General features: G+C 50.5%; 2 protein-coding genes across 2 annotated transcripts in view; both read left to right on the top strand.

Moving 5' to 3' along the window:
* LOC133356658 (tau-tubulin kinase 1-like) overlaps window positions 1–7,486 on the top strand; it is an 8,332-nt gene extending 846 nt beyond the window's left edge. Inside the window, exons 1-2 of the mRNA XM_061574288.1 lie at window positions 1–163; window positions 2,476–7,486. The exon at window positions 1–163 is cut by the window's left edge and continues 846 nt beyond it. Coding sequence (XP_061430272.1) covers window positions 1–163; window positions 2,476–2,911 — 599 coding nt within the window. The 3' untranslated portion in view covers window positions 2,912–7,486. The remainder of the gene's footprint in view (window positions 164–2,475) is intronic.
* Window positions 7,487–19,155: 11,669 nt separating this feature from the next.
* On the top strand, window positions 19,156–62,989 carry LOC133356729 (decorin-like). Its single transcript, XM_061574377.1, has 8 exons — window positions 19,156–19,240; window positions 31,346–31,757; window positions 39,343–39,455; window positions 41,174–41,387; window positions 59,849–59,962; window positions 60,654–60,747; window positions 60,952–61,087; window positions 61,559–62,989. Exons 2-8 carry the CDS (start codon window positions 31,385–31,387, stop codon window positions 61,754–61,756), a joined length of 1,242 nt encoding a protein of 413 aa, XP_061430361.1. The 5' UTR covers window positions 19,156–19,240; window positions 31,346–31,384; the 3' UTR covers window positions 61,757–62,989.
* Window positions 62,990–72,089: the final 9,100 nt, after the last annotated feature.

The raw sequence follows: 72,089 nt of genomic DNA, 5'->3' as shown, positions 1-72,089 counted from the left end.
GGCACGTGGCTGGCTGTGCGTGCGTGTGGGTGCCACGTGCGTGCCACGTGTGTGCCACGTGTGGTGGCGCTTGCCACGTGCAGATCCGCCAGTATCTGGTCTCCATGACGGCAAAGGACGTGTCGGTGATGATCGCGGTGGCGCCCAGCAGGCCGGCACACGGGCAAGTACGGGGGTGGGGGTGGTGTTGAATGGTGGTGATGATGATGATGGTGGTGGTGGTGATAATCATGGCGATATTGGTGGTGGTGGTGATGATGATGGTGATAATGGTGGTGGTGGTGATAATCAATGGTGGAGCCAGGGTTTTCAGGTAGGAGGGGCAACCCCTCCAGCAATGAAAAATGATAGAGGAGTTGTTAGTAAGGAAGGACTTGTCCCTTGCTTTTTATTTGACGTGTGTGCGGTGATGGCGCAGCCATTGATCGCGGGTCGAATTCAAATCGTGTTTTCGGCATCGCGCTCGCCTTCAGGGAAGTCGTGTACTGTATACGCAACTGCGCACAATTCTGTGAGTCACTTATAACTGCTTTGCCATTACTTATTGCCAATTATGGCAGACTATTCATCTCATAGAGTCCCTGGCATGTAATAATATGCTACACAGTGGCAGTGGGAGTCGCAAAATGCCGATTTATTACTAATAAACCCCAATGATTCCCACCACCATCCATCCCAGAAGAACTCCCTCATCAAGACTCCATAGAGCCCAATGCATCTCCGACCAGGAACACATTGCCAGTGAACTCAAACACGTACACCAAGCTCTTAAGGCTAATGGTTACTCCGACTACACAATCCGTAAAGCCATCACCCCAACCATCAAGAAGGATCCTGTTGAGGAGCCTTTCAAAACCATCACCTTACCCTACATTGCTGGGGTCACAAAACAGATCTCCAAAATTATGATTAAACACAAGATCCAGGTCCGATTCAACACAGTACATAAAATCCGTGATCTGGTCCCGTCTGTAAAAGATGTGGTTCCAGACATACAGTACCCTGGCGTCTACAAACTAAGTTGCCTCTGTGGTAGCAGTTACATTGGAGAAACCAAACGACATGTCTCGGACCGCATCCGTGAACATAAAGCAGACCTGAAACACGGTAGGACAAACACCTCAGCCGTAGCAAATCACTGTTACAATTTAGTGGGCTCACATGACATTGACTTCTCCAAGACAGAGGTTCTCTGCAAGCCATCTGGCTACCATGAGAGATTCGTTCATGAGGCGAACCACATATACAAACACAGAGATAATTTCAACCGAGAAGATGGATTCTGGCTCAGCAATCATTGGAAGGACGTAATAAACCATTTCAGATCTTAACTGATTGTTGTTCACGTTTACGGTGACTTTCAGACCGCAATCCACTCACTGGCATTAACTGTGTATCTTGTGTTCTCCACAGGGAATGCATTATTTGCTCTGCTGTGGGTCTCCTGCCACCGCTCTCCCATTCACATGTTTCATTGCTTCTACATACTATTAACATTCCCTCCCTTTGCTAATGCTACCCCCTGCCCCCTCCCTTTGGTGCTGCTGATTCTGCATAATGCATGGGCATAATATGACTTTGAAACCCCCCCCCCCGCCCACCTCCTACGCATTTCCCATGAATATGCTAAAATGTTCTTGATATGCACATTCTTTTGTTAAGGCGCTCTTCTTCCACCTCCAACTCAGCTTATATATAAGCTCCTAGCTTGGCAGTGTTTCATTCTTCACCTGAAGACGGATGCTTGCGTTGTAGCCGAAACGTCGTGAGAATTATTATATTATGTTTTATTTTTATTATTTTATTACTTCCCTTCTACGTGACTTTACCGAAAAAACCAAGAAGAAGATTTGATGATATTGTTGGTGATGATGATACTGCTGGTGGTGGTGGGTTTTGGTGATGATCCTGTGATGCTGTGTGGTGGTGATGCTGCTAATGATGATGAATTCTATAACAACGCTGCTGATGATGAATTGTATAACAAGGCTGATGATGATGATGATGAATTATATAACAAAGCTGCTGATGATGATGATGAATTCTATAACAATGCTGCTGATGATGATGAATTCTGTGACAGATGATGATGATGAATTCTATAACAAAGCTGATGATGAATTCTATAAAAATGCTGCTAATGATGATGATGAATTCTATAACAACGCTGCTGATGATGATGAATTCTATAACAATGCTGCTGATGATGATTAATTATATGACAAAGCTTCTGCTGATGATAATGAATTCTATAACAACGCTGCCGCTGATGATGAATTCTATAACAACGCTGCTGCTGATGATGAATTCTATAACGCTGCTGATGATGAATTCTATAACGCTGCTGATGATGATCAATTATATAACAAAGCTGCTGCTGATGATGAATTCTATGACAACATTGCCGCTGATGCCACTAAGACCCCCTCCACTGCTCTGCCTCCGCACCCCCACCCCCAAATCGCAACAACTCAGCCCCCCGGACGAAGCAGCGGATGAGCTCCCCCCCACATACGTGGGCGCCGGCGCGGGCGCCTTCCCCCTGCGCTTCTCCGTCTCCGTGCTCGACCTGGACCCCAAGCCCATGGACAAGATCCCACACCACCACCAGCAACACTGCCTCATCCTGCGCAGCTACCTGATGGCGCACATGGGGTTGGCACCGGTGGGAGGCGTGGGCTTGTTGGCGCCGGTGACCACGCCACACATCGGCGTGGAGGAGGAGGAGGAGGAAGAAGAAGAAGAGGAGAAGGAGGAAGAGGAGGAGGAGGAGGAAGAGGAAGAGCGGCGAACTCCGGATACCGAATCCGGCTCCCCGGCGTCGTGGTCGATGCCGGTGACGTCGCCGCAATCGCCGGCACCACTGGGCCGGCCGTCGCCGCTGGCGCTGTGCGCCACGCTGAGGTCGTAGGGGTAGGGGCGGCGTGGCGCTGAGCGTCCCGCCGGCCGCTCCGTACGGAGCCTACCGTGACCGTAGAGCTACCCCGCGCCGCCTCCACACTTCACACGCATGCACACGTACGCACACACACGCACACACACGCACACACACGCACACGTACGCACACACATGCACGCACACGTATGCACACACACGGACACACACCGTGAGGTTGGTGGGGCAAACGAGGCAGTGGTGGGGGGGGGTTTTCACACCACACGCACACACGCTCCTGCACGCATGCACCCGCATGCGCTTAAATGGGTGACTGCCGTGCGTCGTAACAGTTGGAACAGGTCACGCTACAGACAGTACCACTTATGGCAGAATCTGGGTGCGGTGCTTCTGTGCGCTTGCGACCGCTCCCTGCCTTCACCGTCGCACCGTCGCCAAATTCAGCGCTGACCGGCATGTCGACTTTCACCCCCAGACCTACGCGATCGCCCCACGCTCGTCTGCGGTACCAAACCCTCAGCGAAGGGGGTCCATTGCATTTCCTGGAGCGGATCGCCTGCTGAGCGTGCGCCCAGCCTGTCGGTCCTGCCGTGCCTACTTTTTCCACTGCCATGCCAGCGCAGCTCGCGAGGCGCCAGGTTCCCCCCCTCCCCCCTCTCTCCTGTGTGTGGGCCGGAGGTCGTTGCTTGAAAAAGAAGTGATCTCAGAGGTAGCTCTGTGATATCCGCTTCAGCGTAGCCTGTTCTGAGTGGACCAGAGGTCTATTGAAGAAGGGATCTCAGAGGTAGCTCTGTGATATCCGCTTTCACGAGGCCGTTCTCAACGCTGATCATTCGACTCCTCTTGAAACTCTGCGCTGTGGGCATCTTCCCCCACGCTGGGAGTGGTATCCATATTTAAGTTGTTTCGTTGCTGTAATTAAGGACTGTATTTATTCACGTCGAGGGGCTAAGGAGAGAGTCCCGAATACTGGTCTACACAGCAGTCGTCACCACCTGCTGCGTTCAGAAGCATCAGCGCGAGCTGCTGTAGAAGCTGTAGCCAAAAGCAAGAAGAGCAGCAGTAGAAGAAACAGCAATATGATGAGAATCGCTCTCATCCACTGCAGCAATACCATCAGCAGCAGTGTTCGTAGCAGCAGAAATCTCATCAGCAGCAGCTGTTGCAGACCGCATGCATTGTTACGCAACAGAGCAGCGGCGGGGGTGGGGGGTTACACAACGCGCCCGTGCGCAATAACAAACAATCAAAACAACACGGGCACACACACACATGTGCTGAGTTGGCATGAGCTCTTCCCGTGTTAGCCGCCACCGCCGCCGCCGTCGGTTGCATGAATGCAGCAGCTGTGAACGCCACAGCCAGTCGCTCGCCCCGCTGTTTGTTACGCGCGACTTCCATCAACACCACTACCACCACCACCACCTCTTACTTCACCATCACCTCCACCATCACCACTGCCATGACCACTACCTCTACCATCACTACCAACAGCAACCTTTTGCCACTAAGTGGTGGTGACGTCACCATGGCACTTGTGCCAGGCTAGGTGCCCTTTGATGCCACGTGAGGTGTCGAAGGCGCGCTGGCAGGAGGTCATGAGACAGACCCAGGTGCCATAGGTTGACTGAGAAAACTGGCTGATGCACCACCTGTGCTCCCTACTGTGCCAACTTGCTGTGTTTTAGCCGCCCGGCGCTCCACTCATTGTTGTGAGCGTCGCTCCTCCGCCCTCCGTTGTTGCTGGAGGGCGACTGCCTCCAACTGCCCAGTAGCAGCGTCCTTCACGAGCCTCCTCTACAGATGCCGATTTGTACACCGCCGGTACCGTTCATTGGCAAGTCCACTCAGCTCCACGTCCTCCTGTGCCGCATCAGCCCATCTCTTCTCCAGTCGGTGCCATTCACGTTTTAAGCCCCCTCTATCCGGCCAAACAGAAGCCGCTTGTGCATGCGGTGGCTGGGCATGCGGGTTACATGGCCACGCCAACGCAGCCTTGCCTGCTGGACGAGCTCACTGATGGGAATGTGTCCACATCTTTCAAGGATTCGTGAGCTCCTCACACAATCCAGTCGGGTTAAACCCAGGGTTGATCTTAGGCAGGTCAGCCTGAAGGTTTTCAAACTTGCCCACATGTTCCATTAGAGGGGTCCACGTTTTGCAAGCATAGAGGGGGGAGCATGACTGTTGCCGAGAAGACCCGAAGCTTCGTGTGGACCAACAGGCCAGGTAGCTCCACACAGCGTTACGCTGTTTATGAAACGATAATGCTGCACGATTGATTAGGAGTGAGACCCCCACTGCCAAACCTTACCTGGTCATAAGCACACTGCCCAGGTACGGAAACGTCTCCACTCCTGCAACCACCACCAACACGACAGCCATCACCAATTACACGTGCACTTCTGTTCGAGTTTTAAGTGCAGTGTCTGCGGTGATTAGAGGTGATGCCGATTGCAGTGGGAGTAGTAGTTATAGCGGCGGCATTGCGAGTGGTTGGTAGTGGTGGTGGTGATGGAGTTACTACAACTGCCGTGTCGGCTCTTGTGCCCTGGACTCTCCAATTCGCCAAGACGCCGGAATCGTTTGGGGACGAGCGTCTCCGATATAAATCTCCGCCAGCCCTGCCCCCCAGGCTACACTTGGAGCTGCCCTGGGCCTGCGTTTAGGGCCAGGGGCCCCCCAGCCGTGCCCCGGTTGACCACGTGGTAATTTGGGGTTGTTCATCAGGAACAATGCTAAATTATTTGTCCGGGAAAACCTTTGCCGAGTCTCTGGACTCGCCGTGTAGGGAAAGCTCCTTGCTCCGTTGAGATTTTTGCTTTCGTGAATCTTTTTTTTTCGTGAATTTACTCAACAGACCGAGAGCCACAGCCCTGATCTCCCCCCACCACCAGACACCCTTAAGCCGGTTTAACCCGTTCGCGGGCAGCCCTGACCCCCCCTCCTCCCCCCACCTGGTTTAGCCTCCTGTGAGGAGGTGAGGGTTCGAGTCGCACGTTAGGGATGTGGCTCGGAGGGCCTCGCTGATCTGTGCATAAACCACGTTGCCTCCTCATTGAAGTATGCACACGCGCGTGCGTGCATGCGTCTATGCGTGCGTGCATATGTGCGCGTGTATGCGTGCATGTGTGTGTGCGCATGTGTGTGTGTAAACTAACTTTAGCCATGACATTTGAGCTCTGTTAAGCTTAGGGTTAAGAGCTTTGCACACTCAAACAGGGGTGTGGACTCGCTAGTGTGTAAGCTCACCTCGCCGGTGAGCTTGTGTGCACGCGATCTCGTCTGTAGGCTCACGACTGTGTGCGCGCTAATGTGTACAGCTGCTGGTGTGTGTGCGCGTGCTCTGTGGTGTGTGACCTCACTGATGTGCGCCACACTCTTGTGGAAGGTCAATAGCGTGCAAGCACACAAGTAATGAGTGCGGTGAGTGTGCGGGTTGACGCGTCTCCGTAGCAGTGTTACTCAGCCGCCCCTTCCTTCCCCACGTGCGGATTCATCTTGGCCCACCGCACGCTGGCTACGTGCGATTCAGATCTCCACGTGGACACCACGACGTCACGCGTTGCGATGTGCACACATGACGTACACGTCACGTGCGCCAAGAGCTGCGTGCATTGCACGTGACGAACGCGATTGCAGGTGGACCTGGATCGACCGATGTCACGTCAGCGTGATGTACGTGATGCGTACTATGCTGATGTGTCCACAGAGGGGGGGGGGGGGGGGTGCCCCCTCCCCAATGCCTTCAAATTAAACCGGAAGTATTAAGTCTGACACTGACGTCCATGCACGGACCCCCTCGCCCCCTCCCGCCCCCCAACCGCGGGGCCCGGGGCTGTCGCTCCGATTCGCCGTACCCCTCGGGACGGCTTTGGCACGCGGGTGGCTGTGGTGCTGCACAGGTTGTGAGCACTGCGTGCGGGGGGCGGCCTGGCCCGTTGTGTGTGCGCGTGGCTGGGTAGGGCCACTGACATTGATCCCCTGACACGGGCGCCACGAGATTCTTTCCAAATTTAACAGCTGCACGTTTGAACGTCGAGCGGGTCCGTGTTTGTGCGTGGTTGTCTCTGTGTGTGTTACGTGCGGGTGGCGGTGGCGCAGTGGTTAGCGCGCTGCGCTCCGAAACCCGACAGAGACCCTTGTTGGATTCCCGCTCACGGCCAACTGCGGCGATGATGATCTTCAACCGGTCCTGGGCCCTCCCCTAGGTCGACTCGGCCTTAATGTGTTATCTGTTGCGGTGTTGAAAAGCATCAGCACTGGGGAGACAAAGGCGGCCGGGCGTGGTTCTAGCCACCCACCCCCTCGTGTGTCGTGCCGGCTTTCATAGGAGCTGCTCGCTAACGGCACTTGCCCCGACAGTCTGTTAAGGCTACACAGGGGTGCGAGGGGGGGACTTTGTCTTGTCTGTATGCTGGTGTGAGTGGGGTGTACACGTGTGTGAGTGGGGTGTACACGTGTGTGAGTGTGAGTGGGGTGTACACGTGTGTACGAGTGTTTTTGTACGCGGAGGCGACAGTCTCCATGAGGCTCGGTGATGGGGATCACGGGGGATCAAGTGCTGGAAGACGGAAGGACGGATCGAGCTGGGGGGGGGGGGATGGGTGGGGGTTAGAGGGGGGAGGGTGAGGATAGAGTGGGGGGGGTGGTGTGAGTTGGGAGAGGGTTAGGATAGAGTGGGGGGGGGTGTGAGTTGGGAGAGGGTTAGGATAAAGGTGGGGGATGGTGTGAGAGGGTTAGGGCTGAGGATGTAGGAATTGGAGCAGCAATAGGATGTGATGGGTTGAATAGAGGGCTTGGGGAGTTGAAGGGAGCAAGGCAGGGAGGAGGATGGAATAGATGTGTCGCGATAGAAGATGGAGGCAGGGAGGAGAATAAGGGACGCAGAATGGGGGGGGGGGGGGGGCGCGGATTGAGCGATTTAATGGATGGGGGAGGGTGGATTGTAAGCGGTTAGCTATTTGAGTGGGGAGTGGATTGTGAGTGAGTGGTGCGAGGGGCTGGCTGTGAGCAGCTGCTGTGCTGCACGCTGCCGCCGCCTTCGCCACTATCGCGTGGTTTTTCTATGAGATTTGTACTCCGTGGAGCTCAATAAAAAACTGAACTCGATGAGTTGGCTCCGCACACGCGCTCCTTTGCTGGGTGGTGAGGAGCCTGGTGGTGGGGTGTGAGTGGGCTGCATGTGATCAAGGTTGTGTGTGCTGGGCAGGTGGAGGCAGTCGCCCTCCCGCGATAAACGGAGGGCAGAGGAGCGACGCTCACAACAATGAACGGAGTGCCGGGCGCATAAAATGCAGCAAGTTGGCAACAATAGGGGATGCAGTTGGTGTGCATCTACCGGTCATCTCAGAGTCAGCCAACCCATGGCACCTGAGTTTGTCCCGAGACCTGTCAGCGAGCCGTCGACACTTAACGTGGCCTCAAAGTGCACCTGGCCTGGCACAGGCGCCGTGGTAACATCACCCTCACTTGGTGGTGAATGGCGGGGTGTTTGTGTTGTGTAACTCAATTGGTGGTGAATGCCGGGGTGTTTGTGTGTGTAACTCACTTGGTGGTGAATGGCGGGGTGTTTGTGAGTGTAACTCACTTGGTGGTGAATGGCGGAGTGTTTGTGTGTGTAACTCACTTGGTGGTGAATGGCGGGGTTTTTGTGTGTGTAACTCACTTGGCGGTGAATGGCGGGGTGTTTGTGTGTGTAACTCACTTGGTAATGAATGGTGGCGTGTTTGTGTGTGTAACTCACTTGGCGGTGAATGGCGGAGTGTTTGTGTGTGTAACTCACTTGGCGGTGAATGGCGGGGTGTTTGTGTGTGTAACTCACTTAGTAATGAATGGCGGCGTGTTTGTGTGTGTAACTCACTTGGCGGTGAATGGCGGAGTGTTTGTGTGTGTAACTCACTTGGCGGTGAATGGCGGAGTGTTTGTGAGTGTAACTCACTTGGCGGTGAATGGCGGGGTGTGTGTGTGTGTAACTCACTTGGTGGTGAATGGCGGCGTGTTTGTGAGTGTAACTCACTTGGCGGTGAATGGCGGGGTGTTTGTGTGTGTAACTCACTTGGCGGTGAATGGCGGGGTGTTTGGGTGTGTAACTCACCTGGTGGTGAATGGCGGGGTGTTTGTGTGTGTAACTCACTTGGCGGTGAATGGCGCGGTGTTTGTGTGTGTAACTCACCTGGTGGTGAATGGCGGGGTGTTTGTGTGTGTAACTCACTTGGCGGTGAATGGCGGGGTGTGTGTGTGTGTAACTCACTTGGTGGTGAATGGTGGGGTGTTTGTGTGTGTAACTCACTTGGCGGTGAATGGCGGGGTGTTTGTGTGTGTAACTCACTTGGCGGTGAATGGCGGGGTGTTTGTGTGTGTAACTCACTTGGCGGTGAATGGCGGGGTGTTTGTGTGTGTAACTCACTTGGCGGTGAATGGCGGGGTGTTTGTGTGTGTAACTCACTTGGCGGTGAATGGCGGGGTGTTTGTGTGTGTAACTCACTTGGCGGTGAATGGCGGAGTGTTTGTGTGTGTAACTCACTTGGCGGTGAATGGCGGGGTGTTTGTGTGTGTAACTCACTTGGCGGTGAATGGCGGGGTGTTTGTGTGTGTAACTCACTTGGCGGTGAATGGCGGGGTGTTTGTGTGTGTAACTCACTTGGCGGTGAATGGCGGGGTGTTTGTGTGTGTAACTCACTTGGTGGTGAATGGCGGGGTGTTTGTGTGTGTAACTCACTTGGTGGTGAATGGCGGGGTGTCTGTGTGTGTAACTCACTTGGTGGTGAATGGCGGGGTGTTTGTGTGTGTAACTCACTTGGCGGTGAATGGCGGGGTGTTTGTGTGTGTAACTCACTTGGTGGTGAATGGCGGGGTGTTTGTGTGTGTAACTCACTTGGTGGTGAATGGCGGGGTGTTTGTGTGTGTAACTCACTTGGCGGTGAATGGCGGGGTGTTTGTGTGTGTAACTCACTTGGCGGTGAATGGCGGGGTGTCTGTGTGTGTAACTCACTTGGTGGTGAATGGCGGGGTGTTTGTGTGTGTAACTCACTTGGCGGTGAATGGCGGGGTGTTTGTGTGTGTAACTCACTTGGTGGTGAATGGCGGGGTGTCTGTGTGTGTAACTCACTTGGCGGTGAATGGCGGGGTGTTTGTGTGTGTAACTCACTTGGTGGTGAATGGCGGGGTGTCTGTGTGTGTAACTCACTTGGCGGTGAATGGCAGGGTGTTTGTGAGTCTAACTCACTTGGTGGTGAATGGCGGGGTGTTTGTGAGTGTAACTCACCTGGTGGTGAATGGCGAAGTGTTTGTTTTACTCACTTGGCGGTGAATGGCGGGGTGTTTGTGAGTGTAACTCACTTGGTGGTGAATGGCGGAGTGTTTTTGCGTGTAACTCACTTGGCGGTGAATGGCGGGGTGTTTGTGTGTGTAACTCACTTGGTGGTGAATGGCGGGGTGTTTGTGTGTGTAACTCACTTGGTGGTGAATGGCGGGGTGTTTGTGTGTGTAACTCACTTGGTGGTGAATGGCGGGGTGTTTGTGAGTGTAACTCACTTGGTGGTGAATGGCGGGGTGTTTGTGTGTGTAACTCACTTGGTGGTGAATGGCGGGGTGTTTGTGTGTGTAACTCACTTGGTGGTGAGTGGCGGGGTGTGTGTGTGTGTAACTCACTTGGTGGTGAATGGCGGGGTGTTTGTGAGTGTAACTCACTTGGTGGTGAGTGGCGGGGTGTGTGTGTGTGTAACTCACTTGGTGGTGAATGGCGGGGTGTTTGTGTGTGTAACTCACTTGGTGGTGAATGGCGGGGTGTTTGTGTGTGTAACTCACTTGGTAATGAATGGCGGCGTGTTTGTGTTTTGTAACTCACTTGGTGGTGAATGGCGGGGTGTTTGTGTGCGTAACTCACTTGGTGGTGAATTGCGGGGTGTTTGTGTGTGTAACTCACTTGGTAATGAATGGCGGGGTGTTTGTGTTGTGTAACTCACTTGGTAATGAATGGCGGGGTGTTTGTGTTGTGTAACTCACTTGGTAATGAATGGCGGGGTGTTTGTGTGCGTAACTCACTTGGTGGTGAATGGCGGGGTGTTTGTGCGTGTAACTCACTTGGTGGTGAATGGCGGGGTGTTTGTGCGTGTAACTCACTTGGTGGTGAATGGCGGGGTGTTTGTGCGTGTAACTCACTTGGTGGTGAATGGCGGGGTGTGTGTGTGTGTAACTCACTTGGTGGTGAATGGCGGGGTGTTTGTGCGTGTAACTCACTTGGTGGTGAATGGCGGAGTGTGTGTGTGTGTGTGTGTTACTCACTTGGTGGTGAATGGCGGGGTGTTTGTGCGTGTAACTCACTTGGTGAGTGGCGGGGTGTTTGTGAGTGTAACTCACTTGGTGGTGAATGGCGGGGTGTTTGTGAGTGTAACTCACTTGGTGGTGAATGACGGGGTGTTTGTGAGTGTAACTCACTTGGTGGTGAATGGCGGGGTATTTGTGAGTGTAACTCACTTGGTGGTGAGTGGCGGGGTGTTTGTGTATGTAACTCACCTGGTGGTGAATGGCGGGGTGTTTGTGTGTGTAAGTCACTTGGCGGTGAGTGGCGGGGTGTGTGTGTGTGTGTAACTCACTTGGCGGTGAGTGGCGGGGTGTTTGTGCGTGTAACTCACTTGGTGGTGAATGGCGGAGTGTTTGTGTGTGTAACTCACTTGGTCGTAAAGGGCGGGGTGTTTGTGTGTGTAACTCACTTGGTGGTGAATGGCGGGGTGTTTGTGTGTGTAACTCACTTGGTGGTGAATGGCGGGGTGTTTGTGTGTGTAACTCACCTGGTGGTGAATGGCGGGGTGTTTGTGTGGGTAACTCACTTGGTGGTGAATGGCGGCGTGTTTGTGTGGGTAACTCACCGAGTGGTGAATGGCGGAGTGTTTGTGTGTGTAACTCACTTGGTGGTGAATGGCGGGGTGTTTGTGTGTGTAACTCACTTGGTGGTGAATGGCGGGGTGTTTGTGAGTGTAACTCACTTGGTGGTGAATGGCGGGGTGTTTGTGTGTGTAACTCACTTGGTGGTGAATGGCGGGGTGTTTGTGTGTGTAACTCACTTGGTGGTGAGTGGCGGGGTGTGTGTGTGTGTAACTCACTTGGTGGTGAATGGCGGGGTGTTTGTGAGTGTAACTCACTTGGTGGTGAGTGGCGGGGTGTGTGTGTGTGTAACTCACTTGGTGGTGAATGGCGGGGTGTTTGTGTGTGTAACTCACTTGGTGGTGAATGGCGGGGTGTTTGTGTGTGTAACTCACTTGGCGGTGAATGGCGGGGTGTTTGTGTGTGTAACTCACTTGGCGGTGAATGGCGGGGTGTCTGTGTGTGTAACTCACTTGGTGGTGAATGGCGGGGTGTTTGTGTGTGTAACTCACTTGGCGGTGAATGGCGGGGTGTTTGTGTGTGTAACTCACTTGGTGGTGAATGGCGGGGTGTCTGTGTGTGTAACTCACTTGGCGGTGAATGGCGGGGTGTTTGTGTGTGTAACTCACTTGGTGGTGAATGGCGGGGTGTCTGTGTGTGTAACTCACTTGGCGGTGAATGGCAGGGTGTTTGTGAGTCTAACTCACTTGGTGGTGAATGGCGGGGTGTTTGTGAGTGTAACTCACCTGGTGGTGAATGGCGAAGTGTTTGTTTTACTCACTTGGCGGTGAATGGCGGGGTGTTTGTGAGTGTAACTCACTTGGTGGTGAATGGCGGAGTGTTTTTGCGTGTAACTCACTTGGCGGTGAATGGCGGGGTGTTTGTGTGTGTAACTCACTTGGTGGTGAATGGCGGGGTGTTTGTGTGTGTAACTCACTTGGTGGTGAATGGCGGGGTGTTTGTGTGTGTAACTCACTTGGTGGTGAATGGCGGGGTGTTTGTGAGTGTAACTCACTTGGTGGTGAATGGCGGGGTGTTTGTGTGTGTAACTCACTTGGTGGTGAATGGCGGGGTGTTTGTGTGTGTAACTCACTTGGTGGTGAGTGGCGGGGTGTGTGTGTGTGTAACTCACTTGGTGGTGAATGGCGGGGTGTTTGTGAGTGTAACTCACTTGGTGGTGAGTGGCGGGGTGTGTGTGTGTGTAACTCACTTGGTGGTGAATGGCGGGGTGTTTGTGTGTGTAACTCACTTGGTGGTGAATGGCGGGGTGTTTGTGTGTGTAACTCACTTGGTAATGAATGGCGGCGTGTTTGTGTTTTGTAACTCACTTGGTGGTGAATGGCGGGGTGTTTGTGTGCGTAACTCACTTGGTGGTGAATTGCGGGGTGTTTGTGTGTGTAACTCACTTGGTAATGAATGGCGGGGTGTTTGTGTTGTGTAACTCACTTGGTAATGAATGGCGGGGTGTTTGTGTTGTGTAACTCACTTGGTAATGAATGGCGGGGTGTTTGTGTGCGTAACTCACTTGGTGGTGAATGGCGGGGTGTTTGTGCGTGTAACTCACTTGGTGGTGAATGGCGGGGTGTTTGTGCGTGTAACTCACTTGGTGGTGAATGGCGGGGTGTTTGTGCGTGTAACTCACTTGGTGGTGAATGGCGGGGTGTGTGTGTGTGTAACTCACTTGGTGGTGAATGGCGGGGTGTTTGTGCGTGTAACTCACTTGGTGGTGAATGGCGGAGTGTGTGTGTGTGTGTAACTCACTTGGTGGTGAATGGCGGGGTGTTTGTGCGTGTAACTCACTTGGTGAGTGGCGGGGTGTTTGTGAGTGTAACTCACTTGGTGGTGAATGGCGGGGTGTTTGTGAGTGTAACTCACTTGGTGGTGAATGACGGGGTGTTTGTGAGTGTAACTCACTTGGTGGTGAATGGCGGGGTATTTGTGAGTGTAACTCACTTGGTGGTGAGTGGCGGGGTGTTTGTGTATGTAACTCACCTGGTGGTGAATGGCGGGGTGTTTGTGTGTGTAAGTCACTTGGCGGTGAGTGGCGGGGTGTGTGTGTGTGTGTAACTCACTTGGCGGTGAGTGGCGGGGTGTTTGTGCGTGTAACTCACTTGGTGGTGAATGGCGGAGTGTTTGTGTGTGTAACTCACTTGGTCGTAAAGGGCGGGGTGTTTGTGTGTGTAACTCACTTGGTGGTGAATGGCGGGGTGTTTGTGTGTGTAACTCACTTGGTGGTGAATGGCGGGGTGTTTGTGTGTGTAACTCACCTGGTGGTGAATGGCGGGGTGTTTGTGTGGGTAACTCACTTGGTGGTGAATGGCGGCGTGTTTGTGTGGGTAACTCACCGAGTGGTGAATGGCGGAGTGTTTGTGTGTGTAACTCACTTGGTGGTGAATGGCGGGGTGTTTGTGTGTGTAACTCACTTGGCGGTGAATGGAGGGGTGTTTGTGTGGGTAACTCACCTAGTGGTGAATGGAGGGGTGTTTGTGTGTGTAACTCACTTGGCGGTGAATGGCGGCGTGTTTGTGTGTGTAACTCACTTGGCGGTGAATGGAGGGGTGTTTGTGTGTGTAACTCACCTAGTGGTGAATGGAGGGGTGTTTGTGTGTGTAACTCACTTGGCGGTGAATGGCGGCGTGTGTGTGTGGGTAACTCACCTAGTTGTGAATGGAGGGGTGTTTGTGTGTGTAACTCACTTGGTGGTGAATGGCGGGGTGTTTGTGTTGTGTAACTCCTATGGTGGCGTCGGGGTTAGTGTTACGCTGCGCTGCCAACCCAGTGACCCGAGTTTGATCCCCGCTCATGGCCGATACAAGTGACAATTATTTGAACCGGTCATGTGCCTCCCCATAAAATGAGTACCTGGTGTGATATGTAAATATCACCACTGGGTAAACAAAGGCGGCCGTCGAGGTGTTGGCCACCCCTCTGGAGCAGGACTGGTACCACCTGGACCTTTGGTATACAGGAGGTCCGGCAGAGTGGTTCTGGCTCCAGTAACTCTGACAGGTAGACAGTCATCTAGTGGAGACAGGAAACTACCAAACTACAGGGAGTGGCTCTTCTGAAAAAAGAAGAGAATGAAGGGGGGGTTGGCGTGTCGCTGAGGTATGGGAAGCTGCGAGTCCCAGGCTGCTGTGGGGCATGCCTCTCGATTAACGTATGTGCATATTTCGCGGGAGAAGGACAACAAACTAAACACAACAAAAGCAGTTATAAAGAAATTAGTTTTAAATTGAGATTTAAAGATGTATATCTCCACAGTAGCTTCCTAATATCAGAAGGAAGAACGTTCTAGACGACCGCAACAGCGCGCCAAAAGCTGCCACTGTGAGGATGACCGGAGTTCACCTGATGGTTTGTGCTGCTTAACGAGAGCAGCAAGGCGGTGTGGTTCATCAATGGGAGTTGAGGAATGGTGGTGGTGACTTAAACATCTCCACCCAAGATGAACATCAGTGGAGGAATGCAGGCAAGGCTGATGAGTCCGATACCTTTTGCCTCCTGTCACACGCGCTGGATAACTCGGCCCCTCAGGATAGAGTCATCCTTTTCGCTGACTTTAATGCCCGAGTGGGTCATATACAGGCACCTGAACTGGAGCGATTGAAAGGTATGGGCCAGGCCAGCTCAATAACAATGATGTAGGAGGCTGCTAGACTTCTGTGCAGCTCATGGGCTTGAAATGACCAACACGCTGTTTCGACATTGGCACTTACACGCAAGATCATGGATGCATGCTGGGTCCAAGTGTAAAGAAGTTCCTTCGCAGGTTCCATTTTCAGGGAAATGATAACTTATTTACAAAGGCAAGAGTACGACTCACGATGGCTCTGACTATCTGCAGCCCCGTTGGTTCCCACTCGATTAACTTAAACAGTCTATATGTTTTCCACAATGCAGATCTTGAGCAGTCAGCCCGATGGTTTCCACGATGTAGATCTTGAGTAGTTAGCTCCAATATCGTCAGCGTGGCCCTGATTGTGGGCCACGCTGCCCTTACCCGCTCGTTTACGCCCTGGTCGAGCCCTGGCAACTTCCACCACTTTCCCCGGTAAATGCTTCCAGCAGTCTCTACCAACTTCTACTTCCCTTCTCGAACCTTCCCTCGTACAGTACCCTCCAAGCTGTTTCCATCCAGCTCCACTCACCCTACTATAACCTTTGCCATGTACAGTACTTAACACAAGCAAGAACACCTGTTGGACTACATAGCGGTCGAACAGCGAGTGCGGGCCCGTATCATTGACACCAGCACCTCCCGTGGAGCGGATATGCCCATTGACCATCGGCTTGTCGTCTGTAAGATGCGCCTGCCGTTTTTCCACTGCGGTAGTGCGGGCATCCACCTCAGAATCCATTTAAAACCACAGTGGATGGTCGAGGGGCGACACATCAATGAGCAGAGCGCTGGCCAGCTACAAATCGGCAAATCAGCACATTAAGGAGCACAGGTGGTGCATCTGCTAGTCATCTCGGTCAATCAACCCCATTGGCACCTGGGTCTGTCCCGTGACCTCCTGCACGTAGCCTGGCACATTAGACAGCACAGGTGGTACATCTGGCAGTCATCTAGGTCAGTCAACCCCATGGCGCCTGCTGGGTCTGTCCCGTGACCTGCCAGCAGACAGACTTCCACGCTTCAAGGTGGCCTCAAAGTGGACCCGAGTTGGAGTCCCTCTTGTGCCTAACACCAGTTACAAACATCTTAACCAGACTTGGACCTTCCTTAGATCAACTCAACGTTAAATGAGTACCTGGTGGCTTTGTAAAAATAAGCACTGGTTTCACAGTAACTCTGAATGTAGATTTATGTTTAAGTCAATGGTCATCGCACTGAGAGCATCGACTGACTACACTAGTTAAGCCAGTTTATTCACAAGTGTCTCTGTGTGAGTGTCGGTCTTTGTGTGTGTCTATGGGTCTCTGCGCGAGTCTATGGGTCTTTGAGTGAGTCGTTCGGTGTCTGTGTGAGTCTATACCTCTCTGTGTATGTGATTTATTGTGTGAGCCTGTGGGTCTTTGTGCATCTATGGGTCTCTGCACGAGTGCATGGCTTTTTGTGTGAGTTTGTGGCTCTTTGTGTGAGTCTCTGGGTCTTTGTGCGAGTGTATGGGTCCTTGTGTGAGTCGATGGTTTCCTGTTTGAGGTTATGGGTCTCTGCGTGAGTATGTGGATCTCTCTGTGAGTCTATAGGTCTCTGTGAGTCTTTGGTTTTCTGTGAATCGATGGATCCCTATGTGACTTTATGGGTCTCTGTGCGAGTTTATGGGTATCTTTGTTAGTCTGTGGCTCTCTATGTGAGTCTTTGCGTCTCTGTGTGAGTCTATGGGTCTCTGCGTGAGTATGTGGGTCTCTCTGTGTGAGTCTATGGGTCTCTGTGTGAGTATGTGGGTCTCTGTGTGCGTCTGGGTCTCAAGCTTCTCTGACCTCTGAGCCAGAGCGACGTTTCAATGCGAACTTCCAATAAGTGTGGGCTGGGGGGTTGCATGGGGGGCCCCTATCGGGTCGTTTGTCCAAGGTGGCGGGATGGCTGTGGGGGGTTCTCCTCCTTGGGCTGTGCTCTGGGACACAGTGAAGGAAACACTGAATCGGCAGATGGGCGGGTGCTGGCCTCCTTCATTTTTGGCAATGCAATCAAAGGGAAAAGCGATTTCACTCCCTGCCCTGCTACCCACTCTCACACCCCATAATGAGCTCCACACCAGAGGCCACAGCGGCTGTGGCTTTTGGTGTGGCCCTTGGCGCCACGTGGTGGTATCTGCCGCCGCCGCCGCTGCCGGGACTCACGACCCCGGGTACAGGGGGCATCATCGCCGCCTCCCAGCCATGGTCAATCCACTGCTGGATGAAGGCAGCCCACATACCCACACGCTCATTAATTAACCCACTCGCTCTGCGAAAAAGTCACTCACTCGCCCATTTAACCGTTCGTTCATTCATCAACCATCTCAGCTACTCACTCAATAGTTCAACTACCTGACACCCGTTCACTCGCTCTCCCACTCACCTATATCGCCACACACTAATTTGCCTACCCTCACTCACTCACTTAGCTATGTACACACATGAAACACCTTTTAGCAACTCACTCACACACTCGTCATTTATTCACGGAATCGCTCGCACACTCATCTCCTCACAAAGACAAAAACGTCCTGTATAGCCTTAATAGACTGTTGTTGCAAGTGCTATTAGCGAGCACCGAAGAAGGCCGGCATGGTACACGAGGGAATGATTGGCCAGCACCACGCACGGCCGCCTTTGTCTCCCTAGTGGCGATGTTTACGCATTACACCAGGTATTAATTTGAGGCTGAGTCGACCTAGGGGAGATCCATGACCGGTTCAGATTAATCGTTGCTGGTTGTTGGCCGTGAGCAGGAATCGAACTCGGGTCGCCGGGTTTGTAGCGGCCACGTGGTGGTATCGCGCAGCGCGCTCGCCACTGCTACCCACATGCACCCTGCACACCCTCGCCCGCTGGTGTCAGTGATCAGCAGTCGCTGTGACTCACTGGCACGTGTCTCGTCGTGAAACTGCCACGTGTCTCTGAGCTGGAGCCAGGCTCGGCGACGCTGCGTCCGTCTTTGGACGTCTCAAGTCGGCTGAGAGTGGCCGAGATTTGCGCCTATGAAGGCCGGTACGGCACACGAGGAGGTGGGTGGCCAGCACCACGCCCGACCGCCTTTGTCTCCCCACTGGCGATGATGTTTTACGCACCGCACCAGGTACTCAGTTGAGGCTGAATCGCCACTTGTGTTGGCCATGGCACTAAGGCTCCACACATTATCATCATCATCATCACCACCACCTCCTCCTGCACCACCAGGGTAAGGCACACACTTGGTCATTGGGATCGTTTGCCGAGAAAATACAACGGGCACAGATCAAGGTGAGAGATATCGGTGACAAGGTCGGTGATTATGAGACACTACTGAGATGTCGAGATACCGGCTGTCAATGATAGATTGAGACTCATACTGAGATTGAAATCTCATTCCAATGACAGTGAGATGTTGAGACACTAGATTCAGATCTAATGGCAATGACATGTTGAGACACTGACATTAAGATGTATCATTACAATGATGGTGACATACTGAGCCCCTGATATTAAGATCCCATAATGACATGGAGATGTTGAGACACGGAGATTCAGATCCCATCACAGTAACAGTTGTCTCTTCCGTCGGCCACTATCTCTTGGATGCTGTCCACATTGACGGGTTTGGAATTTTCATCATCCTCATCATCACTGTTATTATTTTCTCGTTTGTGGGTAAGTGGCAGGCGCCGTGACCCGTTCCCAATTGATGCCATGTGTGCGTGTGGTGGAGTGGTGAGGTAAGAGGGGAGGGGGTGGTGGGGTAAGGGGGAAGGCAAGGGAAGGGGCGCAAAGGGGCGCAAAGAGGACCCCAGCTGATCTCAGACCCTGGAGCAGTAGCCACGGAGACATCGATCAGCACCCAGCAGCAGGGTACGTGCCACACAGACTTCACAAACTGCCGGACAGGAATCAGTGATTCAAATCCAGCACGTTAGAGGATTGTGAGAAATATTGAAATGCTGTTGAAGCACTGATGGCAGAACGCGGCAGGCGGAAAGAAAATATAAATAACTGCTCACCAACGGGGGGAATGGGGCGGCCACAAGTTCGGCTCTCTGGAGTTGGTGGACGAGACAAGGCTGGTCGTGCGCACGCAAGTCGTGACTGCTGCTGTCTGAACAGCAGCAGCAGCGTCGAGTGACTGATGTGCTGAGTGAGTGATGTAAATTCTAATGGTGCTCTAGAAGGGCAAGAGAGTTGTAGTGAGTGATGTGAATTTTAATGGTGATCTAGAAGGGCAAGAGAGTTGTAGTGAGTGATGTGAATTTTAATGGTGATCTAGAAGGGCAAGAGAGTTGTAGTGAGTGATGTGAATTTTAATGGTGATCTAGAAGGGCAAGAGAGTTGTAGTGAGTGATGTGAATTTTAATGGTGATCTAGAAGGGCAAGAGAGTTGTAGTGAGTGATGTGAATTTTAATGGTGCTCTAGAAGGGCAAGAGAGTTGTAGTGAGTGATGTGAACTCTAATGGTGCTCTAGAAGGGCAAGAGAGTTGTAGTGAGTGATGTGAATTATAATGTTGCTCTCGAAGGGCAAGAGAGTTGTAGTGAGTAATGTGAATTTTAATGGTGATCTAGAAAGGCAAGAGAGTTGTAGTGAGTGATGTGAACTCTAATGGTGATCTAGAAGAGCAAGAGAGTTGTAGTAAGTGATGTGAACTCTAATGGTGCTCTCGAAGGGCAAGAGAGTTGTAGTGAGTGATGTGAACTCTAATGGTGCTCTAGAAGGGCAAGAGAGTTGTAGTGAGTGATGTGAACTCTAATGGTGCTCTAGAAGGGCAAGAGAGTTGTAGTGAGTGATGTGAATTCTAATGGTGATCTAGAAGGGCAAGAGAGTTATAGTGAGTGATGTGAATTCTAATGGTGATCTAGAAGGGCAAGAGAGTTGTAGTGAGTGATGTGAATTTTAATGGTGATCTAGAAAGGCAAGAGAGTTGTAGTGAGTGATGTGGATTTTAATGGTGATCTAGAAGGGCAAGAGAGTTGTAGTGAGTGATGTGAATTCTAATGGTGCTCTAGAAGGGCAAGAGAGTTGTAGTGAGTGATGTGAACTCTAATGGTGATCTAGAAGGGCAAGAGAGTTGTAGTGAGTGATGTGAATTCTAATTATATTATAGAGGGGCAAGAGAACTGAGTGCCTGAAGTGAACTATAATAATACTCTCGAAGAGCTAGAGAGCTGAGCGACTGAGCTTAACTATAATGAAGCTCTAGAAGTTATAGAGATCTTAGTGACTGATGTCAACTCTAATTATGCTATAGAAGAGCTAGAGAGCTGAGGGGTCGATATGTTCCTCTAGACGGGCGAGAGAGCTGAGCAACTGATGTTAACACTAATGATGATCTAGAAGAAATAGAGAGCTGAGTGCCTTGTATGAACTATAATGGTGCAATAGAAGGGCTACAGAGCTGAGCGAGTGATGTGAACTCTAATGATGCTCTAGAAGGGCTAGAAAGCTGAGCAACTGATGATAATTCTAGCCCCTCTAGATCGTTATTAGAGAGCTGTGTAACGGATGTGAACTCTAGTAATACTCTGGAAGGACAAGAGAGCTGAGCGACTGATGTGAAAACTTATGATTCTCTAGAAGGGCTAGAGAGCTTAGTGCCTGGTGTGAAATTTAATGGTGCAATAAAAGGGTTAGATTGTTGAGCGATTGATGTGAAATCTAGTGATGCGCTATAAGGGATAGAGAACTGAGTGACTGATGGGAACTCTAATGATTCTGTAGAAGGGCTAGAGAGCTGATTGAGTGATGTTAACTCTAATGATGCTCTAGATGGGCTAAAGAGTTGAGTGCCTTGTGTGAACTATAATCGTGTAATAGAAGAGCTAGGGAGCTGAGCGATTGATGTCAACTCTAATGATGGTCTAGAAGGGCTAGTGAGCACCGATTATGATCTAGAATACATAGAGAGCTGAGATAGGGATATGGACTCTAATAATGCTCTAGAAGGGCAAGAGAGCTGTAATGAGTGATGTGAACTCGAATGATCTAGAAGGGCGAGAGAACTGAGTGATGCTAACTCTAATGGTGCTCTGGTAAGGGCTAGCGAGGTGAGCGACTAATGTGATCTCTAATGATGTTATAGAAGGGCTAGAGAGCTGAGCGACTAATGCGAACTCTAATGATGCTCCAGAAGGGCTAGAGAGCTGTGATGAGTGATGCGACCTCGAATGATGCTCTAGGAGGGCTAGAGAACTGAGTGACTGATGTGAACTCTAATAATGTTCTAGAAGGGCTAAGGAGCTGAGCGACGAGTGTGAACTTTAATGATTATCGTTAAGGATCAGATAGCTGAGTGACTAATGTGAACTCTAATGATGCTCTAGACGGGCTAAAGAGATGATTGAGTGATGGGAAATCTGAAAGCCCAGTGTGAAATCTCATGGAGCAATAGATGGGCACCAGAGTTGAGCAATTGATATGAACTCTAACGTTGCTCGAGAAGGGTGAGACATCTGAGTGACTGAAGTGAACTCTAATCATGGTGATAATTGTTTTTCACCAATTTATCTGGCAACAAAACTGACACCTTTTTTACAAGGAGTCATGTTTGCATTGACCACAATACCTGCAGTCAGAATGCAAATAAAAAAACACATCTCTGATAATGTATGCACTGTCTTTGAAATTGATTGGTCCACACCCGAGACAGCTTTTTTTAGAGCCTCGTCTCACATGGTGTTGGACCAGATGATGCCAAAAGGCGCACAACTCAAGGACAATGCAACATCAGAGTATGAGAGCTCAGGGTAAGAATTTACACCAATTATAATAGTTTGCTACTGGTAAAGGAGGTTCCAACGATTGAGGTTAAAACTCATGCTGCTCAAGGAGGGCTAAAGAACTGAGTTACTGATGTGAACTCTTGCGATGCGCTGATGGCTAGAGAACGAACTGAGTGGATGATTTTAACTTTAATTATGCTCTAGAAGGGTTAGAGAGCTGAATGACTAATGCGAACTAGAATTATACTCTAGAAGGGCGAGATAACTGAGTGATTGATGTGAACTCTAAGGATGTTCTCGAAGCGCTAGAGACATATAATGAGTGATGTTAACTTTAATGATGCTCTAGAAGGGCTAAAGAACTGAATAACTGATGTGAACTCTAATGATGCTCTAGGATGGCTAGAGAACTGAGTGACAGATGCGAACTCTAATAACGCTCTAGAAAAGCTAGAAAGCTGAGTGCCTGGTGTCAACTATAATGATGCTCTAGGTCTGGAGAGCTGACTGAGTGATGAGAAATCTCATGATGCCCTAAAAGGTCAAGATAGCTCAGTGCCTGGTGTGAAATGTAATGGTGCAATAGAAGGGCTAGAGAGGTGAGCAATTGAGGTTAAATTTCATGGTGCTCAATAAGGGCTAGAGAGCTGAGTTAATGATTTCAACTCTAATAATGCTAAGGAACGGGTAGAGAGCTGTGCGACTGATATTAACTATAATGATGCTCTAGAAGGGCTAGATAACTGAGCGACTGATGTGAACTTTAACGATGCTCTAGGAGGGCTGAGATCTGAGAGACTAATGTGAACTATAATGATGCTCCAGAGGGACTAGAGAGCTGTAATGAGTGATGTGACCTCTACTGATGTTCTAGAAGGGTTACATAACTGAGTGACTAATGTGAACTCTAATAATACTCTAGAAGGGCTAGAAAGCTGAGTGCATGGTGTGAACTCTAAGGATGCTCTAGATGATTTAGATAGCTGAGTGACTAATGTGAACACTAATGCTGCTGTAGACGGGCTAAAGAGCTGTCTGAGTGATGTGCACTCTAAATATGCTCTAGATGGGCTAGAGAGTTGAGTGAGTGATTGGAAATGTAATGATACTCTAGAAGGGCTAGATAGCTGAGAGCCCGGTGTGAAATCTAATAGAGCAATAGATGCGCACCAGAGTTGAGCAATTTATGTGAAATCCAATGGTTCAATAGAAGGGCGAGAGATGTCATTGACTGAAGTGAACTCGAATCATGCTGTAGAAAGACTGGAGAGCTCAGTGAGTGATTTGATCTCTAGTGATGCTCTAGAATGATTAGAGATTTGAGTGACTGAAGTGAACTCTAATCATGCTCTAGAAGGGCCAGGGAGTTGAGTGAGTGATGATAACTCTAGTGATGCTGTAGAGGCAGAGAGAGCTGACTGAGTGATGGGAAATCGAATGATGCTCTAGAAGGTCGAGATAGCTCAGTGCCTGGTGTGAAATGTAATAGTGCAATAGAAGGACTAGAAAGGTGAGCGATTGAGGTTACATCTCATGCTGCTGAATGAGGGCTAGAGAACTGCGTTACTGATGTGAACTCTAGTGATGCGCTGAGGGCTAGAGAGTTGAGTGAATGATCTGAACTCTAATGATGCTCTAGGATGGCTAGAGAACTGAGTGACTGATGTGAACTCTCATAATGCTCTAGAAAAGCGAGAAAACTGAGTTTCTGGTGTTAACTATAATGATGCTCTAGAAGGTCTGGAGAGCTGTAAAGAGTGATATGAACTCTAATGGTGGTCTCGAATGGTTAGATAGCTGAGCGACTGATGTGAACGATATCGATGCTTCTTCTTTGTTCTTTCGGTAAAGTCACGTAGAATGGAAATATTAAAATAATAAAAATAAAACATAATAAAATAATTCTCACGACGTTTCGGCCACAACGCAAGCAGCCATCCTCAGGTGGAGAACAGGTCTGTCGAGAAGACAGAGTCTGAATAACACACCCCAGGCTTGGAGCGTCTATTTAAGCTGGGATGGAGGGGGGAAGAACGCCTTGACAAAATAATTTGCATATCAAGAGGAATTTAGCATATTTATGGGAAATGCAGATGTGCGATTAGTACTACTTGTGAAATGCGTAGGAGGTTTAGCGGGGGGTTTAAAGTCATTATGCCCGTGCATTATGCAGGATTAGCAGCATCAAAGGGAGGGGATAGGGGTAACATTAATAAAGGGAAGGAATGTTAATAGTATGTAGCTGCAGTAACTAAACCACCACGTAAACAACAACAGTATAAACTGACGCCATCCAGACTGCCACTCTACGCCCGACCTTATGGAAGAGGTACGTAGATGACACTTTTGTCATCTGACCACATGGCCGGCCTGCTCTAGACCAATTCCTCGACCACATCAATTCCATACACCCAGCCATCAGATTCACCATGGAAGTCGAAAAAGATGGCAAGCTACCCTCTTTGGATGTCCTAATTAAAAGGAGTCCTGATGGTTCAATGAGCCACTCTGTCTACAGGAAAGCCACCCATATGGATGCTTACCTAAAACCGGATTCCCACCATCCATCCCAGAAGAATTCCCTCATCAAGACTCTATACCATAGAACCCAATGCATCTCCGACCAGGAACACATTGCCAGTGAACTCAAACACGTACGCCAAGCTTTTAAGGCTAATGGTTACTCCGACTACACAATCCGCAAAGCCATCACTCCAACCATCAAGAAGGATCCTGTTGAGGAGCCTTTCAAAAGCATCACCTTATCCTATATTGCTGGGGTCACAAAAAAGATCTCCAAAATCCTGATAAAACACAAGATCCAGGTCCGATTCAACACAGTACATAAATCCGTGATCTGGTCCCGTTTGTAAAAGATGTGGTTCCAGACATACAGTACCCTGGCATCTACCAACTAAGTTGCCTCTGTAGTAGCAGTTACATTGGAGAAACCAAACGACATGTCTCGGACCGCATCCGTGAACATAAAGCAGACTTGAAACACGGTAGGACAAACACCTCAGCCGTGGCAGATCACTGTTACAATTCAGTGGGCTCACATGATATTGACTTCTCCAAGACAGAGGTTCTCTGAAAGCCATCTGGCTACCATGAAAGATTCGTTCATGAGGCGATCCACATATACAAACACAGAGACAATTTCAACCGAGAAGATGGATTCTGGCTCAGCAATCATTGGAAGGACGTAATAAACCATTTCGGATCTTAACTGATTGTGTTCACGTTTACGGTGACTTTCAGACCGCGTTCCACTCACTGGCATTGACTATATATCTTGTATTCTCCGCAGAGAATGGATTCTTTGCTCCGCTGCAAGTCTCCTACCACTACTCTCCCATTGACATATTTCGTTGCTTCCTCTTAGTATCTTTCACGCGACGGTCAATGGGACAGTGTATAGCGGATTGTATAATAATACATATTATAAAATTTTAATATTTTTATACAATGTACAAAGTAACATATAGTATCGTAATTGTATAGTGAATATACAACAGTGTGATATACATTAGGGTGGGTAGAATAATACATAGTGTAGTGGTGTATAGTAATACAGTATGAAATGTAATGTTAGGTTTGTCTATGGCAGTATATAGTACGGTGTAGACTCGTGTGATGTAAGATAATAAAGTTTAGCTGGAAGCATATTATATTTTTTGCGACATAGAATTGTAATGTATTACTTACTGTTAGTAGCTCAGCTTATTGGAGAGTATATTTAGTATACTGATGATACTATGTAGTTTATACTTTAGTTGTTTACGTGGTCGTTTAGTTACTGCAGCTACATACTATTAACATTCCTTCCCTTTATTAATGTTACCCCGATCCCCTCCCTTTGATGCTGCTAATCCTGCATAATGCACTGGCATCATGACTTTAAACCCCCCGCCAAACCTCCTACGCATTTCACAAGTAGTACTAATCGCATATCTGCATTTCCCATAAATATGCTAAATTCCTCTTGATATGCAAATTATTTTGTCAAGGCGCTCTTCCCCCCTCTATCCCAGCTGAAATAGATACTCCAAGCCTGGGGTGTGTTTTTCAGACTCTGTCTTCTCGACAGACCTGTTCTCAGAGGTGGGACAAAGTCATTGTTATGCAAGTCCAAGTCGAGTCTGAAGTCATCAAATTCATGACTCGAGTCTGACTCGAGTCCAAGTCACATGACTCGAGTCCACACCTCAGAGGTGGGACAAAGTCATTGTTATGCAAGTCCAAGTCGAGTCTGAAGTCATCAAATTCATGACTCGAGTCTGACTCGAGTCCAAGTCACATGACTCGAGTCCACACCTCTGCCTGTTCTCCACCTGAGGACGGCTGCTTGCGTTGTGGCCGAAACGTCGTGAGAATTATTTTATTATGTTTTATTTTTATTATTTTATTATTTCCATTCTACGTGACTTTTCCGAAAGAACCAAGAAGATGAATACCTGCAGTCACGAAAGCTTTTAATCGGATATCGATGACTGAGTGATGTGTATTCTAAAGATGCTCTAGATGGGCTAGAGGGCTGAGTAAGTGATGTGAACTCTAATGATGCTGTTGAAGGCCGAGATAGCTGACTGAGAGTGATGGGAAATCGAATAATGTTCTAGAAGGGCTAGAGAGATGAGTGAGTGATGTGATGTCTAATGATTCTCTCGAAGGGCGAGAGAGCTGAGTGAGTGATTTTAAGTCTAATGATGCGGTAGAATGGCTAGACAGCTGCACGTCTTATGTAAACTCTCATGATGCTTTAGAATGGATAGAGAGCTGAGTTAGTGATATGGACTCTCATGGTTATCTTAAGTGCTATAGAGCTGACTTCCTGGTGTGAAATCCAATGGTGCAATAGAAGGGCTAGACAGCTGAGTGACTGAAGTGAACTCAAATGATCCACTAGAAGGGCTAGAAAGATGAGTGAGTCATGTGATGTCTAATGATTCTCTCGAAGTAGTGTATACCAGTATATAGTGTAGTGTATAGTGGAGTGTATACCAGTGCATAGTGTAGTGTATTATAGTATAGTGGATAGGAGTCTATAGTAGTGTTTCGGGTATAGTTGTATTACGTACTGTTCAGTATCGTGTAGCAAGTTTATAATAGTGTATCGCGTAGTTTATAGCAGTGTATAGTGTAGGGTATAATAGTAGAGCGTAGAAAAGTGTAGTGTCTAGTAGTGTATAGCAGTGTATGGTGAACTGTTTAATAGTGTAGTGTATAGTAGTCTATAGTATCGTAGTATATAGTGTAGTGTAGAGTATAGTAGTGTCATGTATTGTGGATAATAGTGTATTATAAAGCAGTCTATAGTAGTGCAGTGTATTGTACAATGTAATGTAAAGTATAGTAGTGGAGTGTATTGGTGATTTAATTTAGCTGTTTTCATTTCCTAATAGCTTTCGTATTAACCCCCCCTCTCCTGCACAACCCCCCTCCCCCTACCTTGCCCCCACCCCCCCCTTTTACCCTATATAGTCGCGTTTCTCTATTAGCTTTCTTCACTTATTACAGTGAATTTGGCTGGAACGGTTCCACCTGAAGATGGAAGCTTGTGTTGCCTCCGAAATGTCGCGGTTTAATTGAGTTGTTTTTTCATTTATTTATTTTTACATACGTGACTTTACCGAAAAAACCAAAGAGTACGAATCCTTGCAGTCACGAAAACTTCAAATCTAGGACTGATGTGAACTCAAATGATGCTTTAGAAGGGCGAGAGAACTGAGTGACCGATGTAAACTTTCGTAATGCTCTAGAACGCCTATAGAGTTGAGTGAGTTATTTGAATCTCATGATGCTTTAGAAGGGCTAGAGAACTGATTTACTGATTTGAATTCTACTGATGCTCTAGAAGGGTTAGATATCCGAGTGCCTGGTGTAAACTCAAATTATACTCTAGAAGAGCTAGAGACCTGTAAAGAGTAATGTGAATTCTAATGATGTTCTATAAGAGTTAGATATCTGAGCGACTGATGTGAACTCTAACTATGCTCTAAATGGGCTAGAGGGCTGTGTGACTGAAGTGATCACTTGATGCTCTTGAAGGGCTAGAGAACTGAGTGAGTAATTAGAACATTATGATGTTCTGGAATGGCTAGAGAGTTATAATGAGTGATGTGAATTCTAATGATGCTCTGAGGGCTAGAGTACTGAGTGAATGACGTGAAATCTAATTATGCATTAGAAGGGCTAGAGACGTGACTGAGTGATGTGAACTTTAAATATGCTCTTGAAGGCCTAGAGAGCTGAGAGCCTGGTGTGAAATGTAATGGAGCAATAAATGGGCGTGAGAGTTGAGCGATTTATGCGAAATGTAATGGTGCTCAAGAAGGGCTAAAGAGCTGAGTGACTTCCGTTAATTTTAATTAGCTCTAGAAGGGCTGGAGAATGGAGTGAATGATGTGAACTCCAATGTTGTTCTAGAATTGTTAGAGAGCTGAGTACCTACCGTGAAATGTAATGGTGCTCACAAAGGGCTAGAGAGATGAGCGAGTGATTTGGACTATAATGATGCTCTAGTTTTCCTAGAGAGCTGTAATGAGTGATGTGAATTCTAATGATGCTCTAGAAGGGCTACAGAGATGAGTGAGTGATTCGATGTTTAATGATCATTTTAAGGGTGAGAGGGCTGAGTGAGTGATTTGAACTCTAATGATGTTATAGAATGGCTAGAGAGATATAATGAGTAATAAGACATCTAATGATGCTCTATCAGGGCTAAAGAACTGAGTGACTGATTTGAATAATGCTCTAGATTGACTAGAGAGCTGGGCGACTGGTGTGAAATCTAATGTTTCTCAAGATGAGCTAAAGAGCTGAGTGAGTGATGTGAGTTGTAATAATTATCTAAAAGGGCTAGAAAACTGAGTGACTGATGTGAACTCTAATGATGCTCTAGAAGGGCTAGAGAGGTGAGCGATGTGATGTCTAATGATCCTCTAAAAGGGCTAGAGAGCTGAGTGCCTGGTGTGAAATCGAATTCTCTAATCGAAGGGCTAGAGAGCTGAGCGATTGATGTGAAATCTAATGGTGCTCAAAAAAGGCGAGATATCTGAGTGACTGATCTGAACTCTAATGATGCTCTTGGACGGCTGGAGAGCTGAGAGATTGATGTCAATTTACAAATTTAACTGACCTTTACCTATAATAAAGGTGTTTGGATAAGATCGCGTTATTATAAATGCGCCGCAACCCTCCACCACCTGACACGGCCAATCAATAACAAATGTGTCACAATAAAACGCCAATTAGTTATACTCTTTAGTTCTTTCGGTAAAGTCACGTCGGTAGAAAAATAATAGATCACGACGTTTCAATCGCAACACAAGCAATCGTCATCAGGTGGGACAACCACAGCAATAAAAAAACTGCTGAAGTAGGCGAGAGATCTGCCGTGGCACGAGGTTATATAGGCCTCGGTAGTCGGAGGGGAGAGAGAGGGGGGGGAAGGAGGCAGGGCCCCGCCTTCCTCCCCCGCAGCAGCACCCGGGTCACTGGAGTAAAGTGGACCACCGCAGCAGCACTGGAGAGATCGGCTGCAGGGGGGGGGGGGGGGGAGAGAAGGAGGGGGGGCAGAAAGTGGACCCCGCAGCAGCACCTGGGTCACTGGAGTAGAGATCGGAGAGATATGCACAGAGAGAGAGAAAGACACACAGAGAGTCGGAAATAACAGCTGACATCGGCAGGTAGGATTGAAACATCACAGTCAGTTAATACTTTACCTGGTTAATAATGTCCTTCCAATGATTGCTCAGTTTGTACCCATCTTCTCGATTGAAGTTGTGTCCGTGTTTCTATATCTGGATGGCTTCATGAACAAATCTCTGATAATAGCCGGTGGGTTTGCAGAGTACCTTCGTCTTGGAAAAGTCAATTTCGTGTGAGCTCACCACTGCGTTAAAACAATGATCCGCAACGGCAGAGATATTGGTCCTGCCGTGTTTCAGATCTGCCTTGTATTTGTGAACGCGGTCCGAGACATGTCGTTTCGTTTCCCCAATGTAACTGTTGCCGCAGCCACAAATCAGTTTGTAGACACCCGTGTATTGCATATCAGGAATCACATCAGATGGGATCAAATCACGGATTTTGTGTACTGTGTTGAAATGAACCTGGATCTTGTGTTTGTTTAAGATTTTGGAAATCTTTTTGGTAACCCCTGCTATGTATGGCAAAGTGATGGTATTGGTTGGATCCTCAGATGGCCAATTAGTTACTTCTTTAGCCCACCATTTACAATTTGAGTACGACGAAAAATACAAATAATTTTAATTGCTATGATAGCTACAGACTTAGCGCACTTTGGAAGCGTATTATTAACTAATACAAAATAAATATTACAATTCCCTATAGAAGAATTACATACTAATTAACTGCTTATTAATCTATTATTTAATGACAATATCCCCCCACCTCCGCCTCTGATCTCGAACCCTGATGGGGTTCAACAATGATGACGTCATCCAGCACTATTTACGACCGGAAGCAGGTGGATGGCTTCACAATTCTGGCAAATCGTCCGAGGATGCTGGATGTAATTACCAGCGAAACGTCGTACTCAAATTCTAAATGTTGTGGATTCACTCTTCAAACACACCGGTAGGCTGAAGAAGTAACTATTTGGCGTTTTGTTAACGTGACACATTTTTTACAGATTGGCCGTGTCGGGTGGTGGAGGGTTGCGACACATTTATAATAACGCGATCTAACCCAATAACCTTTCTTATGGATAATACTGGTCGCGAAAGCCTACACGTTAAACTCACCTTCACCTACTCACCAAACCTAAAACTGACCACCACTTACTCACCAGACATGAAAATGACCACACCTACTCACCAAATCTTAAACTGACCACAATTACTCACCTGACCTAAAACTCATCACACCTATTCACCACACCTACTCACCACACATACTCACCACACATACTCACCACACCTACTCACTAGATCTAAAACTTACCACACCTACTCAACAGACCTAAAGCTCACTACACCTACTCACCATACCTAAAACTGACAACACTTACCAGACCTAAAACTCACCACACTTACCAACCCTAAAACTCACCACCACTTACTCACCAGACCTAAAACTCACCACCATTTACTCACCAGACCTAAAACTCACCACCGCTTACTCACCAGACCTAAAACTGACCACACTTACTCACCAGACCTAAAACTCACCACAGCTACTCGCCAGACCTAAAACTCACCACACTTGCCTCTCCCTAGGCTGTTGATACACCAATCCCAATAACCACAACAACAACCATGGGCATCGAGCAACAGGGGAGGACGCCGCTGATGGTGGCGATGCCGGTGATGCTGCTGATGATCCTGGCGATGATGGCCGTACCGTGCCAAGCCAAGGCCTTCACGCAGAGATCCTTCCTCGACTTCATCTCGGGGGCGGAAGCCTTCCAGGGGGACGACGGCTCTGCCGAGGGGGCGCTCATTCCCGCGAAGCCCCCCGTGAAGCCCCCCGTGAAGCCCCCCGTGAAGCCCCCCACAAAGTTCCCCGTGCGGCCCGCCGTGGTGCCCACGTTGCTGCCCCCGATCTACGAACCCGATGGAGGCCCCTCCGACTTCCCGTGTCCCTTCGGGTGCATGTGCCAAGTCAAGGTCATGCACTGCTCCGGCGTGGGTGAGTGCGTGGGTGACGGGGTGGGCGAGAGGGTGGGCGGTGGGGTGGGTGAGTGGTTGAGTGAGTGGGTGAGAGAGAAGGTGGGTGGATAAGAGGGTAGGTGAGTGGGTGGGTGAGTGAGTGGGTGAGAGGGAGCGTGGGTGGGTGGGTGAGAGGGAGCGTGGGTGGGTGAGAGGGTGAGTGGGAGGGTGGGTGGATAAGAGGTTTGGTGAGTGGGTGGTTGAGTGATTGGGTGTGACCAGCTAGTTGTGCCTCAGGCTTGTTCCATTTGGCCCGGCCCTCTAGCTGCTACCGTAGGCGCACACCAGGCTCAACATCCCTGGAGAGTCGGTACAGTCAGCAGCTGCCAACACCGAACCCCGGGCGGCGGTTAACTAACCCGGAAAACTCAGCTTGTCTGAGCCAGAGCATGTGGAACCCCTGGTGGAGGAAATTCCACCAAAACGGGTCTTTGGACCTTCCACTGCCATCAGGACCATCTCCAGTCGTCTTGACTACGTCTTGCCACTGGGTACAGATGCGGCTGGTCGAGAGAGTGAGGTTGACGCTGCGCAAATCACCCTCACTTAAATCCAAGTTCTCTGCGCAAGTCATGGCACTTTATTTACCATTGTCATTATCCAAGTCCTGTGGCGATGGGTGAGCGAGGAAGCAGCAGGCACGGATATGCTGGAAGCTGTAGCCGCAAACCTGCATGCAGGCGGCTCAGGATATTGGTCGTTCCCTCACTGGACCGAAGCAGCAGTGAAGTCCGGCAGCACCCTGAGTGACTAAGCAGCCCTATTCAGGATCACACTGCTCACCTCCGTAGTGAGGAAAGGGTTAGAAAAGGTACCCTAAACATTGTCTGCTTCAAAACATCCTGGCCAGCCTACCGCAGCTGGCGGGATCCCATACTTGCGGTCGAAAAACAAAAACAAATAAAATGAAAAAGACCAAAGTGATACCACTCACTGTTGGCGCCTGGAATGTGCGCACTTTGATGGACACATCTTGATCAAAAAGACCTGAGAGACGCACCGCCCTCGTGGGCAGAGAGCTAGCCAGATACAATGTGGATGTTGCTGCCCTTAGTGAGACCCGACTGGCCGATACTGGACAAGTGACTGAAGTGGGTGCAGGTTACACATTCTTCTGGAGCGGACGAGGCCAGGAGGAGAGACGTGATGTTGGTGTTGGTCTTGCAGTAAAAAACCACCTTGTCAACCAACTGGCAAGCCAACCCAAGGGGACAAGTATAACCCGTAAAAACAAAGTTTTTCACTATAAATCCTTTATATGCGTGGCGGCTAGAGCCCTCTCGTCCTCTGGCTTGAGATGGCTGCCACCTATGGGTCAGATGATTGTCTGCCAGTATTATGCAATTGGTAATTAAATATTTAATTTGTTTTCCCTAAACAGTGTAAAATTTTGGGAAAACATTTTCACTAACATTAATTGTCTCGCACAACGAGTCTGTTTGCAAAATGTCAGCTCGATTGGATCACGGGAAGTGGGTTAAAAAACGACCAAAAGATTTGCACGGTCGTAAGCAAGCAAGCAAGCACGCAAGCAAGCAAGCACGCAAGCACGCAAGCAAGCAAGCAAGTGAACTTAATATAAATGATTTAATAAACGACCGTTTAATGACCTTACAGCTCCACCTATTGGGTAAAAATGTGGCCACCATCATCAGTGCCTATGCCCCTACCATGACCAACTCTGACGAGGTCAAAACCAAGTTTTATAATGACCTAGAAGTCATTATTGCTGCCACAGCCAGCTCGGACAAACTCCTGATACTGGGTGATTTCAACGCCAGAGTTGGAAGTGACCATCAATCATGGAATGGAGTCATAGGTGCACATGGCATTGGAAAATGTAACAGCAACGGTTTTCTACTGCTGAAAACATGCTCTGAGTTTGACCTGCTCATCACCAACACGATATTCCAACTACCAAAGCGCAAGAAAACCTCATGGATGCATCCTCGTTCACACCACTGGCACTTGATTGACTACGTCATCGTGAGGAGGAGCGACCGGCAAGATGTCAGGGTGACCAAGGCAATGTGTGGTGCTGAATGCTGGACTGACCATCGTCTCATCATCTCCAAACTGAACATCCGGATTAAGCCTCCCAGACGCCCACAAGGAAATAGACGCGTCAAGCGTCTTAACATCACTCGCCTACAACAGGAACACACCAGACTGGCCTTTGTTGAGGCTCTAGATCATCATCTGGAGTCTCTAAGCTTCGAGCATACAGACGCTGAGGCAGACTGGACTGCTCTCAAGACCGTGCTGCATTCTACAGCCCTTGAATCACGTGGTGTTCCTATACGTACACATCAAGATTGGTTTGATGAGAACGATGCAGAAATCCGCGCACTCCTTGACGAAAAACATCGCCTGCACGAAGCATATCTGAATGACAGCAGCTCAAGCTTAAAGGAAACTGCCTTCCTCAACATTCGCAGGATTGTCCAGCAGAGACTCAGAGTCATGCAAGATGCCTGGCTGTGCGCAAAAGCTGAGGAGATCCAATCCTACGCTGACAGTAACAACACCAAGTGCCTCTTATGCACTCAAGCAGGTCTATGGTCCGCAACACTCAGGAACTTCACCTCTCCTGAATTCAGATGGAACAACACTCCTCACGGAGAAGCACAAAATACTTGCAAGATGGGTCGAACACTACAGTGCGGTCCTCAACCGGCCATCATGCATAAATGAGGAAGCAATTGCGAGACTGCCTCAAGTTGAAATAAACCAGTCCCTTGCTGTTCTACCATCCATTGAGGAAACCAGCAAAGCCATAACACTCCTCTCATCAGGCAGAGCTCCAGGGTCCGATGCCATTCCAGCAGAAATCTACAAGGCTGGAGGGCCTCGCTTAGTCGAGAAACTGACCGACCTCTTCCAGTCTCTGTGGAAATTAGAAGCTGTTCCCAAGGAGTTCAAGGATACTACTATAATCAATCTATATAAAAGGGAAGGCAATCGGCAGGACTGCGACAACCATAGAGGCATCTCCATACTATCAGTCGCTGGCAAAATCTTGGCAAGAATCCTTCTGAACCGCCTAATTGTCCACCTAGACCAGGGTCTGCTACCTGAGAGTCAGTGTGGTTTCAGAAAAGACCGCGGAACCACTGACATGGTATTTACTGACCGGCAGTTACAGGAGAAATGCCAAGAACAAAATATTGATCTATATATGGCTTTCGTTGATCTAACAAAAGCATTCGACACAGTCAGCCAGGAGGGCCTATGGAAATGGCCAAGTATGGGTGTCCAGACAAGTTCATTGGCATCGTGCGCAAACTCCATGATGGCATGATGGCCAGCGTCAGAGACCAGCAAGAACTCTCTGATCCGTTCCCAATCACAAGCAGGGTAAAGCAAGGCTGCATTTTAGTGCCAACGCTCTTCAGCATGGTGTTTTCTACCATGCTGCAAGACTCATTCCAGAACCACAACACTGGGATTAACTTCATCTACCGTTTTGACGGTGGGCTATTGAATCTGCGGAGGATGCAAGCCAAAACTAGAGTGGAGGAAATCACTGTTCGAGAACTTTTGTTTGCTGATGACTGTGCTCTGGCTGCTGACTCAAATAAAGATCTACAGGACAGTATGGACCACTTCTCCTTGGCTTGTAACAACTTCGGCCTAACAATCAGCACAAAGAAGACTGAAGGCCTATACCAACCTGCTCCTGGGAAACCCTACACTGAGCCAACCATCTTTGTGAATGGGCAAAAGCTTTCAGCCGTTGACAAGTTTATTTACCTTGGTAGTACACTGTCTCGCGCTGTGCACATAGATGATGAAGTTAACATCAGGATTGTCAAGGCCAGTGCAGCCTTTGGACGTCTACGTGACTCGGTATGGGAAAGGACTGGCATCAAGCAGGAGACAAAACTGAAGGTCTACCGGGCTGTTGTCTTACCAACTCTTCTGTATGGGTGCGAAGCCTGGACAGTTTACCAGCGCCATGCCAAGAAATGGAATCATTTCCACTTGAGCTGTCTGAGGAAACTGCTGAGGATCAAGTGGCAAGACAGAATCCCTGACACGGAAGTCCTCAGCAAGGCAAATATCCCCAGCATCTACACCTTGCTTGCGAAGGAACAGCTTAGATGGACTGGCCACGTGACCAGAATGCCCTACGCGAGACTTCCAAAACAAGTCTTCTTTGGCGAGCTGAGGAATGGCAAGCGAGCACAAGGTGGCCCCAAAAAGCGCTACAAGGACACCCTTAAAGCTTCCTTGAAGAGCTTTGGATTCGACCTGAAAAGCTGGGAATCCCTAGCACAGGACCGACCTGCCTGGAGAAGAAAAGTACAGGACGGTGCAGTCCTCTGTGAGAGTAGGAGACGCTCCTGTGCTATCTTGAAGAGGCAGCAGCGCAAATCTACCAAGGAAGGACATGTGGCTGCACCTCAGAGCTCTACATCCTCCCTGACCTGTCCAGTGTGCCACAGGGAATTCCGGGCTCGGATTGGCCTCTTCAGCCATCTACGCACACATCAAAACCCAACAAAATGACAAACGTGCCATGGTCATCATCAACTTTGATGGACGAACAAGAAAAAGAAGAGTGGGTGGGTGGCGTTTGTGTGCAGGTTGCCCTATGTGACTTCATTACAACCGTCTGGTCCACGGGAAGTTTTCCGCAGGATTGGAAGGATGACCTGGTGGTCCTCCATCTCTGCCTCATAGCCCATCCTCTTGTTACTCGCTGCCCCCACCCCCAGGTACGACCAGGCCTTCCCCTACTCCTAACACCACCCAAACCCCTACCGCTACCCCTACCCCTAATACCACCCCTACCTCTATCACTACCCATGTCACCAACCATACCCCTATCACCAACCGTATCACTACCCTAACCCCTCCTTAACCTCTCCAGCCTGTTCTCCTGTCACCATAACTACACCACCACCACCAATTTGAACAACCTCACTCTTAAAATTTTGATTTAAAGCTTTCGTGACTGCAGGGATTCATATTCTTGGTTCTTTCGATAAAGTCACGTCGTGACTTTACCGAAAGAACCAAGAATATAACCTCACTCTTTATTTCAACCATTATCATCGTATGTACAATTGTATAATTGCTGTAAAAAGCGCATTGGAATGAAATTATATATATACACATCTGTAGTGAGTCCAACTGAGTCGCAGAAGTTATTCTTCAGAGGCAACACATTTATTACACAACACGTATATACAAAAGGGTAGCTGCCGCTTTACAAGATTCAGCCTAGGGTGGTGACCACCCAGCTAACTACACTACCATACAGGAGTTATGGCTACGATGGACCAGACCCATACTCGTGTCCCAGGCCACGTGTTGCTGCCTCTTCAGATGTAGAACGTGGAGCTTCCAGCTTGCAGAACGAAGCTACCCCGGTCCCTACGTGACTTTACTGAAAGAACCAAAGAGTATGGATTCATGCAGTTACGAAAGCTTCAAATCAAGATCAGGTTTTGTTTTGCTGGATAGAGGGCTAAACGGGTAAGTGGGTGGGTGAGCAGGTGGGTGAGTGGTTGAGAGGTTGGGTGAGTACGTGGGTGAGCGTGAGGGTGAAAAAATGGGTAAGTGCGTGGATGGGGGAGTGAGTGAGTGAGTAAATGGGTGCGAGGGTGGACTAGTTTGTGGGCGTGAAGGTGGGTGAGTGAGTGAGTAAACGTGTAGGTGAGTGGATGGGTGAGAAGGTGGGTGAGTAGTTGGGTGAGTCGGTGGGTGGGTCAGTGAGTAAGTGAGTCAGTGGGTGGGTGAGTGAGTGAGAAGGTGGATGAGTCTTCTTGGTTCTTTCGGTAGTCACATAGAAGGGAAGTAATACAATAATAAAAATAAAACACAATAAAATAATTCTCACGACGTTTCGGCCACAACGCAAGCAGCCGTCCTCAGGTGAAAACCAGGTTTATTATTTTATCACTTCCCTTCTACGTGACTTTACCGAAAGAACCAAGAAGATGAATCCCTGCAGTCACGAAAGCTTTAAATCGAAATTTAAAGGTGGATGAGTGTTTGAGATTGTGGGTAAGTACGTGGGTGAGTGAGTGGGTCAGTGTTTAACAGGGTGGATGAATGGGTGAGGGAGTAGATGGGTGAGTAAGAGTAAGTGGGTGGATTAGTAGTTGAGTAAGTGAATGGGTGAGTTTGCGAGCGAGTGGTGAGTGGGCACATTCCTCATTCTCTCAGCGTTTCCTACGCAGCTGTGAACTATCTCTCTCTGCCCCCTCTCTCTTCCTCTCCGCCCCTATCTCTTCCTCTCCTTTCTCTCCCTTCCTCTCTCTCTCTCTGTGCTCCCTCTCTCTCTCTCTCTATCCTTGTGGCTCTACAGTATTCGTTACCAGTGAGCTCGGAGGCTTCACATGGTTCGTAGGCACAGCCGTAGCGAGGGGTAGATTGGACATGGTGTGCCGGCTTTGTCAATATTTTCCATGTCACTGAATCGGACAGATCCGATGGAATTGTTACCTCCTGTCTCACTGTCTCTCTTCTCTACCTTGCCTGTTTCCCCGTGTCTAGTGCGTGTGCCCACTCTCTCCTCGTGTCTCCTCCGAGTGTCTTCTTCTGTCTCCCCGTGTCTCCTCCCCCCCCATCGCCTCTCTCTCCCAGCGTCTTTTTTTTACGATCAGTGGAAACAAGAAGATGCTCGGTGTATTCGGCACTTTGCTTCGTTCATCATTTCGTATTTTTTTTTTAACGGGGCTTTATGTAACCCTCGCTCGCTCGCTCTCTCGCTCACTCTCTCGCTCGCTCTCTCACTCGCTCTCTCTCTCGTTTTGTCGCTCATTCTCTCGCTCACTCTCTCATTCTGTACGTAGCCCCCCTCGCAGTCCGACGGCCTCCGACGGGTAGCTCATAACAGCATGCAGAGCTCCCCGTCATCTGCCACCGAGCACACGGCCTCCTCCATCGCCCACTGCTCCTTAAAGGCCGGCACGGCGTGGGTCAGCCGCGCATGGCGGAACTCCAGCCACTCCACTCCACATGTGCGTGGCAGAGCGACGATCGTGATCACACATCTGGTCCTCATGTGTCTCCGTGTGTCTCCCTGTGTCTCCTGCCAAGGTCTTAATTTGAAAAGGAACATGAAAGAGAGAGGCAATTATGCGGATGGGGGGAGGGAGTTTGAGGAGAGGGTTGGTGAGATTTGGGGGTTGGGGGGTGGGCAGAGACAGAGAGAAATTGAGACAGGAGACACGGAGAACCACAGAGAGAGACGTGAAACGAACGCTGAGACAGACACGTGAAGAGAGACAATGAGAGGGAAAGAGACAGAGATACGGACAGATGCAGACACAACGATCCCCCATATAGCCTGTTATAGACTGTAGGGGCAAGTGCTGTTAGCGAGTAGCGCCTATGAAGGCCGACACGGCACACGAGGGGGTGGGTGGTCAGCACCACGACCGGACGCCTTTGTCTCCCCAGTGCTGATGGCTTTATTACGCACCACTGTAGATACTCATTTGAGGCTGAGTCGACCTAGGGGAAGCCCAAAACATGGGGTTACCCAGGAAGTTTACCGCTTTTGCCTCTGTGAATGGCCCTGCCCCTGAACTGCCCCCGTGAATGCCCAGGCCTGAAGAAGGTTCCTACGAACCTGTCCCCGGATCTGCTTATCCTGGATCTGCAGAACAACAAGATCAGCGAGTTGCGTGACGGGGACTTCGACGGACTCAAAGTCCTCCAGGTTAGTAGCAGCAGCAGTGACAGTAGTAGTAGCAGCAGCAGTGACAGTAGAAGTAGTAGCAGCAGCAGTAGTAGCAGCAGCAGTAACAGCAGCAGCAATAGTAGCAGTCGCAGCAGTAACAGCAGCAGCAGTAGTAGCAGTGGCAGCAGTAATAGTGGTAGCTGCAATAGTAGTAGCAGCAGCTGTAGTAGCAGCAGCTGTAGTAGCAGCAGCAGTAGCAGCAGCAGTAGCAGCAGCAGTAGCAGCAGTCATAGGAGCAGCAGGAGCAGCAGGAGCAGCAGCAGTAGTAGTAGCAGCAGCGGTAGTAGCAGCAGTAGTAGTAGCAGCAGTAGTAGTAGCTGCAGCAGTAGTAGCAGCAGGAGTAGCAGTAGTAGTAGCAGCAGCGGTAGTAGCGGCAGTAGCAGCAGCAGTAGTAGCGGTCGTAGTAGCAGCAGTAGTAGTAGCAGCAGCAGTAGTAGCAGCAGCAGTAGCAGTAAAGGCGGTAGCAGCAGCGGCAGCAGCAGCATGCCATCTCACCTCCCCTCTCGATTCTAAACTAAACTATTTATTTTATTTCACCAGGTAAGGCCCACTGAATTTTGTAGCTCTCTTTTAGAAGCGACATGGCTGACACAAATGACAGCTCAACGCAGTGGCTTGTTCTCTTTTGGACATTTATGGCAGCAGCCAAAGACTCTAAACGCGTGGTGATGTTGACTCTAAATGTGGAAGGGAAAAACGGTGGACCAGCAGAAACATACACGTGGTCACTGGGAGAGGCACGGAAACTCCCAATTTACAGCAGGCGTCAGGGTCGAGATCGAAACCGCGGCCTCCTGCATACCAGGCGAGGTTGTTAACATATCCTAGCCACCACGTGGTGGCTAGCAGGGTGGACAACAGGGGCGGTTTCTTCATTAGGGCGATTGGGCGACGCACCACCAATGTCATTCAACCACAGAGTCACGCTAGCCGTCACTGCAGCCTCTGGATATAGTCCAATCAGCATCATGTCACGTTCTGTGGAGTACCGCCTCTTTTTGGGCGATTTCACTCCGGCTGAGAATCGCCCCGAGTGGCCCCATAGACTTACATTCAAAGATGATTTTTTTCGAACGGGGGCGCTGCAATGCATTCTCTATGGCTTCCGGGAGGGCTCGCCCTAACGTGCTTACGTCATCATATGTGCTTACGTCATCATACGTAAGCACGTTTCATCCAACAATATAATTTGTGGCCACCTAGTGGAATCTTTAATAAAATAAACTTGAGTGGTTTGTTTTAATAGTGAGTATAGAAACAAACAAGATGTATTGTAAGAGTCACTTTATTTTTCATTAATATTAAAGAAGTGAAGTTGCCTTTACATGCTTAAGCTGTTAATTTATCCATTGCATGGGTAGACCTTATCCTTATCAATCATCCAGACATTTGCCCCCCCTGAGAGATTTTGCAGGAGCCGCCACTGGTGGACAATGCGGGGGTGGAGGGTGGATAGCGTGGTGCCCTACCCACACCTGTCACCCACTTGTCACCTCCGCTCCCCTCTCACCTGCCCAAACCTCTCACCTGCCCACACCTTTCACCTCCCCTCTCACCTACCCAAACCTCTAAACTACTCTCCATTCTCACCTACCCTCCCCTCTCACCCAACTCTCACCTACCCCAACTCTGACCTACCCTCCCCTCTCACCCAACCACATGCCCCACCCACTTACGCCCCCCTTCAACTTCACCAGGTGCTGATCCTGGCGGGTAACAATATCGAGTCGGTATCAGCGGGCGTGCTGGCGCCGCTGGCAAGCCTCGAGCGCCTCCACTTGTCGCGCAACCGCCTGGCCGTGGTGCCCCCGGCGCTGCCCCCCACGCTGCTCGAGCTGCGCCTGCACGAGAACCGCATCGCAGCAGTCGGAGCCAACGCACTCGCAGGGCTCTCCAGCCTCATCTGCTTCAGTGAGGGGGGGGGGGTCGGGGGGCACAGTGGGTCAGGGGGGATAGTGGGGGTCTAAGTGGTTGTGTTTGGGAGGCACAGGGGGGATAGTGGGGGGCTAAGTGGCTGTGTTTGGGAGGCAAAGGGGGGGTAGTGGGGGGCTAAGGGTTGTGTTTGGGAGGCAAAGTGGGGATAGTGGGGGTCTAAGTGGTTGTGTTTGGGAGGCAAAGGGGGGGTAGTGGGGGGCTAAGGGTTGTGTTTGGGAGGCAAAGGGGGGATAGTGGGGGGCTAAGTGGTTGTGTTTGGTAGGCACAAGGGGGATAGTGGGGGGCTAAGGGTTGTGTTTGGGAGGCACAGGGGGGATAGTGGGGGGCTAAGTGGTTGTGTTTGGGAGGCACAGGGGGGATAGTGGGGGGCTAAGGGGTTGTGTTTGGGAGGCAAAGGGGGGATAGTGGGGGGCTAAGTGGTTGTGTTTGGTAGGCAAAGGGGGGATAGTGGGGGCTAAGGGGTTGTGTTTGGTAGGCACAGGGGGGATAGTGGGGGGCTAAGGGGTTGTGTTTGGTAGGCAAAGTGGGGATAGTGGGGGGCTAAGTGGTTGTGTTTGGTAGGCACAGGGGGGGTAGTGGGGGGCTAAGTGGTTGTGTTTGGGAGGCAATGGGGGGTAGTGGGGGGCTAAGGGGTTGTGTTTGGGAGGCAAAGGGGGGATAGTGGGGGGCTAAGGGTTGTGTTTGGGAGGCAAAGGGGGGATAGTGGGGGGCTAAGGGGTTGTGTTTTGGAGGCAAAGGGGGGATAGTGGGGGGCTAAGGGGTTGTGTTTTGGAGGCAAAGGGGGGTAGTGGGGGGCTAAGGGGTTGTGTTTGGGAGGCAAAGGGGGGATAGTGGGGGGCTAAGGGTTGTGTTTGGGAGGCAAAGGGGGGGTAGTGGGAGGCTAAGGGGTTGTGTTTGGGAGGCAAAGGGGGGTAGTGGGGGGCTCAGGGTTGTGTATGGGAGGCACAGGGGGGATAGTGGGGGGCTAAAGGGGTTGAGTTTGGGGGGCACAGGGGGGATAGTGGGGGTCTAAGTGGTTGTGTATGTGTATGGGATAAACAGGGGGGGTAGTGGGGGGCTAAGGGGTTGTGTTTGTGAGGCACGGGGGGGATAGTGGGGGGCTAAATGGGTTGAGTTTGGGGAGCTCAGGAAGGAAATGACAGAAATTATCCCGAGCTGAACAATGCATAACTGCCCCCTCCTCTGTGTGTGGAGTAGGGGTCACTTAGAAGGGATGTCAGAGGTAGATCTGTGATATCTGCTTTCACAGGCCATTCTGTGGGAGTGCAAACGTTGGGGGTGTTTTATAATCACCCCCAACGTGGAAGCTGTGAGCACACAAGACCACACAATGAGCCACCGTGTATATATCGTGTAGTTGCATCTAAATTATGTACAGTGTATGGTATGTATGTGTTGTGTATATTACGTATATAGTGGGTTCACTTGAGATACACACTAATTCAGGAGGCAAGACGTTTATTCTATGACCAAAACGGGGTAACTGCATAATCAGTAACCACAACGGGATAAATACATAACCGGTAACCACCACGGGGTAACTATATAAACGGGTCAGGTCAGTCGGCACAATGCCTGACCCATGATACTGAATATGAAGACCGGTGACCGAGGAGAAGCCGTAGAACGGTGGGCTCCATTCCAGCAGACAGCCCCAATGGGTCCCCGGGACCTCCCTTTTATGCCCCCCAGCGTGGTCTGACTCCACCCTCGGCCACGCCCCTTTCTGGAACTTACCAGAAGATTTTGGGCCATACGCCACGTGTCCCTTCTGTCACCTTTGGCCCACATCCTTACCCTGTCCTGTCATGTGCCCTTGCCAGCCAACCGGGCTGCTACATCCTCAGATACCCCATGCCCCCTAGGGACCCCTTTCCATGACATAGCGTACCCTTCTGGTAGTGAGGGCTACTCCACTCCCAGTTCCCCTCTCTATCAGTAACTGGCGCTCGGCACCGTAGTGACCAATTATATGTCACTAAACGTGTATATTGTTTATCTATATGCTGTCTATATTGTTTATCTATATGCTGTCTATATTGTGTGTTGTGTGTGTAGTGTATAAAAACAAAACATTAATAAAAGGTAAAACTAGGCTAATGCCAGAAGCTCCAGGGAAACAAGCATTTACGACGTCTCCTGGCCAAAACCTATTTGGCGGAGCCAAGGGATTGAACCTGCACCCTCGGGGTTCCTCCAGTAAGGGCAAAAAGCCACAGAGTGGTCACGTGAAATATTGGAATACTCGCCAAGAAGAGGCTGCCACTCCTATGTCGAGAGCTGGACTGGTCCCGCCTGGACCTCTGGTATACAGGAGGTCAGGTTCTGGCTCCAGTCACTATGAGGGGTGGACAGTCTTCCACTGGATGCAGGAAACTGCCAAACAACAGGGAGTGGTTCATCTTTTTGTGGGACTGTGCCGGTGAGGTGTGAGAATCTCTAATCCCCCACAAAAGATTAACCTCAGTGGAGTCATGCAGGTGTAATAAAGGTCGTTGAGACAATGTCTGGAATTCAGTATTCTTTATTAAGTTTCTTTCACAGCTTTCACAATACTCGTTCCTCTGCTCTATGGCTCCTTCATGCTGTTGGCAGACAGCATGAGAGGGAGAGAGAGAGAGAGGGAGAGAGAAAAACTGCCGCGGCCCGCCACGTGGCAGGCTCCGGACCTCCGCACCGGCGTGACTTCCACCTTCGTTCCTCCAAGCTCTGACCACGTGCTGTCCGTCTCCGCCCCCTTTAATCCCTGGCCCACGTGATGTCTCGCAGCCAATCCTCAGCCACATCCCTGGAACCTTCCAGATCCCACTCTACGGCCCCAGGGCCACGCCCCCAACTCGACTCCCCGTTGGTTGCGGGCTGAAGCCAGCAGAGCCAATCATCCTCTTACAGGTGTAACCTTCGCATTACATCAGGGCCACGCCCCTGGCTCGACTCCCCATTGGTTGTGGGCTGAGGCCGGCAGTCAATCATTATCATCCAGGTGTAACCCATTTATCACCCCCCCCCCCCCCCCCGTGTAAAAAGTCAGCCATCTCGGCTGGGAAAAGGGCGATGGGCCAACCCCTGTGACTAATATTTAGGGCGATAGTGACGCGTAATGAGGTAAGATTAGTAGGGCGCCGAACAACGTGCAGTGCGATGTAGGAGCAATACAACATTAGGGCGCCAACTGTAGCGCGGCATAACAGAAGGGGTTACAGGTAAAACATGGCAACGGTGTTAATGAAATGGGAGCAACTTTGATCGCGTGCGCGACGCTGGTCCCTCTCCCCCCATGGAGCGTGGTCATCTCGACAATTGTTCAGTAGGAGGGGGCAACGGAGGAGGAGCGGGTTCAGCGTCGTCCGTGGATGGAACGGGCCTCGTAGGAGGCTTCTCGTCAGGGGCCTCGACGCTCTTCAAGGCCTGTGTGTCTGCAGGGGGTAGAACACGTCCCCGCTGGGGATCAACTGGCGAGGCAAGTGGCACGTCAAGCACATCAGACCCCGGCAGGTCGGCAAGTGGGGATGAAGGGCCAGTGCGTGGTTTGAAATAAGGTTTCAGATGCGATGAGTGGACATACCAACAACGCAGCCCGTACTGGATGCGAACACTTTGGGGATTCCGGACTTCTATTAGTCTCACAGGCCCTCGCCAAGGCCTGTGCAGTTTAGGGGACGTGCCCACAGGCACCTGAGGGCAATAAAGCTACGCCGCGTCGCCCACCGTCCAAGGCATGCCACGTCGCGATCGACGCGCATATCTCTCGTTCCGTGCCTGTGTACGGGCTGTTGCACTCCTGACGGCTTCCCGCGCCTCCGTAACACGCCGAAGTGAGTCACGGACCTGATCAGGCAAGGAAGGGGAGGGTTCCTTTCCCGCTGTACCGAGTTGCACAATCAGAGGCACGTTTTCCCGCCCATACATAAGAAAAAATGGGGAATACCCCGTGGACGCGTGCAGGACCATGCGGTACGCCGACAGAACGCCAGGTATGTGCAAGTCCCAGTCGGTCTGCTTTTTGCTCACCATGTGACAAAGCATGGCCGAAAGGGTACGGTTAAATCGTTCCACCATTCCATCCGTCTGCGGGTGGTAAGGGGAAGTGCGGATTTTCTTCATACCCAAAGCAGTGCATACATCCCGGAGCAATTTAGAGGAGAAGATACGTCCTTGATCCGTGAGTAATTTCTCAGGAGCCCCCTTATCCATCACGTGTCCATTCAAGAAAGCCTCGGTGATCGACGAAGCCGATTGGTCGGGTAAAGGCCAGGCCATAGGCCAACGAGAAAAATATTCGACCCTGACCAAGAGATACTTATTACCCCTTGCTGACGGGGGAAACGGGCCGAGGATATCTAGAGCAACCAGCTCATTAATACGAGATACCTCGATCGATTGCAAGGGTGGAACGTAATTTTGACGTGGCGGTTTCTGCTTCACACAATCTTGGCATGCCCAGATAGTTCTGGTGATATCCGCCGTCATACCCGGCCAAAAGAAATCTTGCTGCATCGTGAGCAATGTCTTCTGCACGCCGAGATGCATCAGCTTGTCGGAGTGCAACGCACGGATAAGATCATGGCGAAGGGACGATGGCACAACAAGGCGTGAACAGTCCGACAACCCGTCCGTGCACATCAGCAACCCTTTCCAATCAGTATATAACTGCGATTTTCCCCCCGAAAAATGAGATCTTGGCTTTCCGACCAGATCCCGCAGTGGAGCCAACGAGGCATCCGCCCTTTGTTCATACAGCCACACCAAGTGCGGCAAATGCAGCGTGCCATCGGCCCCAACGGGCGTACACTGGCCATCATCTATTGGCATCGCATCCATAACTGGACAGGGAGGGGTGGGCGGCACTGCGCAGCAATGTGTACCCGTCAAACAGACGCAGGGAGGATTCAAGGGCAATCTGGAAAGAGCGTCTGCATTGCCGTGGCAGGTACCTTTACGGTATGTGATATCAAAAGAAAATTCCTGCAACAATTCCAACCATCAAGCCAATTGTCCAGACGATTGTTCCAATTTTAGCGAGTATTGCAAGGCAGTGTGGTCACTGCGCACGAGGAATTTTCTACCATACAGGTACGGCCGGTACTGGTGAACAAAATGGACGATCGCTAGCAACTCCCGACAAGTGACGCAATAGCGCGTTTCGGCGGGAGACAAAACCCTGCTGCCATATGCCACAACTCGTTCAACACCGTCCTTCCGTTGCGACAAAACATCACCGATGTCGGTGTCGCTAGAATCCGTGTCCAGGATGAACGGTTGGGAAAAATCGGGGTAGTAGAGTGTCGGGACGGTGGCCAAGCAATCCCGGAGAGACTGGATAGCCAGTTCCTCTTCCGGACCCCATTTTAATCTGATTCTTTCCCGTCAGGACATTGCAGAGGTTTTGCCAACGTCGCGAAATTCTTAACAAACCGGCGATAATAGGATGCAAAGCCTATGAACCATCGCACGTCACCCACATAAGTGGGCGTCGGCCAATCACGAACACACGACGTATTTTGATGGTCAGTGGACACACCACTAGAGCTGACGATGTGTCCGAGGTAGCGGACAGAACGTTGCAACAAATGGCATTTTTTTAGTTTAAATTTGAGGTCGGCCGATCGCATTCTTTGAAAGACAGCCTCCAGCCACTGAAGGTGTTCTTTGAAGGTGCAACTGAATACAATAACGTCGTCCAAATATATGAGGCACGTCTCCCACTGTAGCCCCACCAGCACCAACTCCATCAGGCGCTGGAATGTCGCCAGCGCGGCATTCAAGCTCATGGGCAGGCGGTTAAATTCAAACAAGCCCTGCGGCGTGCAAAACACCGTTTTCGGCTTCGACGCATCATCGAGGGGGAGTTGCCAAAACCCCGATGAGAGGTCGAGAGTAGAAAAGAAAATGGCCCCCGACAAGGCGTCCAACAAATCGTCCATCCATGGCAAGGGGTACGCGTCTGCCACGCATATTTTATTCAACCGGCGAAAGTCAACACAGAACCTCAATCCGCCATCCTTCCTTTTAACCAACACCACTGGTGCGCCCCAAAGACTGTTGGACGGCGAAATAATGTCGGCCGCCAACATGTCGTCTACCACGCCACGCACATGCTCCCTTTCCGCAGGGCTCATGCGGTGCGGGTGCATACGTATCGGTCCTGCCGCACCGGTATCAATATGGTGTGACAAGAGCGAGGTGTGGCCCAAATCAGTCATCCTTACTGAAGATGTCTGCGTATTTTGACAATAGTGAATGCAATGCGTTCCGCTGCGTGGATGACAAAGACGTGTTCTCACGGCACAATTCGGCAATCCATCGATCGTCCGAATGAGTGGCCCAAGACACGCTGGCAGCCATTACTCTAGGTTGGTCCCCATCAAGGCTAGTAAAGTCGGTAGTGGCATGGGCCAATACTGCACCCGCCGGAACGACCACTCGTTACGGGCCCCCATTCAACACTTGTAAGAATAGGGCCTGCCCAGCCCGAACGATAGTCTGAGACGCGACAAGGGAAAAGGCCTTAGCCACGGAGTTCGACGGGAACAGTAACACACCCGCCGCCCCATCCGCGGCCTCCAACCGCTTCCGGTAGCGCAGCGGGATGAGCATCTGTGTACCCGGGGGTATCTCCACAGTGACATCGGCCAGCGTGTGAACGGCGTTCCCTGGAGGCGGCCGGCCCCACAGGGACGGCAAGAAGAACATCCTAACGCCCCCAGGCATCTCTAAACAACCCTGATCCAGAAGGATTTTGACAGGCATCCGATGAAGAAAATCGGTACCCAACAAACATGGAACCGCCAGCGATCGCGAAATAAGAACCGAACCGAATGCGGCAACATTCCCAATGGCAATGTGGATATCCACCCGTCCTATGATACCCATGCCACCCCCATTAGCGGCAATGCATGCGTCATTAGCCGGTTGGACCCGCGACGCAGGGATGGATAATAGATGAAAAATCACATCCGAAATGATGCTCGCCAACGCACCGGTATCCACCAAAACACGCACATCTACCCCTTGAATCGTGCCCGGCACCGTGGAGGATCCTAATGCGGCTGCAATCACCCTTCGAGCCAATTTTTTCCTGCATAACCGTGTGCAGTACCGAATCAGCATGCCAACAATTAACATCAGATAAACCTACAGGGGTGCAAGTCTATGCGTGAGGTGTTTGGACCTGCCGGGTGCCCGACGCGGCCTGACTTGCCCGAGAATGATGTCGATCCGCGTCCGGTGGAGGAGATGAAAGAAGGCCCGACGGGAGCTGCAGAGGTCAGAACCGGCGCCGACAATCGCAGGCGAAGTGGCCCAGTCGGCTACACTTGAAACAAGTGGCGGCAGCCCGACGTTCGGTCGCCTCGGCCCCCGCTCGTGACTGCCCAGCCCCGTTGCGCTGCGTGTCCCGCTGGCGTTGTGGGGTCCAGCAAGGAGCAGCAGCCACCAACTCGTCGTTGATAGACTCATCCGGGATGTGCATGACGCGACGTAGAGCCCATCCCAGCGGTTCACCATCCTTTTTTGAGTCCCCCGTCCAAGTCGCCATCTGGTCCCAATGTCGCAAATTGTATTTGGCATTTAAACATCGCGCCGCCCAACGAGACGTCAGCGACTCGTGGCCGCACACCGGCAGCGAGATGTTTAACTCCTGCGATAGTTCAATCATTCTTGCAAGAATGAGAGGGTCCACGAGATCGGCGGAGGACTCGGGATAGGCGGCCATAGCGAGCGCTAATAGCGCACCATGGTACGCCAAAGGTGTTTCTTCCGGCCCTCGACGTCGCTGCATACATTTTCTATGAGCAACCGATGGTGGCTCGTAAAATTCCGCCATTTCAGCGAAGGCGTCCTTTAGCGCCTTCCTCCTACTCGCCAGGATGGAGCGGTAACGGCCAAGGACACGTCGTCCAACAGCGTAGGTAGAGCCTCCAGTGCCTCGGACTCTGTCCACCGCACCGATCGGAAGGCGGATTCGAATCTCCACGTAAATGCGCTCCAGTCGCCTCCGGCGACTAATTCTTTAATATGAGGAAGGCGATGGCTGCGGCCACTGTCGGAGTCCTTGGGCGTGCCCGTTCCCACCACCCGCACAGCACGCGGCTCCGCCAAGATGGCGGCCGCCGGCAGCGTGGCAGCGGCCCCGCCCAAGATGGCGGCCTCCTCCTCCGCAGCAGGTGTAATGGCGAAAGCAACCCCCCGTTGGGAGGTCAAGGTCGTCCACACTCGGATGCGATCCACGAGGCTGACCCAGGGCGGCAGACAACGCGACCACCGTCACGAGATTAAGCATCACCGCACAGAGAGACTCTATCTGATCCGCCACTCGTCGCCACCCTTCGTCCGTAACTGAAGACGCCTCCGCGCCGGCCTGTCGTTTTTGCGTGGCGTCGGGGAGAGCAGCAGTCGGCAGCAGCGGTCCTGTTGCGCCCAGCAGCTCGTCCTCGTCCGCATCGTCGTCCTCTTCCGACGGTGGGTCCGGTGGGTTCCTTTTTTTTAGGTGCTTGGACACCTTGGATGATGGTCTAAACAGTCTTAAAATTTACTTCTGACTCCAATGTAATAAAGGTCGTTGAGACGTCTGGAATTCAGTATTCTTTATTAAGTTTCTTTCACAGCTCTCACTATACTCGTTCCTCTGCTCTATGGCTCCTTCACGCTGTTGGCAGACAGCATGAGAGGGAGAGAGAGGGAGAGAGAGAGACTTCCGCGGCCCGCCACGTGGCAGGCTCCGGACCTCCGCACCAGCGTGGCATCCATCTTCGTTCCTCCAAGCTCTGACCACGTGCTGTCCGTCTCCACCACTTTTAATCCCTGGTCCACGTGATGCCTCGCAGCCAATCCTCAGCCACACCCCAGGAACATTCCAGAGCCCACTCTACGGCCCCAGGGCCACGCCCCTAGCTCGACTTCCCATTGGTTGTGGGCTGAAGCCAGCAGAGCCAATCATCCTCTTCCAGGTGTAACCTTCCCATTACATCAGGGCCACGCCCCTGGCTCGACTCCCCATTGGTTGTGGGCTGAGGCCGGCAGAGTCAATCATTATCATCCAGGTGTAACCTCACATTACACAGGTAAGGCCGATGAGTCAGATGTTTCCTATGGCCTCCTGTCACAGGTGCTAGCTAAAGTGATCCCTCGGGAAAGATTCATCTTGTTCGGTGACTTTAATGCCTGAGTGGGTCATGACGCTGACATCTTGGCTGAATTTATTGGAAGACATGGGCCAGATCAGCTCAATTACAACGATAGGAGGTTGCTAGACTTTTGTGCAGTGCATGGGCTTTTAATTACCAACACACAGTTACATGACCAGGAGTCGGCGCTATTTCCTGTTCGCCTTCGGGTTCGACAGGGATGTTCTACATTATTTAATATATTTTTCGACCATATAGCTTGAGAAGCTTTCCATTGCTGTAAGCAGAGGAATTTCCATCTAGTACAGATACAATGGGAGGCTGATCGATGCCTGGGTGCAGTCAAGGGATGGCTCCCTATTGGTCAACTATATATTATATATGCTGATGATCTGGTGATTGCTGTGCACTCAGAGAAGGAAGTGGAGGCGCTGTTACTTTACCTGGAGTTTGCTACTTAATAGATGGGGCCTTACCATCAGCCCCTCCAAAACTAAGCACCTGCCTGGGTATTTTGTAACATCAAACACTCCACCCCATCAACTCCCCATTGTGGAGAGAGTATAGAGGTTTCCATAATACCTGGGCAGTTTTCTTATGACCAGAATATGGATTCCTGCTGTCACGAAAGCTTTAAATCAAGGTTGTATATATTGTCTTGAAATATAATGAAAATAAAATGAAAGTAACATGTAATTTATTCGAATTTATGCAATTTTGCTAATCAGGATTGTCTTCGTTGTCTCGGGGTGTATTAACAATCGTGATAATACGTATACATATATGTAATTTATTCAAATATGCTAATGTATGTGATTATCATCATTAGCCTCGGTTTTGTTGTCTCGGGGTGTGTTTCCAATCGTGATAATACAATGATTCTCGCTTTAACTTTCACTGATTATGTTTTAGTGTGTTTATGTCAGGCCTCAGAATTAAGATCTCACCGCAGGATATAGTTCTTATAATTAATATTATGCATGAACTTAGGAAGGAACCACTCTGACTCTTCTGTGTTAAGCAACTTTAATATCTAAAAACACTCTAATATGCGAACACTTATGCTCGGAATTGTCAACACAGTACTCCTGGAGATGTCCTACTCATTGATCCGTACAATTAACCCTCAATGGTTACGTTTGTTAAAACTCAGCAACAGAACAATGGGCTAATTTCTCAAAGTAGAGCGACCATGTACGGCGGTAGGAACAGTCCTTAAAAATAATGACAATATTCATACGAACAGTGATAAAGAAACATGTGCCGTAATGCAAAAGTATACATCAATTAATTCATTGGTAAGATTATGTAATTAAGAATAGTATATGTGCAAGTGTAGGTTTAGCTAACAGATGCTTTTCAATTGCCTAATGGGGCTTCACTGAGAACAATAGGCTACCTGTCAGAGGAGCGCGACCATATACGACATCTAGTGTGTCCTCAATGGGTTTCTTGGTAAGAATATGCAATTAACGAAATGTCCTGGAACAATAGTGTGCGGCAGTGTGCCTGTTTTCCTACCAGATGCTCATCATTTGGCTAATGGCTTCAATGAATTCACGGGCAAGATTCTGTGATCAAAAGAAAATCTCCACTCAATAGTATTCCTGTGAGTGTGTAGATTCGTAACATCGATGCTTAAAAAGATTTAGTGTGTCATCAATTAATTCATTGGTAAAGATATGCAATTAACGAAAACGAATAACTAAAATACTTCTAAACGACCGTATTCATGCAACTCAATGAACCGAGCAATGCTTTTCACGATCTGCTAACAGTTAACGCACCACCTTGGGATGGCCACCCTTTCGAAACACAAAGATAACTTTTGGAACAATCTTATTAGTCCCGATATGCATGCCATGTGTGTGGGTGTGTTGTCTCCGCCTACACCAACACTCACTCTCTTGGCTGCGCTGACAGGTTCTGTCCACTGCTGGGGTGGTTGTTGAGTCAGCACGATGCTTACGCCATCGGCGGTGCTCGTGCTGGCAGGATGATGATGGGTCCGGTTCCGTCTGCGTCGACGTGCGTGATGATTCCATTGTCAGACACCGCTCGTAGCTCGTCCGTTGATGCCGCTCATCACCCCCCTTTAAACCATGCACGGTTGATCCTTGTAAACTGAGACGGTTTGGAGAAGCGGCGCCAGTCGCCCCCCCCCTCTCCCAGTTGTCTACACGACTCGTGCTGCTCAGAGGACACGCTATAGATCAAGGTATATCGTTCCGTGTCAGTCTCTTTATCTGCCCCTCAACTATCCTTCGCCTGTGGGTTGCGATTTAAAGGAGCACTCTCATGAAATAGTGGTTGTACCAGTTTTCCCTCGAAGGCTTGACTTTGATCGAAGCACAATGGGAATGATTATCACTCTATGATCATAAGTGTTGACCAAACACCGCGACCTTGCCATCGGGAATAGTAATGCTACAGCACTCTTGCCCACGTATTGTAATACTGCGAGTACCAGCCTTGGCTCCATTCTCTCTCAATGACGAGAACAAAATAATTAAAAGAAAATCTCTCGGTGATGCGGTGGCTTCTGCCGATGCAGAGCTCTCCGTCAATGTGCCTGTCACGGGGGCAATACTCGGAGTCTGCCACTCGCAGAACTGATTTGCGTGTTACGTGTTCTTGCTGAGTTGCCCCTCAGAGTGGTTGACTGGCTTTACAACTTTCCACAATTATTAATCTGGAAGCAGGGGGGTCCTTTTGGCCTTTTTGTCCAGCTGTCTTTATTATCGCCACGTTTCCATTCACGTTCTGAGCTGCGTTTCCCCCCCCCCTCTTCCCTCACGGTTGGAGGTGTTAAAAAAAATTCGCCTCAGATTTGCAGACTCTCAAAGAGTGGCGCTGTGGTCAAGTTTTCCGTTTACTCTTCACGAAATACTTAAGAGAATACAATTTTTTTTTACACCTCTTATAGCTTGGTACCGTATAGCGTTCTGCAGTTTTAACTCAGCAAGTGACTCAAAGTACGTTTTGCAGTATTTGCAGCACTCACGTCACAGTTTGGAATCCTTGCATGGTATTTCATATATTAAGGGGAGGCGCCCCCCTGCACACATGATTTACTGCTAACATGTGCTTTGTTAGCTGCTGGAAGACAAAAGCGGTTGGTGATTCCAAGAACACATGATGAGATGTTACTATCCTTTGTGCAAGCACTTTCAAGAGTTCATGAACAGTGAGCCTGGTGAAATTTGGGGAGCGCATCGTCAGTAGTGTACCTTTGGTTCCTAGGGTGTTTCGGCCTTTCATACTATACACCCTCCCCAAAGGCGGCCAGCGACAGGGTGATCAATTCTACGATTGCGTCCCATTCCCAATTAGTCATAGGAGTTGCCTTGTTGTAGATAGCCAACATCCCATGGGACTATGCATGGCAGGGGCGTCCTCCTCCCTGAGTCAAGCATTGTTGACCGCATACCTCCTGGCCCTCTTACTTCGGGGCCCAGCTGGGGTCTTTCCTCTTCATCCAGAGCCACTGACTGCTGCCTTCTGCCACCTCCGATACAGCTCTGATTGCCGAACGCTGGTTCTGGCCCTTAATTCCCAGGTCTCTAAGCAGTCTGGTTGTAGATGTTGCCACAAAACCTCTGCAGCCCACCCCCACTGGTCGGACTTCTGTGTTCCATCCATGATGCCGTGCTTCGGTAGCTAGATCGGCATAGCGCAGATGTTTTCGCTCATAAGCCTCATCTACTGAGTCCTCCCAGGGTACTGTGAGCTCAATGATGAAGACCTTCTTGAGCGAACGGGACCAGAGCACAATGTCAGGTCTTAGGATGGTGGTTTCGATCTCCGGAGGAAACACAAGTTGCCGGCCAATGTCAGCTAGCATTTTCCAGTCGCGGGCCAAGCGCAGCTGGTCTCGCTCTAATGGTGTAGAGCCGCTCTTCGGTGGTTTAACCCCTTCACGGACAAAGGTCGTCCGTAAGGGGTGTGATGCTGCTGTCCTCCAGGGCGGACGCAAGGTTTCTAAGGACTTGGTTGTGACGCCAAGTGTAGCGTCCTTGGATGAGGCTTGTTTTGCACCCTGTGAGAATGTGCCTGAGGTTGGCTGGCATGGAACAGAGGGCACAGTCCGGATCTTCACCATACCATTGTTGAAGATTAACTGGTGTTGGAAGGACGTCATATGTTGCTCTGATGGAAAAGCTCAACCGCCTCGCTTCCATGGCCCACAGATCCTTCCAGCTGATCTTCCTCTTCTCCACACTGTCCCATCGAGTCCACTGTCCCTGTTTGGCAAGAGAGACTGCCTTGGCCCACCTTGCAGCCTCTTCCTGATGGCGTACTTCCTGCACTACCATCTTCCGCCGCTCTGGTGCAGTGGCCTTACTCCAAGCAGCACGGCTAGTTAGCCCAAGGCCTCCTCTCCCTTACTGAACATGACCCACAATGTCAGCATGTCTGAGGGCTGCTGTTGCCTCCTGGACTGCTTTTCCTGGCCTCCATTTGCGCCCAGTTGCCAAGGTCGGCGCGTTGTTGCTCACCACTGGGTCTCGAGATTCATTCAGTGTCATCTGGAGCCTGGTTAGTGTAAGACTAAAAGAACACCAGAAAAATATTAAATTATCACAAACACAACTGTCGGCAGTGGCAGAACATGCATGCCAACAGGGACACTCAATTGATTTTGACAACGTTGAAGTTCTGTGTAAAACTAGTTACTACTGGCAAAGACTAATTAGAGAATCGATTGAAATTGAGAGAAACAGAAATAACTTTAATCGCTCAGACAGCTACAGGCTTAGTGCGGCCTGGAAGCGTATTATTAAATAAGATACATTACAATTCCTTATAAGAGAAACAAACACTAACTGATTACTAATGTAGCATAATCACAATAAAACACATTCCAAATGATTACTAATCTACAACTCGCATCGTAACAATAGCCTGATTACTAATCTGGTATATAATTACAATAACTCCCCCCTCAAATCTTTGCGCCTGATGAGTTAATGAGTTAATGATGACGTCACCCTGCTGCTGCTCTATATAAGAACGGGAGACACAGCAGAGCCTCACCATTCTGGCGAATTGCCCGATGATGCTGGATGCAATTACCAGCGAAACGTCGTACTCAAATTGTAAATGTTGTGGTTTCGCGCTTCAACACATCGGTGGGCTAAAGCAGTGAACTAAGTTGTCTTTTGTCAACGTGACACTTTTTTACTGATTTGCCGTGTCGGGTGGTGGGGGCTTACGACACATTTATAAATAACGCGATCTAAACCCAAAAACATTGATTATAAATAATATTGGTCGCGAAAGCCTACGTGTTAAACTGGTTTTTGCACACTTGAATTCCTCTGTTAGACTGGTGAGGGGCAGCTTGAGGACACCATCTCCATAGAGGCCTATGGTGGTAAGGCATCGTGGAACTCCGAGCCACTTCTTTAAGTAGCCTGTGACTCCTCTTTCCATCTTCTCCACTATTGAGATTGGAACCTCATACACTGCTAGGGGCCACAACACCCGGGGTAGGAGACCAAACTGCAGACACCAGGCCTTTAACTTTCCAGGTAGCTGGGTGTTGTCGATGAACTGTAGGCTACTACTGATGTCTTTGCGCAGCTGTTGCACCTGGTCTTTGTCCTTCAGGCTTGCATCATACCACCTTCCAAGGCGTTTTACCGGCTGCTCAGACACAGTTGGGATTTGGTCATCTCCGATGAAGAATTTCAGGTCAGAGAGTACTCCCTTCACAATCGAGATGCTGCGTGACTTAGATGGTTTAATCTTCATACGGGCCCAGCTTATGTTCTCCTCGAGTTTTCTGAGCAGTCTCCTGGTGCATGGGACAGTGGTGGTCAATGTTGTAATGTCGTCCATGTAGGCTCTGAGTGGAGGGAGGCGGAAACCAGAGTCGACTCGTTGTCCACCAGCAACCCATTTTGAGGATCTGATGATAACCTCCATTTCCATTATGAATGCCAACGGAGAAATGGTACATCCCGCCATTATACCTACATTCAGGCACTGCCATGAGGTGGTGAACTCTGAGGTGGTGAAGCAGAACTGCAGATCCTGGAAGTACGACTTCACTAGGGTTGTGATGGTGTCCGGTATGTGGAAAAATCTGAAGGCAGACCACAGAAGTTCATGGGGCACAGAGCCAAATGCATTGGCGAGGTCGAGGAAGACTACATGGAGGTCCCTTTTCTCCACCTTGGCCATTTTGATCTGGTGCCAGATCATGCTGGAATGTTCCAAGCAGCCAGAGAACCCTGATATTCCTGCCTTCTGTACAGATGTATCGACGTACGCATTCCTTTGCAGGTACTCGGCCATCCTCTGGGCAATGACCCTAAAGAAGATTTTACCCTCGACATTCAGTAAGGAGATTGGGCGGAATTGGCCGATGTTCACTGCATCCTTCTCCTTAGGGATCAGGACCCCGCCTGCCCTACGCCACACTTTGTGTATTATCTTCTTTTGCCAAGCTGTTCTCATAAGCCTCCAGAGGAACCTCAGGACGTCTGGTGCGTTCTTATACACTTTGTACGGGACTCCATTTGGCCCCGGGGCTGATGCTGTTCTTGCCCGTCGAACTGTGTTTTCCACCTCTTTCCATGTCGGAGGGCTGGTCTCAATATGATGTTCCGGGGGTTCCATGGGTGGGATATCTGATGGGATGGCCCAATGTTCATGTCGCTTTGAGTCAAAGTTTGTTGTTCTCAGGTGCTCCTCTAGGTCTTTCTTTGTTGTTTTTAGAACTCCACTTTTTTCCTTCGTGAAGAGACTTTTAAGGAACTTGAAGGGATCTTTATAGAATCTAGTTCTAGTTTGTTCTTTCTTCCTTCTGCGTTTCCGTAGGTTCTCTGCTCTACGGAGGGATGCCAACCGGGTTTTGATGTCAGCCTGAAGTGCCTCTATGCCCTCTTTTTCCACTTCCGAAGCCTTCTTCCACTGTTTCTTAAGCTGTCTCCTTTCTTGAACGAGGCGCTTGATTTCTTGTTGCCTCCTGGAAACTGGTGGGGTTGGAACCTTTCTCCCGCCTTTTGCTTCTTGCACTCCAAAGCTTTCTACCCGTACTCATAGATGATGTCCCCCATCCTCTCCAACTTCTTCTCCGCTGTGCCTCGAAGTTTCTCGAGGGTCAAGGTAAGGTCAGTATTCACTGTTTCCCACAACTTCTTGTCAATGGCGCCAGGCCACTTCACATACGGTCTGTGCCCTGGTAGTCTCCTCTCGACTGCAGGTCTGGGAGGCTGGGTGAGTTCCACTCCTGTTGTTGGTTCCACCTCAGTTGTTACTTCGGTGCTTGAGTTTACGTCCTCCATGACAGTGGTACTGATGCACTGAAAACTATGGTTTGCGTCCAGTTGCTGTGCTTCATTCGACTGATTTGATCGCTTTCGCAGAAAGTAATCAATGCGAGGCCTCTGTCTCTCTTTACCCAAACACCCCTTCTTCCCCTGGTGGATCCTCAACCCATGGTGTGATGTTACTTTCCTCCAACCACAGACACATACCTGCATCTGTTTGTGGCCCGCTGTTGCAGCGGAACTTGTGACAGTTGCTGTGGTGTTCTCTTGTGATGTGCTCTCATTACTCGTAGTCGTTTCCGGTCCAGTCGTTACCATGTTGTCAGCCGATGAGTCATCTTCCGCCCTCGCTCTCGCAGACTCTAGGGGTATTCTCGTATGTTGACTTTCTGTAGCTAAAGCGGGTGTTTCCAACATACTGTGAAGCATGGGAAACTACAGAAATGGGACCCATGACTGTCCCAGTGGGCTCTGATCCGATGGAATACATATTATATTGGTAGTGTGTGATTTAAACAATTTCGAATTGTATGTCTTCTGAATGACCCTAGGTCTAATACTTTCATAATTATTATTTGGTTTATGCTTAACCAAGATTTGTGGTATACCATAGTTGTTACCAAAGGTATCCTGAGGGTGTTATTGATCTTTGTTCCCCGTCTGTATCACCAGGGATCCGTGCTTCTTATTCTCAAGTTATATTTTGATATCCTGAGGTTGAAATATAGCTAAGCTTCAAACTTACTATTGTATTTTAAAACCCATCCAGTTCGCAATGCCCAACCACCCCTTCTGGCTATTGTTTTATGGCATTTTTCTCTTGAAGTCATTAGCCCCCTTTGCACCGGGTTTATATTTTTAATAACCTCCCAAGCAGGCCCGTGTGGCGAGCCAAGAGGCAGCTACATCCTGATAAAAAATATATGCAGAATCACTTAATATAATTTTTTGGAAAAGGCATATATTCAACAACGCTGTGTGGAAGCTACCTGGTATGTGACTCCACGCGAAAAGTTGTGCGTCTTCTCGGCCACAGTCATGCCCTCCTTCTCTTTGCTTGTGAAAGGTGGACCTCCCTAATGGAACATCTGCGCTTGTTTAAAATATTCAGGTTAACCAGTTTGGGTTTTATGAGAAGCTCACAAATCCTTGAAAGATCTGGACACGGTCCCATCAGTGAGCTCCTCCGGCAGGCAAGGCTGCATTGTCTGGGTCATGTAGCCCGTGTACCCAGCCACCTCATGCCAAAACAGATTTTGTTTGGCTGGATAGAGGGGGCTAAATGAGCGCGGTACGGGCTGGAGAAGATATGGAATGATGTGGTACGAGAGAATATGGAGCTCAGTAAACTTGCCAATGAGGTACTAGTGGTGTCAAGATTGGCTTCTGTGGAGAAGGCTCGTGAAGGATGCTGCTGGACGGTTGGAGGCCGTCGCCCTGCAGTCGCTCACAACAACAAGCGGAGCGCTAGGTGACTAAAACGCAGTTGGCATAGTGGGGAGCATAGGTGATCCATCTGCCAGTCAACTCAGTCAGTCAACCCATGGCTCCTGGATCAGTGCCGTGACCGTCTGCCAGCTAGCGTTCGACACTTCACATGGCCTTAAAGTGCAAATGGCCTGGCACAGGCGCCGTAGTGACATCACTGCCATTTAGTGGCAAATTGGGGTTGTTTTTGTTGTTATGTATTTGTGTGTATGTAGTGTGTGTATTGTTTATGTGTATATTGTGTATATATTGTGTATTGTGCATTCGTGCCGTGTATATTTTGTATGCGTTGTGTGCATATTGTGTGCATGTTGCATAATCGTGAGTGTGTATATTGTTAATATGTAGTGTACGTATATTGTGTGTATTGATATTCTTGGGTTTTTTCGGTAAAGTCACATACGTGACTTTACCGAAAAAACCTAAGAATACGGTAAAGTCACATACGTGACTTTACCGAAAAAACCTAAGAATATGAATCCTTGCAGTCACGATATTGTATACTGTGTACATTGTGTGTGTTTTGTGTGTGCGTGTTGTGTAGTCGTGAGCGGGAACCCTCTGGGCAACTCGGGCATGGCGAGTGGGAGCCTTTCGGGCCTGCGCAGCCTGGCTTATCTGCGGGCCAGCGAGTGCAATCTCACGGCCGTGCCACAGGGTATAGTGCCCCGCCACCACAATAACAACAACCACAACTATCACAACCATAAACACCACAACAAACACAACAATAACCACCACAACAACCATTTCCGCCACCAGCACAATAACCATTACCACCTCCACCAGAATCACCATCACAACCATTACCACCACAACCATTACCACCACAACCATGCCAACTACTGTGTTTCACCGTGTCCCTGTGTCTCACCGTGTCTCACCATGACACCGTGTCGCACCATGTCACCGTGTCGCACCATGTCCCCGTGTCGCACCGTGTCTCACCCTGTCTCCGTGTCTCACCCTGTCCCCGTATCTGACTGTGTCCCCGTGTCTCACCATGTCTCACCATGTCCCCGTGTCTCACCATGTCTCACCCTGTCCCCGTATCTGACCGTGTCCCCGTGTCTCACCGTGTCTCACCGTGTCCCCGTGTCTCACCGTGTCTCACCGTGTCCCCGTGTCTCACCGTGTCTCACCGTGTCCCCGTGTCTCACCATGTCTCACCATGTCCCCGTGTCTCACCCTGTCTCCGTATCTGACCGTGTCACCGTGTCTCACCATATCTTACCGTGTCCCCGTGCCTCGCCGTGTCCGTGTCTTATTGTTTCACTGTGTCTCACCATATCCCCATGTCTCACCGTGTCCCCGTGTCTCACTGTGTTTCACCATGTCACCATGTCTAGGACTTCCACCGCAGCTGCAGGAGCTCTACCTGGACTCCAACGCCATCAATACAGTGAGGAAGGACGACCTCAAGGGCCTGACCAAACTCACCAGGTGAATGACCCTGATGGTGGTGTGACGGTGGTGTGACGGTGCTGTGATAGTAGTGTGACGGTACTGTGATTGTAGTGTGACGGTGCTGTGACGGTGCTGTGACGGTGCTGTGATTGTGGTGTGGCGGTGCTGTGATAGTAGTGTGACGGTGGTGTAACGATGGTGTGACGGTGCTGTGACGGTGATGGTGGCGGTGTTCCCCAGGTTGGGCCTGAGTGACAATGCGGTAAAGTCGGTGGAGGCCGGGGCTCTGGATCTCTCCTCACTGCGGGAGCTCCACCTCGACCACAACGAGCTCAGAAGCGTGCCACCGGGCTTCCCCGCACTCAAGCGCCTGCAGGTGACCACCATCACCACCAGCATCAACAGCACCACCACCGGCACTATTAAAGAAAAATAACCCCTCTTTAGCCTTAACAGACTGTTGGGGCAAGTGCAGTTAGCGAGCACTTATGAAGGCCGGCACGGCACACGAGGGGGTGGGTGGCCAACACTACGTCTACCTAGTCGCGATGTTTACACACTGCACCAGGTACTCATTTGAGGTGGAGTCGACCTAGGAGAGGACCCGAAACGGTTCAGACAGTCGTAACTGGTGTTGGCCGTGAGCGGGATTTGAACCTGGGTCGCCGGGATTATAGCGTGGTGCGTTAACCGCTACACGACCAGCACCACCACCGACACAGCGAAGGTGGTGGTGGCGGCACCATATTGTTTGCCAGCGCCCACGAAGTCATCCGGCCCGGGCCACTGGCTTCACCTCCTCCTCTCTCACTCCCCAACCCCACCACCCCCCACCTCGCACCCCCAGGTGATCTTCCTGCACGACAACAAGATCGCGTCCGTCTTCAACGACTCGTTCTGCCCGCCAGTGTTCAACCCCAAGAAGGCGCTTTACACCTCCATCAGCCTCTTTGGCAATGCGCTGCGCCCCTGGGAGGTGCCGGCCACTGCCTTTAGCTGCGTTAGCGGACGCGCCGCCCTGCACCTGGGCAACTACCGCAAGTGATCGACCACGACAGCGCCAGCGCGGCGCTTGTGCTAGCGCAGCAACAACACCAGCAGTAGTAGCAGCAGTAGCAGCAGTAGCACCAGCACCAGCAGTAGCACCAGCAGCAGTAGCAGCAGTAGCACCAGCAGTAGCACCAGCAGTAACACCAGCAGTAGCAGCAGTAGCACCAGCAACACTAAAATCAGTATCACCATCAGCATTAGCACCAGGAGTACTAACAGCTGTAGCACCAACAGGTATAGCACCAGCAGTAACATTAACACCCTTACCATCACCAGCACTAGCTGGTGAGCTAGCAAGCAGCCAATGACACCGGAAGCACGAGCAGCCGAAGCACAGACGGCAGGATCACTCGCAGCATCCAGCAGTCGTGGGCACCAGCGGTACTGGAAGATCACCGGAAGAACGGATAGAACGAGCAGCGTCAGCAGTGCATCGGCACTAGCAGCACCGGCAGAAACAGCAGCACGAGCGGCGGGCACTCGCTGTGCATGCGTTGCGTAACCGGCCTGAGCCTATACCCTGCCATCTGAGCGCGAGCCCACCGTCCCACCAACCGACCGACTGCTGGACGGACAGGCAGACAGACAGACAAGGCAGACAGACAGACAAGGCACAGACAAGGCAGACAGACAAGGCACAGACAAGGCAGACAGACAAAGCAGACAGACGGACAGACACAGCAAGATAGAAAAGTAGCGACGTGGACATACTGACAGAGGCCAACAGATAAAGGTCCCCCGTGTAGCCTTAACATACCGTTGGGGCAAGTGCTGTTAGCGAGCACCGGCACATGAAACACCACGCCCGGCCCCCTTTGCCACCCCAGTGGCGATGTTTACACCCATTGCTCCAGGTACTCATTTGAGTCAAACTAGAAGGGAGGCCCAGTTAGCGGGGTTCAGATAACCACCGCGGGTATCAATGGCCATGAGCGGGAATCGAACTCGGGTAGCCAGGGTTCGTAGCGCAGCACCAGTGGCACTCACTCCCCTGTCACACCGCAGACAAGAGAGACAGAATAGACACATGGGCGCGTGCAAGCAGACAGACAGGTGGACCAGACAGATAGATGGACCAGACAGACAGACGGACCAGACAGACACCGAGGCCAGCATAGAGACGTGCGGACGTACAGACGGGCAGATGCAGGGATCGTCCAGAGCTGTACCTCCTGTGTGCGTAGCGGAATCGCCGTTACCTGCCACCTGGAACCCGTTCTATTAAAGGTTATTATCAGCAGCCTGTCCTCAGCCTCCACGTGGTGGTGTGATGTATGTGATAGCGCTGATTGAGATACGTGCGTGGTGATGTGGTGATGGCACTGATGGAGATGTGTGTGATGTGGTGATGGTACTGATGCAGAGGCCCATAGACTCACCACACAGAGACCCATAGACTCACCACACAAATACATAGATTCATCACACAGAGCTCCACAGACTCACATGCAAACCCATAGTCTCACACAGAGACCCATAGACTCACCACACAGAGACCCATAGATTCACATACAGACCCACAGACTCACCACAGCAGTCAACCCATGGCACCTGCTGGGTCTGTTCCGTGACCTCCTCCTGCACCTAGCCTGGTACAGCAGTCAACCCATGGCACCTGCTGGGTCTGTCCCGTGGCCTCCTCCTGCACCTGGCCTGGCACAGCAGTCAACCCATGGCACCTGCTGGGTCTGTCCCGTGACTTCCTCCTCTTGCACCTAGCCTGGCACAGCAGTCAACCCATAGCACCTGCTGGATCTGTCCTGTGACCTCCTCCTGTACCTAGCCTGGCACAGAAGTCAACCCATGGCAACTGCAGGGTCTGTGCCAGGGCCTCCTCCTGCACCTAGCCTGACCCAGCAGTCAACCCATGGCACCTGCTGGGTGTGTCCCGTAACCTCTTCCTGTACCTAGCCTGGCACAGCAGTCAACCCGTGGCACCTGCTGGGTCTGTCCCGTGACCTCCTCCTGCACCTAGCCTGGCACAGCAGTCAACCCATGGCACCTGCTGGGTCTGTCCCGTGGCCTCATACACCTAGCCTGGTACAGTAGTCAACCCATGGCACCTGCTGGGTGTGTCCCGTGACTTCCTCCTCCTGCACCTAGCCTGGCACAGCAGTCAACCCATAGCACCTGCTGGGTCTGTCCCGTGACCTCCTGCCAGCAGCGACCCTTCGACACTTAACGTGGCCTCAGAGTGCATGCACCTAGCCTGGCATAAGTGCCGTGGTGACGTCACAAGTGGGGTGGGGCACGTGTCTGAGTAACAATTACAGTAATGAGTTCTGCACGGGCCGTCATGGACAGAGCTTACCTAACTTATCCGCACTACAAATTGCAATCACCTTCACCGGCTACTCCCATAGGCTTATTTAGGATTTACGTCAACCCTTCTGCCACATTTCCTACATCACATAAACAGCTTACTTATCCACACTACAAATTGCAATCACCTTCACCGGCTTCTACCTTAGTCTCCGACGTTACCCATCCCCACATTCCCCAGTTCGCTGAAGAAACCACGCTTATCCGCACTACGCATTACAATCACACCGGTCGGCCACTCCCATCCCTCCACATTCCCCAGTTCGCTTAAGAAACCACGCTTATCCATAGAGACATACAGAGACCCATAGTGATACAATGAGACCCATAGTGATACATATAGACCCATAGAGATACATATAGACCTATAGAGATACATAGATACCCTAAGAGACACACAGAGACCCATAGAGACATACAGGAACCCATAGTCATACATAGAAACCCAAAGATATACATAGAGACACACAGAGATCCAGAGATACACAGCGATACATAGTGACCCATAGTGATACATAGAGACCCACAGAGATACAAAGAGACCGATATAGATACATAGAGACCGAGAGAGATACATAGAGACCCAGAGTGATACATAGAGACCCACAGAGATACATAGAGACCGATATAGATAGAGACTGATAGAGATACATAGAGACCCAGAGTGATACATAGAGAACCACAGAGATACATAGAGACCGATATAGATACATAGAGACTGATAGAGATACATAGAGACCGACAGGGACACATAGAATATCAACCAAGTGGCTGATAACATCATCATCATCTTGTGGAAATGTCCAGACACCCACAGAGACTCAGATTCACCACACAGAGACCCACAGACTCACCACACAGAGACCCACAGACTCACCACCACACAGAGACCCACAAACTCATCAGACAGAGACCCACAGACTCACCACACAGATACCCACAGACTCACCACACACAGACCTACAAACTCACCACACAGAGAGACCCACAGATTCACCACACAGAGAGACCCACAGACTCACCACACAGAGACCCACAAACTCACCACCACACAGAGACCCACAAACTCATCTCACACAGAGACCCACAGACTCAGCTCACACAGAGACCCGCAGACTCACCACCACACAGATACCCACAGACTCAGCTCATACGGAAACCCACAGACTCACCACACAAAGACCCACAGACTCACCACACAGAGACCCACAGACTCACCACACAGAGACCCACAGACTCACCACCACACAGAGACCCACAGACTCACCACCACACAGAGATCCACAGACAGCCGTCAAACCATGGCAACTGAGTTATTGTGGCGACGTCACCGCCACGATGTGGTGAATGGCGAATGTTGATGTGTGTGGGCTTGTGTGTGAGTGTGGTGGTGAGTGTGATGGTGAGTATGATGGTAAGTGTGGTGGTGAGTATGATGGTGAGTGTAGTGGTGAGTGTGGTGGTGAGTGTGGTGGTGAGTGTGGTGGTGAGTATGATGGTGAGTGTGGTGGTGAGTGTGGTGGTGAGTATGATGGTGAGTGTGGTGGTGAGTGTGGTGGTGAGTATGATGGTGAGTGTGGTGGTGAGTGTGGTGGTGAGTGTGGTGGTGAGTGTGATGGTGAGTGTGGTAGTGAGTGTGGTGGTGAGTGTGATGGTGAGTGTATCATGGTTAGTGAGCAATACTAAGTGCGAGTTTGACTAATTCTCCCCCCCCTCTCCTTCTCGCTGTCTCTGCTTTCCCCCATAACTACCTCGCCTGGTATACAGAGATTGTGGGTTCGATTCCGACCCTGATGCCTGCTGCTGTATATTTGGAGTTTGCCTGTCTCTGTCTCTCCCCGTGGTCGCGTGGATTTTTCTCCGGGTCCTCCGGTTTTTCTCTCCACATTTAGAAACATTCGTTTAAAGTTTTGACTTGACTGCAGGAATCCATATTCTTGGTTCAAAAAAGATAAATTGAAAATAGTAAATTGAAAATCTTTTTTCTTTTTCTATATACGTAACTTTACCGAAAGAACCAAGAATATGAATATTCGTTGAAAGTATTTGGCTGCTATAATTTACACGTGATGATGAGCCACTTCGTTGAACTGACATTGGTGCCAAGTCGCTTCTGAAAAAGAGATGTTTAGCTCAGTGGACCTTACCTGGTGAAATGAAAATCGTTGAGACTTTAGTCGAGTTTTCTCTCTCCTTCCCGAGCACAACAACAAGCAGGAGCAGGGGGAGGAGCATTCTCCACTAAGTGGTGGCGACGACACCACGGCGCTTGTGCCAGAATATGTGCACCACAGATATCCATCACATAGAGACTCATAGAGTCATCACACATAGACCTATACACTCACCACGCACAGACCCTCAGACTTGCACAGATAACCATAGACTCACCACAGAGACCCATAGACTCATCAGACAGAGAATCACAGACTCAAACAGACCCACATACTCACACAGAGCCCTGTAGACTCTCCAAACAGAGACGCAGAGACTCTCCACGCAGATAACCACAGACTCACCACACAGAGACCTATAGACTCATCACACAGAGACCCATAGATGCTTCACACAGGGACCAATAGAGTCATACAAAACGCATAGACTCATCACACAGAGAACCACCGACTCAAACAGACTAGCATAGAGCCCGAAAGACTCACAAAACAGAGACACAAACTCACCACACAGAGACCCATAGACTCACCACAGAGATCCATCGACAGACCCAAGGGCTTGCATGTGAATGTGTGGTGATGTAGTTGAAGGTGGAGGGGGTTTACCAGCCCCTCGCACCCATCCAGAACTCCCTGTGGCCACTGTGGTGGCTGCGAGGCGACGTGAGGTTCACAGCTGGTCAGGGTTGGCGCCCCCCCCCCACCAAATGGCATTGCTCACAACCACCGCTGCGTTATCGACCGTCACCATTCGCCAATAAGTGACGGTGACGTCACCACGGCGCCTGTGCCAGGCCAGGTGCACTTTGAAGCCACGTGAAGTGTCGAAGGCTCGCTGACCGGAGGTCTTGGAACAGACCCAGGTGCCAAGGGTTGGCTGACTGAGATGACTGGCAGATGCACTACCCTGTACTGTGACACATTGCTGCATATTTATCATCCGGTGTTTCGCTCGTTCTTGTGAGCATCACTCCTCCGTTGTTGTTGGAGGGCGACTGCCTCCAACTGCCCAGTAGAAGCGTCCTTCACGAGCCTCCCCCGCAGAGGCCGATCCTGACACCGCTGGTACCAGTCGTCGGCAAAGCCCACTCAGCTCCACATCCTCCCGTACCGCATCAGTCCACCTCCACTCCAGCCCATGCCGTTCCCGCCTAGCCCCCTTCATCCACCTACATACTCACCTACCGGCTTGCTGACGCACTCACCCATTCATATCTGCTCACGCACCTACGCATGAAATTTTAAATGCAGGCTACGCAAAGCATGCTGGTCAATTTACACCAAGATCTACTCTCAACCACTTTAAACCACATATTTGTGAACGATGCGCACCCCAATCAGCCACTATAGTTGTGTGCAGGGTGTTGTGATGTCACGTAGTACGACGTTTCTCCTGCTCCCCCCCCCTTGTTATAACGCGGCGTATATCCATGGTCTCGTTGCATTGGCCTTAATGGACGCGTGGTGATGGTGAAAGATGATTCAGCGGTGAACACTGAATTACCGGGGCCCCATTTAACGTTCAGGTGACACGGGGCACGGTACGTGAAGAACCTCTGATCTGTCCTGTAAGCAGACTCCTCTGCGTGGGATAGTTAACACCTCTTAATGCACAGACAACAGCCAACGCAGCCTCGCCTGCCGGAGGAGCTCGCAGATAATCGGACAGTGTCCAGATCTCTCAATGATCTGTGAGCTACTCGCACACAAAGACCCCCCGTGTAGCCTTTAACAGACTGTTTGGGCAAGTGCTTTATAACATCATCAAAGGGGCGCTGTAATAAGATGCTATCAAAATCACCGATCAGAGATTTTCCCATATATGGTCTTTGTTGATCGTGAATCGAGACTCATTGTATTGATTCCACTCAGTGTCCGATTTTATCTGAAATATTCTGCGTTTCACAGATCATACAAAGTAACGGTATTAATGCCCGATTTGTTTGTACTTTTTAACTTAATTTTTTCATGTAGTCTATCAGACTTTTGTTTTAAATCGCTCTGCAAAAAGTCATTTTGTATACTTATAAATCAATGTTATGCTAATGACAAATTTCATCATAGCGGCGACTCAGTTTACTCCGATGTGCTATGTCATCTTTAAATCGATCTTGTGAGTGTACAATTTTATATTAAACTTCATTTAGTCAGTGAATACAAGACCACTTATACGCCGATGTCCATTTTTTATCATAGCTGTGATTTCATTCAGCCATTCACTCACTCAGCCACAAACTCACTCAGCCACACACTCACTCAACGACTCACTCAACCACTCAGTCACTCACTCACTCAGCTATTCAATCACTTAACCACTCACTCAATAATTAACTCAACCACTCACTCAACCACTCACTCAATCACTTACTCAACCACTCATCCATCACTCTCTCACCCACTCAACCATTCACTCACTCAGCCACTAACTCACTCAGCCGCTCACTCACTCAGCCACACACTCACTCAACGACTCACTTACTCAACCACTAAGCCGCTCACTCACTCAGCTATTCACTCACTCAACCACTCACTTAATAATTAACTCAACCACTCACTCACTCAATCGATCATTCAACCACTCACTCATTCACTCCGCCACTCACTCATTCAACCATTCACTTACTCAACCACACACTCAGCCGCTCACTCACTCAATCACTCAACCACTGGCTCACTCAACCACTCGCTCATTCAACTACTCAGCCACTCCTTCCCTCAACCACTAACTGACTGAACCACTCAACCAACCACTGATTCACTCAACCATTCACTCACTCAGCCACTTGCTCAACCAATCACTCAATCATTAACTCAACTACTCACTCACTCAACCATGCACGTATGCACTCAAAGACTCACTCATTCAACCACTCACTAATTCACTCAACCACTCACTCAACCATTCACTCACTCAACCACTAATTTGTTCACTCAACCAATCACTTGCTCACTCAACCTCTCTCTCACTCACTCAGCCACTCACTCTTTCACTCAGCCACTCACTCCTTCACTCAGCCACTCACTCTTTCACTCAGCCACTCACTCATTCAGCCACTCACTTAACGACTCACTCACTTAACCACTCAGCCGCTCACTCACTAAGCTACTTACTCAACCACTCACTCACCTAATCACTTACTCAAGCACTCAACCATCACTCTCACTCACTCAACCATTCACTCACTCAGCCACTCACTCATTTAGCCACTCACTCATTCAGCCATACACTCAACGACTCACTCACTCAATCACTCAGCCGCTCAATCACTAAGCTACTCACTCACTCAACCACTCACTCACGTAATCACTTACTCAACCACTCAACTATCACTCTTTCACTCACTCAACCATGCACTCAATCAGCCACACTCACTCAACGACTCACTAACTTAACCACTCAGCCGCTCACTCACTCCATAACTCAAGCACTCAACCACTCGCTCACTCAAACACTCGCTCAATCAACTACTCAGCCACTCACTTCCTCAACCACTAACTGACTGAACCACTCACTCAACCACTCACTCATTTGTAATGCGGGCGTAAATGACCTTCCGGATGTGACGTCACGAGGGGGAGGAGTTACGTCACGTGGGGGTAGGGGTTCAGGTCTTAAAGGGGAGAAACCGGAAGAGGAGGGGAGTGATCGGAGACTGGGCTGGAGTGGGGCCACGCAGGGCGAGAGCTGGGGGTGGCGAGATTGCCACATACACAGAGTACGGTCGGCACCGTCGGCCAGCGGTGACCGACCCCGGAGGAACAGGGAGCAGCCGAGGGGGCTATAACGAGAGCAGCCGGAGCGGCTGCCCGAGAGGACCAGCAGTGGGGCTGCCTACGAGAGGGAGAGACAGCAGCCGGAGAGGCTGCAGCGGGAGCAGCTGGAGAGGCTGCCCGAAGAGTCCAGCAGCGGGGCTGCTGGAGAAAGGAGAGAGAGGCTACAGCAGTGACAACAGCGTCGGCCGCAGAGCGGAGAGTCTATGCGAGAGAGCCGTGTGGGGAAAGAGGAGGCGAACCCGAATAAAGGACACCAAGCCAGATACCGTAGTCGAGTCCTTTATTGCACTGGTGTCAGAAATGTAACGGCATGTCAAAGCAACTAAGAAAAAAAGAATATTCCGACGCCATCATCTGCTTCATCATCCGACGACGACGGCCTCCCTCCAGCGATGGACCCAGCTGCGTTGGTGGAGGAGACCCGGGCTGGAGCGAGTGCGGGTCCGGGGGTTCAAGATGTCGCCGCGTCGGCGGGCCCGTCAGCATCAACGGACGCGGATTTCCGATGGGCGCAGATGGCAGAGCAGCTTGAGACGCTCAAGAATATATTGGCGCAGTTGTGTGCCCTCGTCACGCCGAGGACGGCGTTTGGGAGAGCCGAGGGTGGTCCACAGGCCGCCGCCTTGCCTTCGCCGTCGACGCCATCAGCCACGCGGCACAAAGACGCCATCTTGGGCGTGGCGGGGGAGAAACGGCGGGAGGCCGCCATCTTGCGCTCTCCGCGACGGGAAGCCGCCATCTTGACCACGCCGCGATGCGACGCCATTTTGAATCTGCCACCGGAGGATTCATCGCTGGAAGACGGCGCGCCAAGGAGTCGCAGTCGTCATCTTACTACGGTTAAAGAATTCTCCATCGGTGGCGATTGGAGCACCTTCGCCTGCAGATTTTTGGCGGCGGTACGCTCTGCAAGGTGGACTGACGCTGAAGCTTTGGAAGTGCTGCCGACTCTTCTGGATGACGAGTCGGTCCGATTCTTTCGTTCTATAACGGCCGAAAAGAAGAAAACATTACGAGGAGTTTTTGACGAAATGGCGGATGCTTACGAGCCGCCCGATGATGCTCATCGCCGATTTGCTCAACGCCAGCGAGCGCCTGAGGAGTCACCGGTGGCGTTTAGGGGTGCGGTGTTGGAGTTGGCTATGGCCGCATATCCGGAGACGAAGCCTGACCTGCTCGAGCCTCTCATCTTGGGTAAGATGCTCGAGCTGTCCCGGGATCTGGGGATCCCCATGCCGGTGTGTGGCCACGAGAAGCTGATGTCCCGGGCGGCAGCCAAGTGTCTGGACGCCCAGTTTAACCTACGCCGGTGGAAGCAAGTCGCGGCGTGGATGGGGGGACCCATCATCGAGGGAGGTGCCGTGGGTTGGGACCCCAAGAAGGCGGTATACGTGCCGGATGAGGGGAGCCCGCAGGAGCTGACGGCCGCCTCGGGTCCATGGTCGGGCCGCGGTAGGCCGGTCCCGCGCGCTGCACCGCCGGCACGGGTCCGTCGGGACGCGGGGCCTGCGCTGCGGCGCAACGACATTGACTGCTTCCGCTGCGGACATAGGGGCCATTACGCCAGGGACTGCTGGGCCCGTATCCCGGGTCTGCCCCAGCAGGAGGCCTCGTCAAAGGACGCGCCAAAGAAGGAACCTCCAAGACAGGCAAGTCGGTGCACACCAGACACCCGGCAAGGCTTTACACCTCACCCATCACCATTGTCGTGCAATCCGAGTGTTGTTACCAACGAGAGGCCATCGACGGGGCCGTGTCGCTCGGTGACGCAGTGGCGTAAATTGGCACGGAGGGTCGTCGCGGCCGCTACTGGTTCGTCCACTGTACCGGGGTCTATACAAGGGGTGGACGTGCATATTTTGGTTGATTCCGGTGCGTCCGCGACCATTATATCGGATGTCATTTTCCATCTCTTGGGCATCCCACCGGGGGCCGTGCGTCCGGTTTACGGGTCGTGCGTCGCTGCGAACGGGGGTAGCATGGGCATTGTGGGCCAGGTGGACGCTAAAATATCTATCGGGGAAGTGTCGGCCTCGGGAATAGTGTTAATTTCAAGAT

The sequence above is a fragment of the Lethenteron reissneri genome, chromosome 55 (assembly GCF_015708825.2).
Source record: "Lethenteron reissneri isolate LAM-NWPU_2019-01 chromosome 55, ASM1570882v1, whole genome shotgun sequence".
Taxonomy (NCBI): Eukaryota; Metazoa; Chordata; class Hyperoartia; order Petromyzontiformes; family Petromyzontidae; genus Lethenteron; species Lethenteron reissneri.
This window is presented reverse-complemented; position numbering and strand designations above follow the sequence as displayed.

Coding starts and splice junctions, on each gene's coding strand:
- LOC133356729 (XM_061574377.1), top strand. CDS start 31,385: ATGGGCATCGAGCAACAGGGGAGGACGCCGCTGATGGTGGCGATGCCG. Junction 39,456..41,173: donor ACGGACTCAAAGTCCTCCAG/GTTAGTAGCAGC, acceptor CAACTTCACCAG/GTGCTGATCCTGGCGGGTAA. Junction 41,388..59,848: donor CTCCAGCCTCATCTGCTTCA/GTGAGGGGGGGG, acceptor CGTGTTGTGTAG/TCGTGAGCGGGAACCCTCTG.